We start from the raw sequence: 72,089 nt of genomic DNA, 5'->3' as shown, positions 1-72,089 counted from the left end.
ATCATATTCGACTGAACATCATTTGAACATCTAACAATTTTTTTATCTATTAAAAACTTAAAAGCATTAACAAATGCAGTCATACTAAAACCTACAGGAAATGTTTTTCCTTTAACTGATGAAGTTGTACACCAGAAATGTTGGTGTCTCGCAGTACTTTGTAGCAAACAGCTTTCCTTCTGGTGTTGGGTCAGAGAAGGCGATTTCCTCTTTGGTCAGGTGGCTTCCGTACATGAAAGTAGTCCTGAATCAGTAAGAAACAATAGTTTTACATACACAAACTAATTTATGCAAACTTTCACTATAATTTATTTTGTGTTAATAAATGAGTAGTTCACTTCGAATGAAAATTTCCTGATAATCTACTTACCCCGATGTGATCCAAGATGTTCCTATCTTTCTTCAGTCAAAAAAAAATTAAGGTTTTTGAGAAAAACATTCTCCATATAGTGGACTTCAATGGTGCTGCAAATTCAATGCAGCTTGAAAAAGGATCTTATTTAGCGAGACGATCGGTCATTTAAAAAAAAAAAAAAATTAACCACAAATGCTAGTCTTGCACGTGACTTCATGCATTATATAATCATGTTTGCAAAAAAGTCACACATGGTTAGTTTTTCGTCTATGCACTTAGGTTCTAAAAGGTAGGGTTCGGTGAAAAACTCATTTTCTTCTCAAACGTTTGCTTTGTAAACACTGGGTCGGTACTTCCACCCATGTCATACGTGAACTTACCAACATCATTAAAATGCGTGAGGTCAGGCTGGTGCAAGTTAAGCATTTGTGGTTAAAAAGTATATATATTTTTCTTTATTGTAGAAAATGACACTCATGTCACTAGATTATACACTTATTCCTTAGCTGGGATCGTGTAGAGCCCTTTGAAGTTGCACTGAAACTGCAATTTGGTTTTTCCACCCATTGAAGTCCACTATATGGAAAAAAATCCTGGAATGTTTTCCTCAAAAACCTTAATTTCTTTGTGACTGAAGACAAAGACATGAACATCTTGGATCACATTGGGGGGAGTAAATTGTCATGAGATTTTATTCTGGAAGTGAACTAATCCTTCAATGCAGTGAAAATGTTTGGTACCTGACAGTGTCGAGAAGGCGAGTGGCGATGCTCTTTCTTCTCATCAGACTGAAAACCCAGATTCGACTGACACCGCAGATGGCTTTTTCCGGCATGGTAGAGCAGCACCAGGCTCTGTGGTGCTCCATGAAATCCTCCTTGTTCATGTCTTTGGGTTTCTCTTGCTGCTCCAGCACCCGGAAAGCCTAGATGACATTGAGTATGATAACAGTTTTGCAAGATCAGTCTAGAGTTTCTGCAGGTTTTATGAAGGAAAATGTTAGATTTTTAAGGCCAAGTAAGGACAGCAAAAAAGTGATGTTCATTGATGTTCAAAGGATTTTGTCATTTTGTTTTCCAGTTTAAATTTTAAGTTTCTTAAGGTACATTTACAACTTAAAGACTGACACTGACATGGAAGAGAAGAAATTGGTGAATAAAAATTACACTTGAACCACTGATGTCACATAAACCATTTTAACCTTTCTGGGCCTTAAATGTAGTTGTGTTGCTGTCTATTCAGAGTCAGAAAGCTCTCAGATGTCACCAAAAATAAACCTAAATTTGTGTTCTGAAGATGAACAAATGTCTTATGGGTTTGTAATGACATGAGGTTGATTTTTAATTAATGACCATTTTTATTTTGGGGTGAACTATAACTTTAAGACAGCAGAAATCCTGTCAACTGTATTTTTTAGCTCAGAATGACAATGATATTCAATTGAAGTCAAATGTCAGATTTTGTTTTTTTGGTTAAACACTTACCTGTCTAATATTTTCAGCCACCAGACATCCCACCACCATCCTGTCGCTGTTAATAAACAGGTAGGTTTTTGCTGAGCTCGGACTGCTGAGGGTGATCTGCTGAAAGCCCAATTCACTGTCTGCGATTCGTCTCACGTCCTCTGCCTGAAACAAATCAGAGCAGGATGGAAAACACTGTTTTATTCTGGACAGTGTATATATTTAAACAACAATCAATCACTGGCAGCATACCTTTTTTGTAGCATACTTTGGATCATCAGGAAGAACAAGGATAATTTTTCCATCCCAGAACTCTGCCACAACTCTTTCTTTTTTCCAGCCCTAAAAACAAACAAATTTGTGAGAAATAGCAACTTTTTTAGCAGACCGGCACAGCTGCATTGAAAAAAAACTTCATGACAGCTCACCACAAACTTAATGGTGTCCAAGAAGCGTTGATGGAACTGCGTGTGCTGGAAGTTGTCCTCAGGACTATCTGTACTGTACAGCATCCCACAGGACCCGCATGTGGTGGCGCCAAACTGCTTCTGACCAGCATCCTAAATACCAGACACGTTAACAAGAGGTGTATTTATATATAAATTTAAAAAATAAAAATAAAAAAAAATAATAGGAACTACCATTTTATTTCTCTCCAACAGTTTGACTTTCTACTCACAATGATGAGCTGGTTATCTGTCTGCTTCTTCATCTCTCGTCTCAAGGCAGACCTCTCTTTGGCCTTAAGAGCAGGAGTACCATTCAACGCAGAAGGAGTGCTGGTGTTCAGCGGTGGTGACAAAACCCCTTTTTTCTGAGATCTAATACAAAGATGAGAACAACTGATGAAGATTAAACAAGACACATTCATTGAAGTTAACGTTGACTTTAACGTTGAAATACAGAATAACCTGGGTGGCACACACAGGGTTAAGTCACTCTAGCTTTATGCAGCTATGCTTTTGAAACTGTATTACTTGCTTTTACTGTAAACATGACTTTTTTCAGTATTGGATTGTCTTACCTCTTACTGCCAAAGATGGGATAGAGAGATGACTCTTCTGAAAAGAGAGCAATAAAAAAACATCTTTAAAAATAATACAATTGTTGCACTTTGGAATCAGTAAGATTATTGTTGTTGTTTAAAGAAGTTTATTATGTTCTTATGTTGATTAAAAAACACAGAACAATTTCATAAAATATTATTGCAATTTAAAAGAATTTTATTTTAATATATATCAAATATTTATTTTTGTGACGCAAAGCTGACTTTTCATTAGTTATTACTCCAGTCTTCAGTATCACACGATCCCTCAGAAATCATTCTAATTTGCTGATTTATTACTTTTATTGTGAATGTTGGAACCAGTTGTGCTGCTTATTTTTTTTTTTTTTGGAACCTGTGATACTTTCAGGATTCTTTTAAATTCTCTTAAGCATTTATTTAAAATAGAAATATTTTCTATCAATGCAAGTGATTACTATAACTTCATAAGTTTTAGCACATCCTTTACTGAATAAAAGTATTAATTTCTTTTTAAAAAAGAAAGAAAATTTACTGACCCTAAACTTTAAAAAGCAGTCAAGTCAAGTCAAGTCACCTTTATTTATATAGCGCTTTTAACAATACAGATTGTGTCAAAGCAACTGCACAGTATTTAAACAGAACAATAGTGTGTAAGTAACGCATTATTGTAGATAATCAATTTTCAGTTAAAGGCAGTTCATCAATGAATTCAGTGATATCATCGTGAGTTCAGTTCAAATAGTATACGATATCGCTGGAAAGTGTCCCCAACTATAGTAGTGTATATTGTTACAAAAGATGCATATTTTAAATAAACCCTGTTCTGTAAAAATGTGTTCATCAAAGAATCCTGAGAAAGTATCACAGGTTCCAAAAATATTAATCAGCACAACCATTTCCAGCATAAATCAGCATATTAAATTATTTCTGATGGATCATGTGACACTGAAGACTGGAGTAATGATGCTGAAAATTCAGCTTTGCATCACAGGAATAAATTCTATTTTAAAGTATATTAAAATAGAAAACCACTATTTTTGCAATTGTATTTCATTATATTGCAATACTATTGCACACAATATTTTTCTTATATTTTAAATCAGATAAAAGCAGCCTTGATGAGTGGAAAAGGCTTCTTAACAAAAAAAAAAAATAGAGGTCGACCGATATTGGTTTTTACCGATACCGATAGCTAGGTTGGACCACACTGGCCGATACCGATTAATTAACCGATAGTTTTTGAAAATGGATATTGAAGGGCAACTAAAATAGTGCTCTACGATTTAAAAAAATAAATACTAAACCATACTTTGTAAATGAATAAAAATATTAATATTAATTATAAATTGATCATTAAAGTTATTTCATAGTTCATTAATGTTAACAAAATGAACTTCGAAATTTAACAATATATCAGTAAATGTTGAAATTAACACTTCAACAAGGAACAACACTTCTATTCTACAGCTTTCATCAATCTTAGTTGATGTTACAAATGGGCTCATTGTAAAGGGGTGGGAATCTTTAAATTTTAACATTTTTTTATTATATAAGCAGGCTACTTTTTAAAACAATTACTTATTTAAAATTAGTGTTCTTTAAGTGTCGGCAAGTTTACAGAAATAGTTATTGTTTTTTTCTTTTTCGTTTGATTATTACTGATGAGATCAGACAGTGGCTGCTTTAACAGGCTGCATTCAAACGAATGCAGATCTATTTCGATGTATCAGATATTTTGTCCTGCTCTGAAAACATAACTGACTGTGTGTACATCAGTTTCGTATAAAAGTATTTGAAAATCCAAGTGCATTTAACCGCATCTGCAATCAAGCTTTTTAGGACGAACAAACACAAAGAGCAATTGAAAGTCTGTCAGTGCATCTACTGCATTACAAACGGCAGAAATGAAGGCACATGTAAAGTCAAAAACTGCGATTGATAGCTCACACGGTCAAACAATACACACTTATTAGCTCACTGTGGAAATTCTGTGCAATGAAGCCAGCCGCGTTTCTGGCGCGCACGCGTGCCATATGCGGGAAAAACACACGCTCATTGAAGAGAGGATTGAGGTGCGTCTGAGAATCTATTTTTCACCCACCCTTAATGAAACCGAACAAAAGTGCAGCGCTGTGTTGCGCGGACAACTTGCAGGTATCACACACACACAGGACGCGTTGTATAGTTCAAGCATAAATCTAAAACAGTTTATTTAATCACCAAACGGGCAAATGTTTACTTCAAGAATGATCAAAAAGCGGCAAAGGTTAGTTTAAACATGAAACGGAAAGAGAAAGTGCGATCTATATTGCAGCCATTTCAGAAACAATTTCTTTTCTGTTTTACATTTATGTTTAAATATGATTTGTTTTTGTTTTGTTTCAGTTTAATATGTTAATTACGAAAGAAGTTTGTGTAATTTGTAAATGTCATAAAGGACGTGGTATGAATTGGACGGCAATACGCCAAGAGAATTGGAGAGGGTCAGACACAATTTTTGACCACTTCGTACGTTTTTATTTGTGGAAAATCCCTTCTTTAACGAATTTCGTTTTGTATTATTTTTATCTTAATTTTTAATAGATATTTTTGTTGATCAGTTATTAAAATCAAATAGGAACAGGAAAATGGCATTGTGAAATAAAGTGCGTAACAAGATGCAAACTCACCATGCTTCAACGGCCTGAAGAAAAGGCTAAAACATAAATTATAGCTCTATATTAAGCATACAGACTTAATTAGAGCTACAGAAATACAAATAGTTTGCTTAAATGCACAATACTTAATTTTCCAGCCCAGGGTCAAGTCTTTATGAACGATGTAGGACAGATGTGTAATGTAAAACTAAGGCGCGCTGTGACTGATTTTGTCGGCTGAATGAACACAGTTTGCTTTCTCATGTCTTTAAATCTGCAACTTTGCTGGCTAAAAATATGAACAGCTGGATATAAATCAATACAAATATATGGTAACAATCCTGGCATTAAACATTGGTCTGGGGCTTAACCTCTCATACTCTATGACAGCAGAGCGTGAGCCGCTTCAGCAAAGAATGCAACCCGGAAAAACCATCGGCAAGGATTTTTGCCGATAACCGATAGTTCGGCCAATCAACTATCGGTGCCGATTAATCGGCAAAACCGATACATCGGTCGACCTCTAAAAAAAAACCTTAAAAATCTTACTGATCCCAAACTTTTAAACAGCAGTATATATGTTTGTGTGTTTGTGTATACATATGATTACAAAAATTTAACATATTACGACCCAAAACCATAATAATGCCACAATATCAAATAATTTCACGTCAAAGCTGAATTTATATAATCACATTTAATAACTGGTGAAATAAGAAAATTATTTTGATTCATAAAATAAACCTAATACATAAGATAATGATATATAACACATGATTATTTTTAAAATGTCAATTTTTTACATAGGGGATTTATAGGAAATTTGTGGATTTTATTTACCTTCATCAAGAGAGCTGTTGTGATCTGCTGGTGGTATGTCACTCACGTCAAACACTGAATCTGTTTTTGCGGGTGAGTCCTGGAAAGCATTTTCAGTTTGAGAAAGATTCTAAGAGAGCATTATATTTAAAGTAATTAACATATGACTCAAGAGGTCAATCTTACCTGGCTACCATCTTCGGTGGACCCGCTAGGACTAACAGATCTCCTCAAAACCACCTTTAACTCTTTGGTAATACCATGCAGATCTGCCAGGACATGAGGGGACATCTGTTTGGGGCTCAACATCACTTGCATTGACTCGCTGCTCTCACTAACATCATTGCTCACTTTAGTTGTGTTGTCTGCTTTCGGCTGTTTTTTTACGAAGATGGCACGGCGGACTGGGGAACGTTCTCCTGGCGCTGTCGGCACTTCCTTCTCCTTCACAGGTTTCTGAGAGTTGGGTTTCTCATAGGAAGAGGGCTGTTTAGGCTTTGTATTCTGTGCAGACTTTTTAAACATCGACGTTGGCTTTTTTCCAGTCCCGAAGAAAGCTGCTCCCACAACCAGCTTGGGTTTACTCTTGGATTTCATACTGCTAAATGAAATCAGGGGCGTTGTGGTTCTCAACGACTGATCTGTTTGTGTCTCAGAGGGATTTTTTTCTTTGGGCTTAGCAGTGAAGTAGCCTTTTAGGTTAGACTGTGGATTTGCAGCAGTGGTTTTCTTTTGAACCTTCCTCACTGGTTTCTTAACAGAATTCCCAGTAGTCAAAGGAAAACGTGATGGTTCTTCTCTGCTAGGGACTGATGGTGGTGACTTGGTTTCCTTTAGGAGCTTCCTTTCTAGAGGTGTGAGATAAAGAGGTTTCTGCTTGCTGTAGAAGGACCCCGCTCCCAATACGGGTTTGCGTGGCGAGATTCGCTTCGGAGGAGATTCTAGTGAAGATGTCCTCTGCATCTTCTTTGGTGTACTGAGAATCTTTTGAGGTGATGCTAGTGAGATGGGAATGTTCTCTTTTTGTCGAGTTGCCCTTCTTGGAGAGTTTCTCAGTCTTGTTATTTGTTTCTTAGATGGGTTACTGTGGCGGGTTCAAAAGAAACAAAGAAATGTTTCACAATCTGTGTCATAAGAGCAAAGTACACTACCTGTCAAAAGTTTTTGAACAGTAAGATTTTTAATGGTTTTTAAAGAAGTCTCTTCTGCTCATTAAGATTGCATTTATTTGATTCAAAGTACAGCAAAAACAGTAAAATTATGAAATATTTTTTACCACTTAAATGGACTGTTTTCTATTTGAATATAACTTAAAATGTAATTTATTCCTGATATTTCAAAGCTGAATTTTTTGCATCATTAATCCAATCACATGATCCCTCAGAAATCATTATAATACTCTGATTTGCTGTTAAAAAACATTTACTATTATTATTATGTTGAAAACAGCTGAGTAGATTTTTTTCAGGTTATTCTGATGAATAGAAAGTTCAAAAGAACAGCATTTATCTGACAGAGTAAAAAAATTATGACTCCAAGCTTTTAAATAGTATAATGTATAATCTTATAAAAGCTTTTGATTTCAGATAAACGCTGATCTTTAGAACTTTCTATTCATCAAAGTCTCCTGAAAAAAAAACCTACTTAACTATTTTAAATATTGATAGTATTAGATATTATATAATATGATTTCTGAAGGATCATGTAACACTGAACACTGTAGTAATGATGCTGAAAATTTAGCTTTGATCACTGAAATTACATTTTAAAATATATTAAAATAAAAAAGCAGTTATTTTAAATTGTAAAAATATTTCACAATATTGCTGCTTTTACTGTATTTTGGATCAAAAAATGCAAGCTTGGTGAGCAGAAGAGAACTCTTTAAAAACATTAAAAATCTTTTGACAGGTAGTGTTCAAGATCTAATATCTAACTAAATCACATCACATACCTTTCAGCATCAGGAGAGCCATGTTTTCTTTTTCGGGACAACATCTTCAAATCACCTGAAACGAAAAGACAGGAAATCAGATCAAGGCGTGAAATTTAACATTTTTATAGCAGGCCTCAGTTTGCATTTCTGAAACATCTGATATTTCTGTTATATACTTTTGCTTCTATTAATTAAATCATATTTAATAAACAACACTCTTCATTTAAGTCAGTGAGAATACGCTGACTTTAAACTGAGAGATTCAAAAGAATCAAACTGTGTGTTTTCGTCTCAGGTTTATTGCTATGATAACGGAAAGTTCTTAGTGTATTCTTAGTGTAAAGAATATAGTACATATATGTTAAGTACATTTCATTCGTTTTTACCTCAGCTGTTTTCTAGGCGCCAATTAGTTGACAACAAGTAACATCTCGTTAAAAAATACATTCAGGATGCCGCAGTTATCACAGCCATCGTTCAAATAGTGACACTGTAAATATACGTAGTAGTTCACTTACCAGGACAAATAAATCCGATTCTGTTTTAGACTTTGTGTGAAAACACCTCAGCAAAATAATCGCGGCAAATCTCTCCCCTTCACCCGCGGTCTGTTTTGAACAACGCGCCAAAGTCAATTGTGGCGCACACGGAAACGGAAACAGCGACTGTGTATGACAACGTCCGGTTGCGAATCATCTCTGCGAATCGGTTCCTATGAACCGCTTGTTTCAAAGAAACGGATCAAAACCTGAGTGCTGCAATTCGGATTGTCGCAGTCAAGTAAAAGTAATTTAGAATCTAAATAATTAATCATTAGCATATACTTAAAAAAGTATTTTTTTAAATGTATTTATTAAAATCAACGATCGTACACTAGCAGTAAAAAATTGAATAGTAAGATTTTTAATTTTTTTTAAAGAATTCTCTTCTGCTCACCAAGCATTTATTTGACCCAAAGTATTTTACTATTTAAAATAACTGCTTTCTATTTGAATATATTTTAAAATGTAATTTATTCCTGTGATCAAAGCTGAATTTTCAGCGTCATTACTCCAGTCTTCAGAAATCATTCCGTCAGAAATCATTCTATATGCTTGCTGTTCAAGAATTTTTTTTTTTATTATCAATATCTAAAACAGTAAAATGCTATTCAGGATTCTTTTATGAATAGAAAAAAATCAAAAGATCAGCATTTATCTGAAATAAAAAGCTTTTGTTACATTTGCTTGGAGCCAGTATATATTTTTAATAAATTAAATGAATAATTTTATTTAGCAAAAATGCTTTAAATTGATCAAAAGAGTGATGATAAAGACATTTATAATGTCACAAAGGATTTCTATTTCAGATAAATGCTGCTCTTCTTAACTTTCTATTCATCAAAGAACCTGAAAAAAATTCTACTAGCTGTTTTCAACATAACAATAATAATGTTTAAGTATCAAATCAGAATATTAGAATGATTTCTGAAGGATCACATGACTGGAGTAATCCTGTTAAAAATTCAGCTTTAAAACCACAGGAATAAATTACATTTTAAAATATATTCAAATCCGAATTGTTCAGTACTGTGAATGAATCGTTGACTCGTTCAACCGAGATCCGATTCAAATGAACGATTCATTCTCGAATCAGGAATCGCTTCATTGCAGCGCTGCGTGTTCCAGTTGTGGTCGGAATGGATTGTACACATGACATGTGTCTCTGATATAGATTATTTACCTCTGATGTGCTCGTTGTTTTGTTGAATACATATAGTGAGACCTTTCAAAGGTTGCGTCTTTACGTCAAAAGATGGTGTTTTACTTTACAAGCGCCGGTGAGTAGTGAATTGAGCGCTGTCTGTGCCCAGGCAAAACAGCGTGTTTGTTGTCAACATAGTTTAACTACGAAACCATTATAATGCTTATAAATATACAATATATAACAAAACGAAAGAGGCAAATACTGCAATATACGGTAACTTGATATTGGAAAATTATGTTGTTGAAGGTTCGGTGTGTCTTCACATATTAGCAAGTATAAAAAGAGTGAACAGTGCTTTTTAAAAGTTGCAATAACGTTACATCTTTCCTTTTACAGTTGTCACACCGCCTTACACCATCTACATGGGCAAAGATAAATATGAAAGTAAGTACTGATGAATTCTTTTTAAATAATATTTTTCAACACTCATCCTGTGCGTGTCATAGCATTAATAACTGTTTTTGTTTTTCAACAGATGAAGATCTTATAAAACATGGATGGCCTGAAGATGTTTGGTGAGAACAACCAGCACAAATGAATGACTATTTCCTAGTTTTGCTCAGAGGTGAACTAAATGTTTCTTGTGTTTTAGGTTCCATGTGGACAAGCTTTCATCTGCCCATGTATATCTAAGAATGCCAAAGGTATTTTGCTAATTGAATCATATTTGAACCTAGTTTTGTTTGTAATATTTATGATTTTTGTCATGTTCACTAATTGAAGGGTACAACAATAGAAGATATACCTAAGGAAGTCCTGGTTGACTGTGTCCAGCTGGTCAAAAACAACAGCATTCAAGGTACTATTTCTTTACGAGAAACATCAAAACTTGTCGTTAACAGTGCTATTTAAAGGAAACATTTACAGATAATGTACTGACCCTCTTGTCATCCAAGATGTTAATGTATTTCTTTCTTCAGTCGTAAGGAAATGATGTTTTTTGAGGAAAACATTTCAGGATTTCTCTCCATATAATGGACCTCTATGGTGCCCCCGAGTTTGAACTTCCAAAATGTAGGTTTAAAGGGCTCTAAACGATCACAGCCGAGGAATGAAGGGTCTTATCTAGCAAAACAATCTGTTATTTTCTGAAAAAAAATACAATTTATATACTTTTTAACCTCAAATGCTCGTCTTGTCTAGCTCTGTCTGTACTCTGTGTATTCTGGTTCATGACAGTTAGGGTATGTGGAAAAACTCCCATCTCATTTTCTCCTCCAAATTCAAAATCGCCCTACATCGCTGTTTGACCTTTTTTGTAAAGGTTGTTTGATCTTATTTGCATGTTCACTTTGTAAACACTGGGTCGTTACTTCTGCAGCGATGTAGGATGATCTTGAAGTTGAAGGAGAAAATGAGATGGGAGTTTTTCGACATACCCTTACTGTCTTGAACTGGAATACACAGAGTTCACGCAGAGCTTGGCGAGATGAGCGTTTGAGATTAAAAAGTATATAAGTTGTAAATGTTTTTAGACCATAACCGATCATTTCACTAGATAAGACCCTTCTTCCTCGGCTGGGATCATTTAGAGCCCTATGAAGCTGCATTTAAATTGCATTTTGGAAGTTCAAACTCGGGGGCACCATAGAAGTCCACTATATGGAGAGAATTCCTGAAATGTTTTCCTCAAAAAACATCATTTCTTTACGACTGAAGAAAGAAAGACATCTTGGATGACAAGGTGGTGAGTACATTATCTGTAGATTTTTGTTCTGAAAGTGAACTACTTCTTTAAGGGATTTTCTCAACCGTATTTTTATTTACAGGTTGCAAAATGAACAACATTAACGTTGTCTACACACCATGGGGCAATCTGAAAAAAACAGCAGACATGGATGTCGGCCAGATAGGCTTCCATCGGCAGAAGGAGGTATGAAGTGAGATACACAGCATCTAGTTTGTATTTATGCAATTGAAACTACAAAAGCAAACTAATCTGAGTCAAATATGACTATAAAAAATTCAGATTTTTTGTCTGTCTGAACAAAATCTGTATGATTCTACTGTGCTCAGGTATTATTATTGCATTTAAAATCTTCTAAATAACCACAAGTTCTGTATCTGTATTAATTTTCTATACATTGTCAACAGGTGAAAATTGTGGCAGTAGAAAAGAAAATCAATGAAATTGTCAACAGACTAGAGAAAACAAAAGAGGAGCGCTATCCTGATCTTGCCGCTGAGAAGGAGTCCCGGGACAGGGAGGAAAGAAACGAGAAGAAGGCTGAAATACAAGAGCAGAAGAAAAAGGAGAAGGACGAAATGAAGAAGAAAAAAGAGATGGAAGAATTAAGGTGCTATATTATGCATATTATAACATCAACACAAACAATTATATATAAATATAAATGGACCTAAATATAATTACACATTACCAGTCTAAAGATTTTAAATGTTTAAAAATTGTAAATATTTTTACTATTTAAAATACCTCATTTCTATTTGAATATATTGTAAAATGTAATTTATTCCTGTGATTTCAAAGCTGAATTTTTAGCAGCATTACTCCAGTCACATGATCTTTCAGAAATCATGCTAATATTCTGATTTGCTGCTCAAAAACATTTATTATTATTATTTTGTTGAAAAAAGGTTTCAGTTTGATGAATAGAAAGTTCAGAAGATCCGTATTTATCTGAAATAGAAATCTTTTTGTAATTAGAAATGTCTTATCACTTTTGATCAATTTAAAGAATCCTAGAAATTAAATAAACGTATTAATTTCTATAATTTCTTTCTCAAATTTTTTTTTTAAAACTTTTTATTTTAGATAAAAGCTGATCTTTGGATCTTTTAATTCACCAAAGAATCCTGAAAAAAAAGTACTCAACTGTTTTAAATATTGATGATAATAATAATAAATGTTTCTTGAACAGCAAATCAGCATATTAGAATGATCACAGTCTTGATCACAGAAATAAATTACATTTTAAAATATATTCAAATAGAAATCAGTTATTTTAAATAGTAAGAATATTTCACAATATTACTGCTTTTGCTGTTTAGATCAAATAAATGCAGGCTAAATGAGCAGAAAAGCATTAAAAGCAAAAAAAACATTAAATATCTTACTGTTCAAAAACTGTTGACTGGTAGTGTTAGTGTACATAAATGATCAATACAATAAAAATAACCTGTATCAGTCCTTGCGATGTATTATTTACAGGTAAAGACTAGAGGTCGACCGATGTATCGGTTTTGCCGATTAATCGGCACCGATAGTTGATTGGCCGAACTATCGGTTATCGGCAAAAATCCTTGCCGATGGTTTTTCCGGGTTGCATTCTTTGCTGAAGCGGCTCACGCTCTGCTGTCATAGAGTATGAGAGGTTAAGCCCCAGACCAATGTTTAATGCCAGGATTGTTACCATATATTTGTATTGATTTATATCCAGCTGTTCATATTTTTAGCCAGCAAAGTTGCAGATTTAAAGACATGAGAAAGCAAACTGTGTTCATTCAGCCGACAAAATCAGTCACAGCGCGCCTTAGTTTTACATTACACATCTGTCCTACATCGTTCATAAAGACTTGACCCTGGGCTGGAAAATTAAGTATTGTGCATTTAAGCAAACTATTTGTATTTCTGTAGCTCTAATTAAGTCTGTATGCTTAATATAGAGCTATAATTTATGTTTTAGCCTTTTCTTCAGGCCGTTGAAGCATGGTGAGTTTGCATCTTGTTACGCACTTTATTTCACAATGCCATTTTCCTGTTCCTATTTGATTTTAATAACTGATCAACAAAAATATCTATTAAAAATTAAGATAAAAATAATACAAAACGAAATTCGTTAAAGAAGGGATTTTCCACAAATAAAAACGTACGAAGTGGTCAAAAATTGTGTCTGACCCTCTCCAATTCTCTTGGCGTATTGCCGTCCAATTCATACCACGTCCTTTATGACATTTACAAATTACACAAACTTCTTTCGTAATTAACATATTAAACTGAAACAAAACAAAAACAAATCATATTTAAACATAAATGTAAAACAGAAAAGAAATTGTTTCTGAAATGGCTGCAATATAGATCGCACTTTCTCTTTCCGTTTCATGTTTAAACTAACCTTTGCCGCTTTTTGATCATTCTTGAAGTAAACATTTGCCCGTTTGGTGATTAAATAAACTGTTTTAGATTTATGCTTGAACTATACAACGCGTCCTGTGTGTGTGTGATACCTGCAAGTTGTCCGCGCAACACAGCGCTGCACTTTTGTTCGGTTTCATTAAGGGTGGGTGAAAAATAGATTCTCAGACGCACCTCAATCCTCTCTTCAATGAGCGTGTGTTTTTCCCGCATATGGCACGCGTGCGCGCCAGAAACGCGGCTGGCTTCATTGCACAGAATTTCCACAGTGAGCTAATAAGTGTGTATTGTTTGACCGTGTGAGCTATCAATCGCAGTTTTTGACTTTACATGTGCCTTCATTTCTGCCGTTTGTAATGCAGTAGATGCACTGACAGACTTTCAATTGCTCTTTGTGTTTGTTCGTCCTAAAAAGCTTGATTGCAGATGCGGTTAAATGCACTTGGATTTTCAAATACTTTTATACGAAACTGATGTACACACAGTCAGTTATGTTTTCAGAGCAGGACAAAATATCTGATACATCGAAATAGATCTGCATTCGTTTGAATGCAGCCTGTTAAAGCAGCCACTGTCTGATCTCATCAGTAATAATCAAACGAAAAAGAAAAAAACAATAACTATTTCTGTAAACTTGCCGACACTTAAAGAACACTAATTTTAAATAAGTAATTGTTTTAAAAAGTAGCCTGCTTATATAATAAAAAAATGTTAAAATTTAAAGATTCCCACCCCTTTACAATGAGCCCATTTGTAACATCAACTAAGATTGATGAAAGCTGTAGAATAGAAGTGTTGTTCCTTGTTGAAGTGTTAATTTCAACATTTACTGATATATTGTTAAATTTCGAAGTTCATTTTGTTAACATTAATGAACTATGAAATAACTTTAATGATCAATTTATAATTAATATTAATATTTTTATTCATTTACAAAGTATGGTTTAGTATTTATTTTTTTAAATCGTAGAGCACTATTTTAGTTGCCCTTCAATATCCATTTTCAAAAACTATCGGTTAATTAATCGGTATCGGCCAGTGTGGTCCAACCTAGCTATCGGTATCGGTAAAAACCAATATCGGTCGACCTCTAGTAAAGACATCCATTTTGTGTACTTACTTGTATCTACTTTACTGCAGGAATTATACATCACTCATGAAGAGTGACAACATGACCACAAATGAGGTAATACATCCTTAACTTAATATCCTGCTGAGCATTGACAAATTCTGTTATGACTTCATGTGATCATTTTCTTTGCAGGATGGCTATGATTCAGATGACTTCATGTAAAGTGCAGGACTGAACTTGCGATTTAGAAGAGCCAACATCTTACCCCACGATATCTTTGTCAAAGGAAAGGACTTCATACTGCACTAGACATCAGAAATGAGCCATCAGTAAGAAACAGTACATGTGCCGATAAAGCACAAGTTCTAGAGCAGTTGGCTTATTTCTTTGGAAATACAAATGCAATATGTAAAATATGTAAAAAAAATAAAATGACAAGATAGATTAGATTGCTCAATTAATCCAGAAGAATTTGATCTCTGCTGATTCTGTATTTTAAACAGTGATGTTTTTGGATGAATTACAGATGTGGAGATATGTTAATGGATGTGTACACTAAGACCGTCAGGGTATTTGTGCTTGTAAATGATATACCTTTTTGGAGTGATATACCATTGAATGACAAATGCCTATGCTTTTTTCCTTTTTTGTTGTCTTAAACAAAATAAATCTTTGATTTTCTCAGTTCACATCTGTTGTTATACATTTTTAAGCATATAATACTTTTCTCTGAGCAATATTTTCTCTAAAATTCTTTGCTCCATATGAAAACAATAGTGGCATCTGGATGGAGCTAGCATTACATTACTGAACATTATTGAACTACATAATATTGTGAATATTGATTTGTTTAAGCTATCAGTTGTAAAATATTGTTACTCAAAGTCAACTTGGCGATCTCTTCCATTCAATCTGAGGAGAAATACAGACGTGGCCAAAAGTTTTGAGAATTACATAAATATTGGAAATGGGAAAAGTTGCTGCTTAAGTTTTTATAATAGCAATTTGCATACACTCCAGAATGTTACGAAGAGTGATCAGATGAATTGCATAGTCCTTCTTTGCCATGAAAATTAACTTAATCCCGAAAAAAACTTTCCACTGCATTGTTAAGAAGGCTTCAGGGCATCCAAGAAAATCCAGCAAGCGCCAGGATCGTCTCCTAAAGAGGATTCAGTTGCGGGATCGGAGTGCCACCAGTGCAGAGCTTGCTCAGGAATGGCAGCAGGCAGGTGTGAGCGCATCTGCACGCACAGTGAGGCCAAGACTTTAGGAAGATGGCCAGGTGTCAAGAAGGGCAGCAAAGAAGCCACTTCTCTCCAAAAAAAAAATCAGGGACAGATTGATCTTCTGCAAAAAGTATGGTGAATGGACTGCTGAGGACTGGGGCAAAGTCATATTCTCCGATGAAGCCTCTTTCCGATTGTTTGGGGCATCTGGAAAAAGGCTTGTCCGGAGAAGAAAAGGTGAGCGCTACCATCCTGTTGGCATGAGTCCTGTGTCATGCCAACAGTAAAGCATCCTGAGACCATTCATGTGTGGGGTTGCTTCTCATCCAAGGGAGTGGGCTCACTCACAATTTTGCCCAAAAACACAGCCATGAATAAAGAATGGTACCAAAACACCCTCCAACAGCAACTTCTTCCAGCAATCCAACAACAGTTTGGTGAAGAACAATGCATTTTCCAGCACGATGGATAGATGCCATAAGGCAAAAGTGATAACTAAGTGGCTCGGGGACCAAAACGTTGAAATTTTGGGTCCATGGCCTGGAAACTCCCCAGATCTTAAAACTTGTGGTCAATCCTCAAGAGGCGGATGGACAAAAACCCACTAATTCTGACAAACTCCAAGAAGTGATTATGAAAGAATGGGTTGCTATCAGTCAGGATTTGGCCCAGAAGTTGATTGAGAGCATGCCCAGTCGAATTGCAGAGGTCCTGAAAAAGAAGGGCCAACACTGCAAATACTGACTCTTTGCATAAATGTCATGTAATTGTCGATAAAAGCCTTTGAAACGTATGAAGTGCTTGTAATTATATTTCAGTACATCACAGAAACAACTGAAACAAAGATCTAAAAGCAGTTTAGCAGCAAACTTTGTGAAAACTAATATTTGTGCCATTCTCAAAACTTTTGGCCACGACTGTACGTTGCTTTTGTTTACTTTAATGTCACTGGGTAATAGCCATTACATCCACTAGATGGCAGCATTTTCTAGCGCAATTATAATTTAACTGTGTCGTTTATATGGCTTTAGACACGATTCATTTCTGTATTTAAGCGCATTTAATATTAGGTGTGTCGGTTTAAGACATTTTCCACAGTAGGATACAAAACAGGCTTTGAAACTATTGAAAAAAAAGAAACTGATCATGATCCTCAAACTAAACGAAATGTTTTACTAAGAAACATTAAATTATTATTATTATGATTAAAACTGTTTATAAAATGTAAATACTATACTAGAATATTTTTAAAATTATTTTATTTAAAAAAAATATTTTAATTTCATTGTATTTTATTGTATTTTTACTATAATTATTTAATTTAATTTTAATTATATTTTATTTTTTTTGCCTTGTTTTACCAAGAAACACTAAATTACTATTATTAATTATATATTTTTTTTATTAAAACAGTTTATAAAATTAAAATACTATACCAGAATACTTTTTATTTCATTTTATTTTCCATTTCATTTCATTGTATTTTATTTCGGTAAAAAAATTGTAACAAAAACTAAATTAAATTGAGATAATAAAATAAAATGAAATAAGAAACATTAAATTATTATTATTAATCTTAATCATTTTTAAATTAAAAATTCATAAAATGTAAATACTATACTAGAATGTTTTTAATTTAATTTATTTTTTTAATTTAATTCATTTCATTAAATCTAACTGAAATTTTATTTCATTTTATTTTTTTTATTTTTTTATTTTCTTTAATTTTGTTTTGTTTTATTTATTTATTTGTTTTACTTTATTTTACTTTATTTTATTTATTTTATTTTTCATTTCATTTTATTTCATTTTAGACCCATCATATAAGATCCATCCAAATCAATTTAGTAGTGCAATAATAACATTGACATTTTGTTGTTGTAGCTGAGCGATGAATATTTTTTATTGAATTTAATTTTATTTTTAATTTAATTTAATTTTATTTAATTTAATTTTATTTTATTTTATTTTATTTTATTTTATTTTATTCCATTTTATTTTATTTTTCATTTAATTGACAGTGGTATGTTTTGGCTGAGCGATCAGAAATCGAGTATTTTAAGAGTCTGAAAGCAGCTGACAGACCACATCCTCCGAAAGAGCGAACACACTTGTTGCGGTACAGACAGACACAAAAGAAAAGTTATTCTGCAAAGGCGGCGTCTCCTGTCCAAGGCTGGACTGGAAAATATGACCTTGGACTGCCACCTCAGATGTCCTTCAGTGGCGGGATGTTTCTGGTTTGTTTATAGGAAAGATTCAGTCACATTCTTTATAACACAGGCCTTTCCAGGGACACATTTACAAAAGGGAGTCTTGTATTAAAGCAAATTGGATTTAAGCTTGGAGTTACATTGTCTGAAAGACTAAATCAGCCTGTCACGACAGTGGCAAATACACTTTCTGGGTAATTTTGTGTGGAGACAAGAAAATAAACTGCAAATTAATCAAACTGACAGATTAATTAAATAATGGTGCGTGATTCAAAGTTGTTTTAATGTCAAAGTTGTTTGAGTCTGGCTTGCATATCTCCTGATTCATATCCCTTTTGCCAGTGATTTCATTAAAAAGCAGGAAAAAAATAATTTTCCAGGAAACCTTTCAGAAGCAGCAAGGATCCGTGTTTTTACACCTTTAAAGTTTCTTTAGTTTTCTTTCATTTTTAGTTTGGTTTTACCTTTTTCAGTTTCTTTCCAATGTTTAATAATTTAATTTAACTTTTAAAAATTAAAAATTAATTAAAATAAATAAAAAATAAATAAATAAAATACAAAAATTAAAGTACCATTGTTAACTATTTAGTTGTACAATAATAACATTGACAATGGTACTTTTATTTTTTAATATTTATTTTTAATTTTTAAAAGTTTACAATTTTATTTTATTTTATTTTAAACCCGTCCAAATCAATTTAAGTCATACACCCCTAAAAATAAAGGCTATTTTATATAATGCTTACTAAAATTTCCTAATCTAAAGGTCTAAATATAGCTTGAATCCCTGATTTATATGATTTTGCAATGTTAAAATGTTATTTTTTAATTTGTTGTTATTTTTATTTCACTTTTATTTTTTATTTTTTTATTTTTTATTTTACACCAATCCAAATCAATTTAGTTGTACAATAATAACATTGATAATGGTATCCATGTCTCTACACAGATTTTTTTTATTTTTAATTATTAAAAGTTTAGAAAACATAAATCTTTATTTTATTTTATTTTATTTTTTGCAATTTTATTAAGACTTACTAAAATTTCATAATCTAAAGATCTAAATGCATCTTGAATCCCTGATTCATATGATTTTGCAGTATTAAAATGTTATTTTTAATTTTTAAAAGTTTAGAAAATTAAAATTACTTTTATTTTATTTTATTTTTTTATTTTAGACTCATCCAAATCTATTTAGTTGTACAATAATATTAATATTAATTTTTTTAATTTTATTTTTAATTTTTAAAAGTTTACATTTTTATTTTATTTTATTTTAGACCCGTCCAAACCAATTAAGTCATACATAAATGGTACTTGTGTCTCTACACCCGTAAAAATAAAGGCTTTTTAAATAACGCTTACTAAAATTTCATAATCTAAAGGTCTAAATACAGCTTGAATCCCTGATTTATATGATTTTGCAATGTTAAAATGTTATTTTTTAATTTGTATAAGTTTATAAAATTTAAACCACTATGCCATTTATTTTATTTTATTTTATTTTGACCCATCCAAATTAATTTAGTGCTACAATACTAACACTGACAATGGTATCTGTGTCTGTACACCCTTAAAAAATAAAAGGTTCTTTATTGGCATCTACGGTTCCATTAATAACTTTTAACATAGCTCTTTAGAGTGGATTATGGATTTTTTGTGGATAATGATAAAGAAAGAACGCTAAAAGGTTCTTTCAGTGAACCAATCAATTAATGGTTCTTCTATGGCACTGATGCGAAAACCTTCTTTTGGAGACTTTATTTTAAGAGTGTATGGAGGATTTCTTTTGGACTATCAGACCATGTATACCTGTCCAATGGCTAGTTAGCAACAACAAAGCAGAGAAAACCTCCTGAAACCTTAACAAACACTCAACTGGTCCAGCCGTCACAGTTAGCATAGACCTCCGCTGGGTAGCTGGGGCTCTGCCACACATAACCTGTCTGCTCCATTAACCTCATGTTTAGAACAAAAAGTCTCTCTAGATGTGACCATAGGGCATGAACCAGACCCTGTCAGCTATACTTCACATCTTCACTGGCCATTAGCACGCACTGCGGCCAAAACTGTTGGCAGGGACCACACACGCTCTCACACTGGGATAAAGAGGCAGAAAAGCAGTGAGAAGTGTGGACCGCCACACAAAATGAAAAGGGATGTGTCTCTGTGGTCTTCCGAACCCGTCAGGCCAGCTGGAGCCTTTAACAAAAGCAAACAAGGTCATAAAGTGGGTGCAGAGAAGAACAGGCCTGGAGCTAAGCCACAGTGATGTGAGGAAATATGGAGGACACATGGGGATGATTGAACAGTTCCTGCACAGTCGGGGAGTGAGAAGATCTCAAACAATGAGATAAAGTGCCGCTTTCTGAACCACAGGGAAAAACAACACAAACGGTCAAAGGGTCATGATTATGAAGCGTTAACTTCATTTGTAAAGTAAGTATAGACACCATTTCAGTACATTCAGGCCTTCTCAATATTGTGTTTTTTTTTTTACAGAAGTCTCTTCTGCTCACCAAAGAAAAAAACTTTTTGAAATATTTTTACTATTTAAAATAACTCTTTCCTATTTGAATATATTTTAAAATGTAATTTATTCCTGTGATTTCAAAGCTGAATTTTTTGCATTATTACTCCAGTCACATGATCCTTCAGAAATTATTGTAATATTCTCATTTGCTGCTCAAAAATCATTTACTATAATTATTATGTTGAAAACAGCTGAGTTCAATTTTTTTCAGGTTTCTTTGATACGTAGAAAGTTCAGAAGAACAGCATTTATCGGAAATAGAAATCTTTTGTAATATTTTAAATGTCTTTTCATCACTTTTTATCAATTTAGAGCATCCTTGCTTCATAAAACTATTCATTTCAATCATTTCTATCATAAAAAAATGTCTTTAAAAATCTTACTGTTCAAAAACTTTTGACTGGCAGTGTATTTCAGGATATATTAACGGTGCTTTTTACAGCATAGTGTCCCCGTCACTATACTGGGGCATTAGGACCCACATAGACCACAGGGTGAGCACCCCCTGCTGGCCTCACTAACACCTCTTCCAACAGCAACCTAGTTTTCCCAGGAGGTCTCCATTCAGGTACTGACCAGGCTCAGCCCTGCTTAGCTTCAGCGAGCAACCGGTCTTGGGCTGCAGGGTGATATGGCTGTGGCAATTGACCATGCAATCCATGCTGTTGTTTACATCTGAGTATCGCCAATATGGCCACACATCCAGGTAACTGACCAAACTGTGACGGATAAGTGCAAAGCCTCTATAATATTTTCTATGCGCTATCCCTAATTCGAACACTCACATAATCCATATTGGATTTCGACATTTTTATCACATAATTTAGCTATTATGAATTCTACTGTGGAAAAATGAAATATGCATTCTGCAGTTCAACAAAAACAAATCTGCTATTACCTTGTGAACAAGCCACATTTGTAATCCATAAACACATAGCTCTTATTTACAGTAATATGCATAATACCTACAACCATTTCCAACCACATAAGCTATGATAATTACTGACATTATGAACTTCAACCAGAGGAGATTTCTGTGCTTTTTGTGAGGTTACAGCCCAGTAGAGAGCAACTCTCCAGCTTCATTCTTCACAACACATGATCGCTTCCCATGGGTACAGTTAAAGGTTTATTTTGTGCTTGACTTATCGGCAGCATACTTCATGCTGCTGATTCACTCCAGAGGCCTCTGAAACAGTGATTGGACAAGATCAACAGAGACATGACCTACGGATCTGTTCAACCCGTCCAGCTGACAACACAAATTCCTCTGGCACACATACAAAGCTTACACCAGCAGCAGCAGATTTCCAGTTAAACTCTTATATCACCTTGCTGTTATTTTGAAAACACGGCTAGAAAATGCAGCTCAAATCAGCTTAAAGGGAAAGTTCACCTAAAAATGAAAATTCTGTCATTAATTACTCACCTTCTTGTCGTTGCAAACCTGTAAGACCATTGTTCCTCTTCGAAACACAAATAAAGATATTTTTGATTAATTTAAACAATGTTCTTACTACCTTTTGAACGTGTCAGTTGCGTTGCTGTCTATGCAGGGTCATAAAGCTAGATTTCATCAAAAATATCTTAATTTGCATTAAAAAGATAAACAAAAGTCATGCACCGTTGGGGCGAGATGAGTAATTAATGACAGAATTGTCTTTCTTTTTTTGGGTGCACTATCAAGGTGGAAGCTGTTTCAAAACTTGGTACCTGGTTTCTTATTAGCTGGTCAAAACTGGTTCATGTTCATGCTGGTTCATGTTGCTTATCTGGTGTGTGATCCTTCAGTGTACACAACCTGCTTGTTGTCATCTGAAGTCACCAAACATTAAGGGCTGGTTAGCATGGTTAGTAAGCCCCTGCTGGTAGATGATGGAACTACAGAATCTGATAGAAAAAAAAGCATCTTTCTCTCTTAAAGGAGAACTCCGGTGTGATTTTGACCTAAAGTGTATTGAATCATGATACCGAGTGTGAACGTACCTTGCATATCTCATCTCGGTTTGTGTCCTGCTGTCCGAAATCTGGGGTCAGTTAGCCGATGCTCACAACAGGTTGTCAATGAGAGTCCATAGGGCATCGAAGAAGCCATGTAAATAAATCACTGTTTTACGCCATTTACGAGGCACAAAGTAGCTCCACACTTCATTGGTAGACTTCCAAGGGCCCTGACATTTAAAACGAGACATTGAGAACTCAGAAAAAGCACCGGTAGTTTATTTACAAGTAGATTTATACAGACATTTTCCACCAGGAACAGACCGGTCGCCGCCATCTTAAATTTAGTCACGATAAGTCGAGTGTCGAGCACGAAGGAAACTACAACCTAATAAGTTGATAACCTGATAAGTTCCTTGGTGCTCGACACTCGACTTATCGTGACTAAGTTCAAGATGGCGGCGACCGGATTTTGTCTTGCAGGTACTGTCTGTATAAATCTTCTTGTAAATAAACTACCGGTGCTTTTTCTGAGTTCTCAATGTCTCGTTTTAAATGTCAGGGCCCTTGGAAGTCTACCAATGAAGTGTGGAGCTACTTTGTGCCTCGTAAATGGCGTAAAACAGTGATTTATTTACATGGCTTCTTCGATGCCCTATGGACTCTCATTGACAACCTGTTGTGAGCATCGGCTAACTGACCCCAGATTTCGGACAGCAGGACACAAACCGAGATGAGATATGCAAGGTACGTTCACACTCGGTATCATGATTCAATACACTTTAGGTCAAAATCACACCGGAGTTCTCCTTTAACGGACATTCCAATGTATAATGACAATAAAGTACAAACATTTCCTTATATTAATGAAATAATTTTGATGTACACTACCAGTCAAGATTTTTTTAAAGAAGTCTCTTCTGCTCACCAAATCTGCGTTTATTTGACCCAAAGTACAGCAAAGACAGTAAAATTGTTTTTAAAATAACTGCTTTCTATTTGAATATATTTTAAAATGTAATTTATTTCTGTGATTTCAAAACTGAATTTTTAGCATCTGTACTCCAGTCACATGATCCTTCAGAAATCATTCTAATATTCTGATTTGCTGGTCAAAAAACATTTATTGTTATCATGTTGAAAACAGCTGAGTAGAAATTTTCCAGGTTTCTTTAATGAATAGAAAGTTTAGAAAAGCTTTTTAACATCAAATCAGCATATTAGAAGGATTTCTGAATGATAATGTGACACTGAAAACTGAAGTAATGATGCTGAAAATTCTGCTTTGAAATCACAGGAATAAATTACATTTTTAAATATATTTAAATAAATCAGTTATTTTAAATAGTACATTTCACAATATAACTGCTTTTGCTGTATTTTCGATCAAATGAATGCAAGCTTGTGAGTAGAAGAGAATTCTTTAAAAAAACATTAAAAATCTTACTGTTCAAAAACCTTTGACTGGTAGTGCATATTGCTTGTAAAAAAAATTATTTCAGCATAATACAGTAGAATACATAACCTAAACTAGCTAGGATCAACTAGAAACTAGTGTTATTTTATTATTATTTATTGTATCTATGAATTGTTTGAATTCAATTTTATTTTTATACATTTAGTTTTTATTTTAGTTTAAGTTTTAGTAATATTGTCATGTGCTTCTGTCATTTTTTAAATATTTATGTTTTTTAAATACTTCAGTTATAGTTTTAGTAATTCAACTTAAACCTATTTATTTCAGTTAGTTGGCAAGAAAACATTTCTAATTTTCATTTAGATTTCAATTATTATTATTATTCCTTTTTTTCTATTAAGTTGTTTAGGTTTTCAAATTTTGCTTGTCAGTACATTCGGAAATACAATTTATACATATTTCAAAGACAACAGAGATATTTCTAAAATTGCATATGAAGTTGGTCATTCTCAATTTCAAAGTATAATTAAAATTCGAATACATTTTAATTTAATTACAAATAATATGCACTTACATTTCTGAAAAAAACATTACATTTTCACATTTGTTGTCTTTTATTGTACATTGAGTTTTTTTTTTTAAGTATGCTAAAGTGTTCTTCTTTTAATAAGGATAAGTATTTAAATTTTCAAATTTTTTGAAAGTTATACCTATAGGTATAAAAATTACAACAATTTTACAGCAGGGAATACAGGCGTAAGACTGACATAAAGTTACTTGCAATTCAAAGTTCATATCAGCACAAGCTTCAGAGTGTTGGAACAGCATTTCCACAGCAGAGTTCAACAATTCTAAGTAGGACAAAGCAAAAATTTCTTCTTCAGAGACATTTTTGTCAGGAATGCACACAGCAGGTCAGGCATGTGTGGAAAGCTGGAGAATATGTGTGGATTGCACCAGAGGGAGCCATTAAATCGAGGTCATGTGATGCTTACTATCAGTCCAAAAAACTCTTGGCACTGTCTGTCTCTGATATTCACTTGGGAGCTCGGCCATATGATTCTGGATCTTTGAATACAAGCCCATGTGGAACCATGGAGCACAACAGCAAAGGATATCAACAATGCATTCAAAATAAAACATCACTTACAAACAAGTCTCCTCTCTCAAGACTCATGAGTTCATGAGTTTAGATCTGCCTCCAGAGTCAGTGAAATCACTGGCAAATGCAAATCAACCACTTTATACATACAGTCCCCCAGCAAAACACTTTAAGGAGTCTGAAGGGGGGGGGGGGGGGCGCGGCGGTTTCTGTCAGAGAATGAGGCTGCGGTTGAGGGGCTGTCAGAGGGAGGCGTCAGTCCAATCTTTGTGGTCTGGAAGTCATTCTCTTTATGTCCAAATGAGCTTGTTTATTTTTATCTATTGTGAAATAAAGCTGCTTTATTGTGGCTCAGTAGAGTTGCCATTTCTACTCAGTAACTGGTTTAGCGTCTAACTGCATGAACCTTGTCAAAGAGCACAGGGAAAAAGGCTACAATGGCCTGTTTTGTTTTGTGTAATGACTCAATACAGTCTGTATTTTTTATTGTTTTGCCCATTTAACCACATTGCTTATAAAGCTTTCTTATTTCGTGGTGACCATAGAAAGCCTATTAAATCGTTCCTCGTAATTTTGGAAACAATAGTCAAACTGGATGTCTGATGTTTGGAATAAATGCATGCCTCAATGCATTTTACATTCTCTCTACAGAATGCTTTGGAAATACAGTCATGGTCATAACCTCATCATCTTTGCTTTTTGCAAAATGCTGAACAAATTAGATGACTAGATGACCAAAATGTGCAGTATACAATGTGCAGTGCTTAAATGCAAAGTAAGGTGTTTTGGATAAAAGAATCTGCCAAAATGCATATGTAAAAACATAAAATGCAGGGCATTATATTAGCTATAACTTCTTCCTCACTATTTAATTGCATAAAATGTTCCCACACAAAAATGAAAGGTCCTTACAGCCTACAACAGCAAAAGAACCAAAACACTGACCAAGCTAATACTGTATAGCCTTAAAGGGATAGTTCACCCAAAAATGAAAATTTGATGTTTATCTGCTTACCCCCATCACCCCACAATCTCTATGCACTGTGTAAACAATGAGTGTTGTATACATGCGACAGATCGCTTCCGGCATTTGCGTATACTACGCCAGAGCGCGTTCACATGTAACGAGCCAGATGCTAAACTCGTGCTCATGACAGATGGACGTGGCTGTGTATCAAAGGTAAAAAATGATATAAATACTGTTCAGTTTCTTGCAAAAAATGATCGTTTTGTGTCTTAGGACATCAATGTATCGTCACGAGCCGCAGGGTGTAATTTGGATTTGTTTGTGCGTGTTTTTGTTTACTTTTAAAGGTTTGGTGCCCATCCACTCACATTATTTGGCTGACAGACTGCACTGGTTTGAGTTAAAAATCTTCGTTTGTGTTCTGCTGAGGAAACAAAGTCACCTACATCTTGGATGCCCTGTGGGTAAGCAGATAAACATCACATTTTCATTTTTGGGTGAACTATCCCTTTAAAAGCTACATTACTTCCATGTACCCAGGGTGGTTACTAGGGTGTTGCTATGCAGTTGCTAGGGTACTCAGGGTGGTTGCTAAGGTATTGCTAACATGCTGTTATCATGATTAACAAGTTACTAGCATTTTGCTAACATGTTTATAGAATTTTTAGCATGTTCTTAGCATGATTAGCAAGTTACCACCATGTTGTTAACATGTTCCTAGCATTATAACCCCATTATTAGCATGTTTCTAGCATGATTAGCATGTAACTAGCATGTTTATAGCATGATTAGCATGTTACTAGCATTTTGTTAGCATGATTAACAAGTTATTAGCGTGTTGCTAACATGTTTATAGCATGATTAGTTTGTTGGTAGCATGATTAGCAAGTTATTAGCAGATTGCTAGCCTGTTTCTACCATGATTAACATGTTATTAGCGTGTTGCTAGCATGATTAACAAGTTTCTAGCATGTTATAATGATTAATAAGTTAATAGCATGTTGTTAGCATGTTTTAGTCATGATTAGCATGTTATTAGCATGCTGCTAGCATGTTTCTAGCATTATTAGCACGTTATTAGCCTTTTTCTAGAATGATTCCCATGTTAGCAAGTTGTGAGCATGATTAGCATGTTAATAACATGTAGCTATCATATTCGCCTGTTTCTAACCTGGTTAACATGTTGATATCATGATTAACATGTTGTTAGTATATTAGCATGTTACTAGCATGTTGTTAGCATGATTAGCTAGCCTGATTAGCACATTATTAGCCTGTTTTGAGCATTATTAACATGTTATTAGCATGTTTCTATTATAATCAGCATGTTACTAGCATGGTGCACATGATTAGCATATTGCTAACATTTTGATAGCATGTTTCGCATGATTAGCATGTTACTAGCATGTTTCTAGCATGATTAGCATGTTGTTACCATGATTAGCATGTTGATAATATATTAACATGTGGCTAACATGTAAACATAATTAGCAAATTACTAGCATGTTACTAGCATGTGGCTAACATGTTTCTAACATGATTAGTATGTTACTAACATGTTGTGAGCAAGATTAGCATGTTAGCATGATTACCATTTTACTAGCATATTTTCAGCATGATTAGCATGTTACTAGCATGTTGTTAGTATATTAGCATGTCACTAGCATGTTTCTAGCATGATTAGCATGTTGTTACCATGATTAGCATGTTGGAATATATTAGCATGTGGCTAGCATGTTAATATAAATAACAAGTTTCTAGCATGTTATTAGCATGTTGCTAGCATGTTTCTAACATGATTAGTATGTTACTAACATGATGTGAGCATGATTAGCATGTTGTTAGCATGATTACCATGTTACTAGCATGTTGTGAGCATGTTTCTAACATGATTAGTATGTTACTAACATGTTGTGAGCATGATTAGCATGTTGGTAATATATTAGCATATGGTTAACAAGTTAACATAATTAACAAGTTACTAACATGTTATTAGCATGTTGCTAGCATGTTTCTAGCATGTTCCTAACATGATTACCATGTTACTAGCATGTTGTGAGCATGATTAGCATGTTACTAGCATGTTGTTAGAATATTAGCATGGTACTAGCATGTTAGCATGATTAGCAAGTTACTAGCACGTTGCTAGTACGATTAGCATGTTTAAACCAGCTAAAACCAGTTGATTCAGTAAAAAACAGCTTAAAAAAAAGCTTAGGCTAGTTGTCTAGTAATCTTAGCTGGTTTAGGCTTGGTTGGTCTTTTAGCAGGTCTCCCACCCTGACCAGCTAGGATTAGCCTGACCAGCTAACACATGGCTAAAACCACTTTAAAACTGAATGCCTTTAAATACAACCTCTGAACAATATTTGAGGTGTGGTAACCGTAGTAAAAGTGGAATAATTGACTCTGGTAGAAAATTAGGGGTGGGGGGAGGGGGGGGGCATTTATTTACTTATTTACTTGATTAAAAACATACAAACCAGATAAATAATAATTGACATCATAGCTATTATCCTAAACCTCATTCCAGACCAACCTAGAGGTGAGCAATACACAGACAAACAAACCAACATGTGACGTAACAAACATGCATCATAAAAAGAGCCCTGCATCACACTTGGCATGCCCAGAGTTGTCATTCCATCTAATTACCATAAATGCAAACAATGCCGCACAAGAGACTGCATGGAGACAGCAGAGGCGTTTATATAAATGAGCATATAAGCAGTCGCAGCCTCCTCGAGACGTCCTCCAAGCACAATTAGAGAAAAATGGCACCGTGGCGTGGGACGAAGAGGAGGGTCTTGGCTTTAATGCTGAGTTGTTCATCTGTGGTTGCCTATGAGGAGCCCTCTGGGAGGAACAGGTCTTGACTGGCAAGTAAAGCTAACAGGGTCCAGATGGCGACCCCGCGCTTGGGAAGGAGGTCAAGGGCTGTTACTACAGCTGCGGGTTCTTCTGCACCAGGGCGGGGCGCTGGAAAATAATATTACAATCATTGTATGAGGTGAACATTTTGGACGCACCCAAAATCTTTCCAAAACCACATGGAGAGGTAAAGGAGGGACAGGAAAAGTGTTTAAACACATGCAAGGTGCCACAGCCAAAGGAAGGCAGAGCTGACGTTAATTTAGTTTTATGTTCGACACTCATATGGCATGTTAACGAAGCATGTAAAAGGGAAACAGCTGGGGTATATTGCCCTACAGAGGATGTTATGCGTTGCCATTTCAGAGAAATATCTGATTTGCAGAAGAACAGTACTTAAGATCAGTAAGATTGCTGCGAAACCAAACAGCAGAACAAAATAGTCAAAAACTGCTTATAAATCTATAGCAGAAAGCCTAAAAGTTCTATGTCAGATCAAACATGCGTCGTGGAACTCTTGTGAATGTGCATGACTGAAACGAAAAAGAAGAAATCATTATTTTTGTTTCTTTGTGCACAAAAAGTATTCTCATAGCTTCATAATATTACGTTTGAGGCACTGATGTCACATGGACTATTTTAACAATGTACTTACTAGCTTTCTGGGCCTTATGTCAGTTGCTGTCTATGCAGGGTCAGAAAGCTCTCGGATTTCATTAAAAATATCTTAATATCATTTGAGGATGATTGAAGGTTTTATGAGTTTGGAACGACATGAGGATGAGTAATTAATGACAACATTTTCATTTGTGGGTGAATGCTGCACCAATGCACCAATGCTGCATGCATGCATGCTGTTGTTAAAGCATAAGGAGGACAAACTAAATATGAACACATTTATGTGCATTTTTAAAAAACAAATTATGCAGTTTTATATAATCTGCAATAATTACACTGGAAAATACTCTCTTGCTTTTAGAAAAAGTAGTCTTTTGGACTGGACGACTGGAAAGATGAACATCTCCTGGCTTTCATCATGCATGCACTTGACAAATTATTTCAAATGAAACAACTCTGACTTTCCAAGGCCGCTGATTGACGAAAACAACACATGGATAAGTGTAAACTGTCTTAGCAGAGACAGTGAGCTCGCAGGGACTTTATTCAAAAATGTTAAATATTCTGCCTCTGTCTTGATCCAATAAATCAGCGATTTCTTTGGACGGCTTTTCATCTAAAAAGAATGAAACTCTTCCCAATGTCCTAATCAAATGTACCCTTTGACTTGTATTGGTATTCACAGTTTAATTTCGTGCGTAGCTGCTTACAGACTTCAAAGGCACTTCCCAGATTGTAAAACAGAGCAGCATGTGACCCCAAACCAGGTCAGAAAATTACAGACCCTTTATGACCACCTGTAAGGAGCAAAACATTACACAGCAAAGCTGAAATTAAGCTGTAGCCATATATAGATGCATATGTTTTAGAATTAAATCTAAATACTGGAATAACTGCATATTATTAGATTTTCGACTGCCTTTTCCAGATAACTTTTTATGTTTGGTATAAAACCCAACCCACCCTTGTTTACTGTTACTGACATACCAAAGTAGTTTCTTTTTTTTTATATACAGAGCATCACATCGTTCCCTCTGCCAAAAGCTCCAAACTGATGCCGTTTGTTTGGAGAGAAGTATTTCCTCCTCCATATGGTTTTAATAAGGAGCCTCTAAGTGTGTCTGTGTAATGAAATCCAAATAATGTTCATGTTTTATTTGGTTTGATTTCAGACAATTTCTGCAGCAATTTCGACTCAATTATTTGGGTCATTTAATTTAGGAGAAACAAACAAGCAAAGAAACCCTATCTAATGTATCAAGCTAATCAGTGGCGTGTGGTGGACTTCAGAAATGAGATGACAATTTTATTTGTTGTTTGTTTGGTTAAATTTTATGCATCTTTGTCTCTCTGTTTTTGCCTTCGGTCTACACTGAGGACTAAAGGTCTAAACCATGGAAAAAAATGTGTGGAAGCTCCTAAATCATATAGAGAAGACTTAGTAAGCAGAAAAGGGCACAATATTTTGACAAACTCAAGTTAATACACAGTAAAGATACTTACAAGCAGTATTTTAGATATTAGTCTAATATTTCACCTACGTGACTGGAAATTATAACAAACACGAATGTTGGCAAGATTGCCCTGGAATTCCTGGTTCAGTTTGGCCAACCACAAACGCCATTTGTTTAAAGTGCCCATGAAATCAAAATTGATGTGTTTTGGCTTTTAGTACAAATATGTTACCCTTAAAGTCATCTATAAGCTAGTGTACTCCAAAACAATGACAAAATGTGCATTTAGAAGATATAAGCATTTAAAACATACAGTCTCCAACTTCTGCCAACAGTTTTGATGACACTATCCTGCACTTTATCTTCTCAATAAACTTTTTGTCCAATCAAATGCTCTCTAGAATCCAAAGTGTCCCGCCCCCTACACTATAAATACTCTAAAGCTGCGGCTTAAATCTGTCACTTCTAATCGCAGAGTTTGTATTTCAAATAGTATATTTATATTTTCAAGTAGTGCACTATATAGGGGACAGGGAACGATTCAGATGGTGTAAACATGCTTTCCATTTGGCCGAAAGAAGTCTGCTTTCGTGCTGTGTCACGTGAACCGCCGCAGCACACAGAGACATGATGGAGTGATGGAGTGGACCCATTTGGATTCTACACCGAATGGTATATTTTATAGCGATATGGATAAGATTGTGGCTGTCATACGTTGTTAAATACAGAGCTCAACGGCTCTGGCCGAAGCTGTGATATAAATGAAACGCTGAATCAAAAGGGGGAGGGACTGCTTGATAAGTCCTGTCTTGTCTACCTGTTTTAGTTGAAATTGTCAACACATCAAATAACGTTGCGTGTTTCAACGCATTTCAGTGGACCTTTAATGTTTCAGTGTGGATGAGAAACTTTCCACCCTCGCAAATTTTATCCGCCATGAATTAGAGTGTTTTCACAATGCGGCATCAATCAGCCATATTGGTGGCACGGAACGTAAACAATTCCATTAAATAGAACAAAACTTGCATATTTTGCTGATTATTGCTGTGGAAAATGGTCAGTTATTGTCATGTTTTGGGCTGTACTCATCGGTAGGACCGGGAAAAACATTTGGACTACTATAGACTGCCAAACGTTACAACAAATCAGGGAGAAGACTGCAAAAAACTGTCTGAGGAACAAAAGGCTTTTGTTGTGGGCCAAACTGAACCAGGATTTCCAGGGCAAGAAGCTTGACGACATTCGTGTTTGTTCTTATCATTTCTGGTCAGGTAGGTGAAATATCAGGATAATATCTTAAGTAATACTGCTTGTACATATCTTTACCACGTATTAATTTTAGTTTGACAAAATATTGCGCCCTTTCCTGCTTACTAAGTCCATCTCTATATGATTTAGCAACTTCCTCACATTTTTTCCATTGTTTAGACAGCATAAATTAGCAGAACAGTGTATTCATGAGTACATTTACCGTGGAATCAATGCTGTAGTTTACATCCGAGTATTTCCAATATGGCTGTGCATCCAGGTAACTGACCAAACTGTGATGTAAGGGCAAACCCTCTATTTTGCTGTGATGTCTGAGTGAGCAAGTTGTTTACTGTCTAATTACAGAGGCTGAAGCCAATTTGTGGACTCTCTGACAAGATAATATGCAAAGTAACTCTTCACCTGTATTTTGTTATTTTCTCCCTTACATTCATTTCATGCTTTTTGGACCTTTATGAGAATGCAATGAAAAACTCCCTCCCTCTCAAATTTTAAGACCAAGATTTTCACCCACCATGTAGACGGCTGAACAGCTCTGTCCAGAGGTTCTGGTTTGGTTCAGGTTGTCACTTTTCCAAAAGGACCTTTCACTGAGACTATTAACTGTTAGCTTGCTGTCTGGGTATACAGTCTGTTAAGGTTTATGTGTAATTTACAGTTCCCCGAGCACTCACTAAAAACTAAAGTTATGCTGTACAGGGTGTCTACAATGTCTGGCCATGTTGTCAGAACATATTTTCTTGACCTTACAGGTGGCTTTGTGAGGTGTACTGTGTGTCCCTTTCGACGCAATTAAAGACTGTTTGCGAAGTCAAAATAAAACAATAATAATGTAGTACATTAAGAATGTTTCCTGGAACATTGGCTTTAAAAAGCTGTGCAAGAATAAAGTTCACAATGTCCTCCATCACAAAATAACCCTGGAAAAAAACAGCACCCAGTTAAGAATCATGTCAAACAGGCCACAACGTATAACTTTGCAGCTCATTTTCAGCTTTCTAACTCAACTCGTGGTTTTATGCATGCCGTCACGTTCCTAAAAGAGCAATGTCATGCTGTCTTTAGCTGAGGAAATCTTTGGAAGGATCACAAACCACGAACTCGCAGAGTGAAAATGTCAAGCAAAAACGTCCATCATTTCCAAAGACACATATCTGACAAAATATCTGCAGATCTGTGCTGATGTCAAGTCAGAGCTCTGCTGTTTTTGATGAAAACCAGTCAAATGTGTGTCTAAGTTTGGCATAAAAAGGAGAAAATTGAGATTTTGGATGACATTTTGATCTTTTTTCTAGACAGTGACTCAAAAAATACCAGTATCCCCAGTGTTAATTTTGACAGCAAATTCTGATTTAGTCTTAGTCTTTGGAATAATACACCATTTAGTTTTAGTCCTATTTTAGTCATGTGAAATCTTTTAGTCTTAGTCTAGTTTAGTTGACTAAATATCATAAGAGTTTTAGTCTTAGTTTAGTCTTTTAGTCTTAGTCTAGTTTTAATAGACTAAATATTAGCAGATTTTTCTTCATAATTCACGTAATTGTAAGTACATTACAATATATGGAAGCATATAGAGAATACAGGCACATATCTAATTGTTGTAATAAAAAAAACATTTATTTTATTAAATGTCAAAAACATGAGTTTTTTTTTTCACAAAAAAATAACCATAAGACCTGCTCTCCCTAAACAATAGGCCTATACATGCTTCCTGAAAAAGATATGCATGGTCCCTGAATTATGTTCAAATTGGTGGTGTTTTTCCCAGCGATTTTTACTCCACATGGTTTAAAGACTCTCTTGTTGTCATATGTGAAGTTTGACCAGATGTCAATTCTTCGTTTTCGTCCTAGACCAAGCTCTGACACTTCTGTCTGTCTGTCTGTTCATGAGACATACCGCTGCCCTCGGACTGCGTGCACAAAACGTTAGCGTGTTGCTAACGAGAAAAGTCAACTTAAATTAACCAAAGCTTTGTAACCAAGTCTGTGTAACCAAGTATAAAGTATAACTAATATAATGTATAACAAACGTCCTCATAACTTGAAAACCGCTGCTTTTGAAAATGGCTTTGCCAACTTAGATCAACCTGCCCTCAAAAGATTCGCTCTGATTGGATTTCCCCACAAAACAAAAGGGTAGTTCTTATTGGATCTCTTCTCCATTCGTCCCGCCCCAACATTTTCCTCTCGTTTTTATTCGTTGACTAAAGTGTCAGTTAAATTTCGTCATCGTCTTCGTCATCATATCTGACTTTTTATTTAGTTTTTATTTAGTTTTCGTCTGTAAAAAATGTTCGTTGACGAATATTTTTCGTCATAGTCTTCGTCAACGAAATTAACACTGTATCCCATGCAAAGTATGTTTATTGCAAAACACATACTTTGCCTCACTGGTACAATACAGTAAATTTTATAAATGTTTTTTTTTTTTTTTTTTTTTTAAAGAAGTTTCTTCTGCTTACCAAGCATGCATTTATTTGACAGTAAAATTGTGAAATATTTTTACTATTTGAAATAATTGGTTTCTATTTGAATATATTTTAAAATGTAATTTATTCCTGTGACGGCAAAGCTGAATTTTCAGTACCCATTATTTAAGTCTTCAGTGTCACATGATCCTTCAGAAATCATTCTAACATGCTGATTTGTTGTTTTTTAAAACATTACCAGTGTTAAAAACAGTTGTTCTGCTTGATACTTTTGTAAAACACAGATTCAGGATTCTTTGATTAACAGAACATTAAAAAATTTGGTAACACTTTATTTTACGGTCTCTTAACTAGTTGTTTATTAGCATGCATATTACAACAATATTAGCCATTAGTTAGTACTAATTAAGCAAATATTAATGCCTTATTCTACATGACCATATTCTACATCCCCAATCCAATACCTAAACTTAACAACTACCTCACAAACTATTAATAAGCAGCAAATTAGAAATGTACTGAGGGAAAGTCGTAGTTAATAATATTATCTATTCTAAAGTGTTACCAAAATTGTTTTTAAACAGAAACCTCTTGTAACATTATGAATGCCTTTACTGACACTGTCGATCAATTTAATGCATCCTTGCTGAATAAAAGCATTCATTTCTTTACTTTAAACTTTTATGCAGTAGATTAAAAGATTGTACATTTTAAAGCAAACATTCAGAAGCTGGCTTATTTTATTTTATTTTTTACATTTACTCCATATGAACTTTTCAGATTTGTCATCACAATAACAGTGTTCAAATTGCACCCTGAAGTAATGGTTTAAAATTAGCTCTGACTTCAACACACTCCCATACCCGTCTAGACTTTTTTGACAATCTGTTTGTAGAGCCTTTAGAATTTTGTGTTTCATAATGCATTTGCTTATTTAAATCACAACCTAACCTAATTGCATACCATGAGGGACATCAAAGACAAATTCAGTCTCCAAATCAAATTCCATGCAATAATGTTGTTGCAAGTCATAACATTCAGGGGGGGGGGGTTTCATAGGGTCAGTTATTCAACCCCACAAACATGTGTTTTATAGCTTTTAGCACAAAATCGTTACTAGTCTAGTGTACCTTTGCTGTGGCAGACATTTTATTAAAATATCTAAGTGAGAAAACGCTTGTGTGAAATGAATTCCGCATGGAAGAAAAAGAAATTGGCCTCAGCCCGTGGCTTAACATCTGGCGCAGTTTACTCTGGCAAGTCATATGTTATTCAGGAGAGGGAAAACATGACACCCTCTAGCTTTTCATATTTTAAAACTCCAAACTTAAAGCATAAGAAATAAGTATCTACTGTACATTGTTTTCATACATCGCAGGAGAGCAAGGCTCTTTTGGAAGAGGTGAGCGACAGATTTTTCTCACGGCCTGTGACGTCCCGAGTGAATTCTGTCATTGTGTCGATCCGGTTTTCTTTCCTGTAGACCAGCCCTCACACAGGGAGGTCAGGGTTTGACACCAGAACATCTGCAAACACATTAATGTGAGTTATTAATAATACATTAGGGTAGAATTCATTTGGCTTACTCTGGTTCTGACAACAGAGAAGTGTCAAATAGCACTTTGATGATTAAGATCAACTTTGAACATTATTACTTCGTGAGGCTTATTACATTTGGCAGCTTTGATGGATGGTGTAAGTACACGTCTTTGGAAAGTTAGCATATTGAGCCGTTAGCCACTGAAGAATTACGTAACGCTTTGGTTTAATGAGAATCTCTGACCTGTTTTTGAGGTCATTATGTTTTCCTTGGCATCAGGAAGCTTCCTTAAAGTGTCCTGCACCATTATAGAGGCTGGGGCCTAAACTTTCAGACCAGCTGTAGACACTCTAGACCTAAGGACATGAGAGAACAACCAGGTCTAAGTGCTCATGAATGGACAACACAATCTGCATGCTATTTCCTATTGTAGTGGGTGGTCATACTACATTTGGTGTTTCATTAACATCTATTCTTAGACATGCAAATAAGTGTGAATGCAAGCATGTTATTCTGCACTGCATACACTGCAAGTTCAAACCAGGTGAATTTGGCTTTGAGAATTTAAAGATGACGTATCATTAAAATCTGACTTTTTCTGTGTTTAGATGCTATAAACGGTCCCTGAGGGAGTACCAACCCAGAAAACGCAGTACATTTTTTGGTAAGCCTTTCTCTGCAAACTTGTGAAAAACGAGCTGCTAAGATTTCGCTCCCCTTAGTGACATAGAAAGGGGATCTTATTATAATATTACCGCCCCTTAAAGGAGAAGATCATCTCCAGAACAAAAATTGACAAATAATTTACTTAGCCCCTTGTCATCCAAAATGTTCTTGTCTTTCTTTCTTCAGTCGTAAAGAAATTATGTTTTTTAAGGAAAACATTTCAGGATTTTTCTCTGTATAGTGGACTTCTATGGTGCCCCGTATTTGAACTTCCAAAACACAGTTTAAATGCGGCTTCAAACAATCCCAAATTTGGTTGTAAACGATCCCAGCCGAGGAGGAAGGGTCTTATCTAGTGAAATGATTGGTTATTTTTTTTAAATGTTTACAATTTATATACTTTTTAGAAGTTGACATACCCTAACTGCCTTGAACCAGAAAAAAAAAACAGTTCAGGTAGAGCAAGACAGGACGAAAAAGGTAAAAAGTATATAAATTGTAATTAAAAATAACCAATCATTTCGCTAAATAAGATACTTCTTCCTCGGCTGGGATCGTTTACAACCACATTTGGGATCATTTGAAGCCACATTTAAACTGCATTTTGAATGTTCAAACTCTGGGAACCATAGAAGTCCACTATATGGAGAAAAATCCTAAAATGTTTTCCTCAGAAAACTATTTCTTTACAACTGTTTTTGTAACTTGTGTGTGTATTTGACAGTTTAAGCGCAATAAGACATGAAAGAGAACTCAGTTTAGCACTCACATGCCATATGACAGCTGTTTTCTGTGCATGTGATTCGGATGTGTGCCCTCATAAAACCCTATATCAGAAGTCCTATTCTGGAAAAGGAGGCGGGAGCAGCACCTCATTTGCATTTAAAGAGGCATGCACGTAAACAGTGTGTTTCTACTTCCACTCAAAATGGGCATTTTCAAAATCATATAATAAATGATCTGTGGGGTATTTTGAGCTAAAACTTCACAGACACATTCTGGGGATACCAGACATATATCTTGTAAAAAGGGGTATAATAGCTCTACATTAAATGTCAAAATGTTGCTATATACAAACTGCATCAGAAGACCTTTGCAACTTAGCGAGTTCTTCAATTAATCAATCAAACAATCAACAGTCTATTTATTTCATTATTATTGCGTGTTATTCATAATTCATATTGAATTGTTCAAATTCATAGCAGGGTTCTAGTGTTGTGGGTAGACACCTTGTTAGAATATTTGTTTCGCCTAGGCTTTCTCTCCTTTACACTTGCCAAAGCTAGCCACATAACAACACACAGGCAACTGAAATCCAGTTCCACTGGAACTCATTAGAATGCTAGACATGCATTCTCAAGCTTGGCTATCGATTCAGATGGTTCCCACACAGTAACTATTAAGCTGTCATTCCCACAAGGAATCAATTTCCTTTGATAAAACTGTTTGGTGCCCACATTTTCTAGATGTGGATTATATAATAAACTGCAAGCTGGAGATGAAAGGTGAATATCAATTTGCACAATAACGAATTTGAGAAAGAATGAGATTGAAGAATGAACAGATTTCTTAAAGAAACAAAAGGGATTGAGGAAATGCATCACAGGAATTTCACAGCACATTCAAATGTCAATCATTTATTGCTAATGGTTTGTTTCCTGATGGGAACTTACAGCCATGATACTCCATGTACTGTATGTCGAGGGATGAAACATGCTGTAAAGGTTGTGCTAATGTGACATGTGGCATGCTAGTCAAGACACTAATGCTAATCAGACTAGGTTTGCTAGAATTAGTTATGTCACTAAATTGACTCTTGATCATGTTGATCTTATTTCAGCTCTGCACTTGATTTTGATTGTGTTCTCTTCAGTGAAATGAGCCATATAATGATCCATTCATTAGAGTTGACCTTTTCACTGTAGCCATAATGATGATTTATTGTCACATGTGGAAATTGTTTATGCTTGCTAGTAGTCAGATATCACAGAGGATTTTTACTATCCAATATTATACTTTGATGAAAAAAGTTTCCTTACCCAGCCAACAAGATGCTTTAATAATGATGCCATTCGGAATGATATTTATTTCCATAATAAAAACATATTATATTGGCATATTGCATTTACTTGAATAGAAACCTACCAGTTAGTTATTCTATGTTTCCAAATTGATTTATTTTGGTTGAATAAAACAACATTGCAGTTTGGCATGCTTGCTGGGTAGATAGCTGGAGTAATATATTTTTTATTTGTTTCATGATTTAACTATAAAATGATAATTGTAAATACTGTACTTGTTTAGTGAACTTGAAAATGCTAAACAAAAATGTCCCTTTTTTACATTCATATAACCCTTTATTGTTGTGCAAAGAGAATAACTGTATATTAAAACATCACGAAGTCCTCCTCAAAAACACATTAACCACACTTAAAATTACACCTGTAAAATTCTATATTTACAAATTGGGAAATCACACCAATATGAACATTAAAACTTAATGTTGCACATTGCCAATCATTGAATAAATTTGTCTGTACAGCTGACACTGATCATTGCCTTGGTTTTGCAGTTTCATGCAATGCCAGCAACTCGAAAATGTGTTAATTTGAACCTTTCACACAGTGTTTCATAAAGTCGTACTTATGGTACCCTTGACAAATGGAAATATTTGATTTACTTGAACTGATAATAAAAATCATGTTTCAGAGTACCTGCTCTGAATGTTTTGATTATGATGCAAACGCAGCACTACTAAATACACTTAAAAAAAAGCAATGAAGCACAGTCTTCTTTGTCCTATGCTTATCTGTGTTCATTTGCTAATGCTGAGTAATGATTGAGTCTAAAGACCAAAGTATACTTAGGTTTTTACACGTACTTGAAGGTCTGCATACAGTGCATGTGTAGCAAATTTGTGCACCAATCCGATTTTCGAACAGATAGAACATGCAAATTGACTTGGTTTTGCACTGATCAGTTGTTCCACAAGGTGGCAACACTGGCACGGGCCGTTGTTTCACAGTAGAAAACAAAGCTTAAGAGATGGAACAGCAACAACAGATGGCCGCATTGACAAGCTCTTGTGTTAGTGTAATAGGAACCTCAGCTATTAAAACTGGTACAGCTTAATATAACTTAAATTGTGTCTCTTACTGAAATATGTAGTAGAAAACCCATGAAAGATTTAAGTTATTAAAAAAATATACATCGTTTAATACATATTTTGGACTATGGGGGCGCCATTGTTTTGATGATGTAAAATGGTTGTACTCAGTGAGCCACTGGTGCTACTTCTTGCTATTTTTACTGCAGCAACTCAAAAAAAAAAATACTGATACAATGCCACATTGTGCTTTTGGTTGTAATTTTTAGTCGAAGGGCAACAACAGAAGCGATGTAAGTCTTCACTGCTTTCCTAGCAATAAGAAGAGGAGAAAAGAATGAGAAGATGCCTGTGGATGAACAAAACTTCCTCAAAACCTGCGTCATTGTTCTCTCGACTTTAGCCCTGATTCCTTTGAGGCTTTTAGTAGACTACAGCTACTGAAGCTTACAAATGGCAGAGACAAGAAACACTAGATGCCATCCTGCCAGGATGTAAACATGGCAATGCTTGTCATGACGCCGCAGCCACTGAAGGAGTCTCTCAGCACGGATTTCAAAAAATCGATGGTATGGTATTTGGCTTAAGCCTACGCTTATATTCATAGCCACCTATAAGTTTTTTCAGTAGCTGTGGTCATCGTATCAGTATTTTATTTTCCGAGTTGTGTTGCGGTAAAAATAGGAACAGGTAGCGTCAGTAGCAACCAGTGCAACCATTTTACATCATTGAAATAATGGTGTCCCTCATAGTCCAAAATATGTATAAAACAATGTGGATTTTTAAAATAAGGTAAATCTTTCATGGGTTTTCTACTACATATTTCAGTAAGAGACATAATTTATGCTATATTTAGCCATATAAGTCTTAATACCCTTTAAAAGAGTACAAAGACATTTTTATCGGTCATAACATGCACAAAAATACAGCAGATGCTGGACAAAGGTGAAGCTGGGCTTAATATACTTTGGGCTTAATAGTTGGTACCTAGTACAATTAATGGTTGCATAGCAGCCTGGCTCTGTAACCATTATTAAAACAAGAACCTTTGTGAAGTGTCTTAATATACTGCATAGAATTGTGCTTGAGGTCTACCCAACGAGTGTTGAAAGCTTATACAAAGTGTATTGTTGTTGCAAGCTCCATGTTTGGGGAATGTACATGTGGGCCTCTAAGATACTAAAGAGTCCCCACAGTCGTCATGTTTAGAGAGAAATCTCCAAGTCGACGTTTACCACCACCACCATCATAATCATCGTTCTGTCCAAAAAGGTAGTCAGTGTATCACCATTTGGGGAATTAAGTTTTTATGTCGATCTACTCATGAACTCTGAGCAGGCTCCCCTGGTGGTCCAGGTATTCCACGTGGCCCTGATGGTCCCACAGGGCCTTGCACTCCTACTGGTCCAGGAGGTCCGTGTACCCCTGGAAGTCCAGCTTGGCCTCGGATACCTGCCGGTCCTTTGGGGCCAGTAATTCCATCCTTCCCAGGAGCCCCCATGTCACCCTTTTGTCCCTGTTCACCACGAGGCCCTGGAGGCCCTAAAGACCCTTTTTCTCCTTTAAGTCCTGGCCCACCTTTCATCCCAGAAGGTCCTTGTACACCTTGATCACCCTTAATTCCTATAGCACCCTTAAGTCCTTGAGGTCCACGATTCCCTGCAAGTCCCCTGTCTCCTTTCGGTCCCGTTACACCTACAGATCCTTTGGTTCCTGTTTCTCCCCTGTTTCCCTTTGGACCTGGTGGACCAGGCACACCTATAAAGAAACCAGAATAAAGACATGAGACACTTCAAGAACATACAAGTGAATCTATTTTTATAGACACTACAAGAGAACTCTTCAAATCCGGCACTGGAGGACCACTGTTCAGAAGAGTTTAGCCCCCAACTCTGTTCAAACGAGAAGTTAATCAAGGTCTTCAGAATTTGATCAGGGTTGGAGTAATACTTTGCATTACAGTGACCCTACAGGGCCGAATTTGACAAACTCTTCCCTTCAGATAGACAACAACCTTTGAGAATAGTGAAGTTCTGGATCTGCTTTGCATGACTGGTGTCTACCAGCTTCATCTCCTCAATCACCATTGATAGGTTCCTCACATCAGCATCAAGACGTACATTCAGCATCATGTACTGCATTCTCAGAGTGTCAGCTAGGTGAAGAAGAAGCAAGACTGTGTTGTTAAGGTTCTGCAAATCTTCCGTGTGACTGTTCAGCCTGGATTGGCAAGAGGAACTCTCTTGGTTGATGTATTGGTACATGCTCCGAACATGGCTGACGGTTGCTTTGAAGCTGGAAGAGAGTGTGTCGATCTCCATTTCAATGGACTTCATTCGTGCATCCAATGTCACAAATCGTTCCCCAGTCCGGTTCTCGTAGTACTTGGCATGGTACTGGTGGTCATGCATGTTCTCCTCGTGTTCATCAATGTAAGACGAGACATTGTCCAGTTGCATCTGAAGGTTCATGACTTGCAGAGTAAGGTCATGCACCATCTCTGAACTCATGCTGATACGCTGGTGAGTAACAGAGACACCGTTTTGAATTGCCCTTACAGTCTGCGCGGTAATGCTGGCATTGGACTTCAGAGTGCTTAAAACTCTGCTGTAGTTCTGCCAGTCTGCTGTTATTTTTTGAAGCACCAAGGTCTCCTCTTCTGCCTTTCTCTGAAGAGCACCTATCCACAATGCACTGAGGGCAACAGTAGTGTTGACTTGTTGCATTGTGGCCTTCAAATCATACTGATCCTCAGCAAGTGTTTTCATCCCTTGATCCGTTTCATTGATGACAACCTGCCAGCCATTTACCTGATCCAGGTACAGGCCCAAAGACTGATTTATACGCTTAATGATAATTCCAAAGGACTGGAGGTCTCTAGTCATTCTGTTGCTGGTTTGTGTAAGACTTTGCTGGGACTGAGTCGCCTGGTCCAACTTCTGCTCTTGACTGAGTACCATATTCTGGATCTCCTCATACTCTTTCTTTAGTCTGGCAATCTCCTCTTTGTATTGTGCAACATCTAAGCAGTTGGAATAGTTGTTTACAGTCCTGATATCTGCAATACAACCACCAAACAGTGAATCACTTGTACCACTGACACAAAATACACTGTAAATTGCATGAAAATGCAGTTTTGTTTTAACAGACTGAGCACTCTGTGTGTGTACACAGCTGTTTTGTAGGCCGTTATTTCGGTAATAAATGATTCCTCGTGAGGTTTTACTCTCTGAGGGGTTTACTGACCACAGCACAGGAAGTGAACCGAGAGATTAGACAAACAAATTAGATAAATATAGCAGAAGCAACTGTGTAAGAACAAGTTTTTCTTTTTGCATTTTCAATTTCTTGTTGAAGAACAGTGTTTTAGTTGTTAAAAAATAACTTTATTCAACAATTTCTTGTCTTCTCTGTCAGTCTTCAAGGCATGTTCATAGCTTCATAAAATGAAGGTTGAACCACTGATGTCACATGGACTATTTTATCAATGTCCTTTCTACCCCTCTGGTCTTTGAACGTTGTAGCTGCGTTGCTGTCAGAAAGCTCTCGGATGTCATCAAAAATATCTTAATTTGCTTTCTGAAAATCTTATGGGTTTGGAACGACAACTAGGGTGCGTAATCAATGACAGATTTTTTTATTTTTGGGTGAACTATCCCTAAAATTGTTGCTTTGTCAACTAACTAAGATAAGTTTACATTCTAAAATTAACTGAAATAAAATTACAATAGCACATAAGAAAATTACAACAGTTAAAATGACTGAAAATAAAAAAATAATAGTCAGTTCAAAATATTAATAACTACAATTGTATATAAATAATATTAAAAATAACACAGAAGTAGATTTGATGATACAGCTGAAGTCAAAAGTTTACATTCACCTTTCAGGAACTGCAAAATGTTAATTATTTAACCAAAATAAGAGAGATCATACAAAATGCATATTGTTTTTTATTTAGTTTTGACCTAAATATATATATATATATTTTTTTTTTACATAAAAGACATTTACATATAGTCCACAAGAGAAAATAATAGTTGAATTTATAAAAATGACCGTTCAAAAGTTTACATTCACTTTTACAAACACTAGATTTGTAATACTGCATTGTTACCTAAATGATCCACAGAATGATTACAGAAGGTTCAAACATTCACTGGAAAAACAATGCATTAAGAACCAGGGGTGTAAACTTTTGAACAGAATGAAGATGTGTACATTTTTCTTATTTTGCCTAAATATCTTTTTTTTTTTTCATTTAGTACTGCCCTTTAGACAAAATAAGTTAAATTTACCCTGATCTTCAAACTCAAAAAGTTTTCACCCCCAGCTCTTAATGCATTGTTTCCTTCTGAAGCATCAGTGAGCATTTGAACCTTCTGTAATAGTTGCATATGAGTCCCTCAGTTGTCCTCAGTGTGAAAAGATTGATCTCAAAATCATACAGTCATTGTTGGAAAGGGTTCAAATAGACAAAAATGCTGAAAAACCAAAGAATTTGTGGGACCTGAAAAATTGTTCTGAAGAAGAGCAGAAAAAACACACAGCTGTGGATCATTCCGGTAACAACACAATACCAAGAATCAAGTGTATGTAAACTTTTGAACAAGGTCATTTTTATAAATGCATTTGTATGAGTCCTCTTATTTGGTAAGATAATTAACATTTTGTAAACTACCTACCAGTTCCCAAAATGCATGTATCATAAAATAAGAATTCTTACCTTTTATGCTCTCCTGGACCTTGGAAATCTGTTTGTGGTATAATGTTTCTTCTTCAGATAAGTTGTCAACTCTCCTAAAAACTGACATGACAAATTTGCTGATATTAAAACCATCATTTTAGAAACATAGGTGATGTAAAACAAACAAAATAAGTAAGTACGTACATTAATAAATAAAATGAAACTAATTTCTAAGCAAAAATGTGGAATTGCATAATACTGTTATGGAACAGTATACCCGGCTTAAGCGATCTCTGTTTCCTCAGAGAATAAATGTGTTCGGAATTCTTTTCAGACACTGAGACTTAATGTTGGACTACAGGGGCTGGTAAAGTGTAATGGAACCTCAATTGCGGTTGTAATTTGTATCCCGGCTGTATGAACGCATGTCACCTGCTCTATTTTAAAAAGCTGCTAAAAGGAAATTGTTTATTTTTTGTCACTAAACAGGACACTTGTGTTACTTGATCGACTTGCCTTGTGCAAACTTCAGATTACTTGCTACATCAAATTCCTTAGCATAATAGTATGCATATTACACACATAACAGCTTGTTATACAACAGCATTTTTGAGGAGTTACAGCAATATGAAACAGATGTGTATGTGGCATCATTCAGAAAATTCTAGTAGTTAGGTCTGTTTTGTAGTTAAATGAAACCATCATCTTGTCATCATATATTTTTCGTCAAACCAAACAACATTCTTCTTGATTTGTTTTGCCACAGTTTAGCCATGTTGTGGGCTGACATGGTAGCATTACATCCTGCCAGTGCAACAACGCTCATCAAGTTTTTGTTGAAGCCCCATTGCATTTGAAACTTGGCTTTATTGTTGTGGTGAAATACATTGTAGGTATGATTCAGACTTTTGTTGTGCTTTCATGCTTGTAAATGAGGCAAAGGAATCAGATTTGGCATCTAACATCACACATTATGTGAGATTTATTGTGTGGGCAAGGTTTTGGCTTACTTCTAACTATTAAATCTGGAAATTGTTGACTGTGAGCATTATGCTGAAACAAAACCCACACTGCATGTTGTAACCATGTGTTTGAAGGATGAAAATTGGGGTGTCCTACATTCCTTTCTCTGGCCCGTATCTGACTCCCCCCAGCAGTGTGATTACTGATTCAAGAACAAGCATTTATATCTACCTACCTTTTAAGTTTGTTCACTTTGGTGTCACTTTAAAGGGGACATGCCATGAAAATCTGACTTTTTCCATGTTTAAGTGCTACAATCGGGTCCCTGGTGCATCTAACAACCCGGAAAATGTGGAAAAGGACAACCCAATAAGCCTTTCTCTGCAAGCATGTGAAAAAATGATCTGCTCAGATTTGGCTCCCCTAGTGATGTAGAAAGGGGATCTTATTATAATATTACCGCCCCTTCATCTACACGTTTCCACCTACGGTGCCACCATTTTGTCTTTGCAATTGCTTTCCCAGCTGTTTACCTTCGCAAATGTATCTAACTGTTTTATGTGTGTGTTTTCAACATAAACTTGTGTGGATTTGACAGTTTAAGCGCAATAAGACATGAAAGAGTTTAGTGCTCACATGCCATGTGACAGTCACTTTTTGTGTGCATGCCCCGGATGTGTGTGCTAAAAAAACCTGTATAGCATAAGTTTAAACTTATATGGCTTTAAAATGCAAGATTTCATCGCAATAGACATGATAATTTAAACCAAACAGATTTTTGGGCAGAGCATCTGAGGTACAAGCTGTAAAGGCTCAGGCTTTTTTTATTCTGGAAAAGGGGGCGGGGAGCAGCAGCTCATTTGCATTTAAAGAGCCATGTACAAAAAAAAAAAAAAAATGTTTTCAAATTAGGCATTTTCAAAATTTTATATAATAAATTATCTGTGAGGTATTTTGAGCTGACTTGTCACACACTTGTAAAACAGGGCATAATAAGTGCCCTTTAAAGAAGGTAAAATTTTGATGTAAAAAAACTGTTGCAAACATGGATGTTGTAATGCAATAAAAAAACTTACCAAGGGATGCCAAGACAGCCACTGCAACGATGAGCAAAGCTAAAAAGCCATAGAGCATTTTGACAGCTAGCTGAAGAGAATGTGTCTGCTGACATTTCATACATCCTCCTCTTGCTCTTCCTGTAGAGACACACACAAAACACACTCAGTTCTCATAAACAAACTTTGTATTCCCTCAAGAAATGAACTTTATCATTGTATTCTAACGCTTATGTAAAAAATTAAAACCTGATCCCAAAATCAACATTAAAAAAACTATTAACATTTGAATATACAACTGTGTCTGGAAAACAGAGACTCTATTCAAATTGGATGTGAATAATAATTCAGCTAAACTCGCAAATTCTGTAAATAAAGATTTTCTAAACACTGAACATTTGTCAAGAACTGAACATTCAAAACAGATGTACAATAACCACTCACAAAACAGTGGATAAATGTTAACTCATGTACATAAAAAAACTAACAAACAGTCAGTCCATTAACAACATTTTTCAGGCAGTTTTCGAAATTTAAGCAGATATTTATCAAGACAGTTGGCTTACTGTCTAACTCTTTTACGAACTCCAATCTTTTGTACTCTGTGACGCCTCATTAATAAGCAGAGCAATAATCTTTAAGAAAGATGAATTTTTCTAACCTCTCAAGGGAGGAATTTCCTCTTCTTCTCCATTTAAGTCCTCCTCTACAAAGAGAGATTGCACAAAACAAGAATAAGTCACGACTTTACGATTTATAACATCATACTTGAAAGTAATCATAATTCTATTAAATCATCGTTCATCGTATTGGCTAATCAAACACAGTTCCCCTTGAGACTCATCATCTACCTCCTGCACAGAACAAAAACATTGTACCATCATATTTTTAATATGTCAGGACTTTCATTTCAGGAGGACAACAAGATCCACTGCAAGGATTAAACACATATTTGGTCTATATCAAGAGGGCTCAACAAAGAAAAAGACTCCACATACCATTGAAAAGCTGGTTCTCGTAGCCACTATAGCTATCTGCAAAAGAGGAAAAAAACAGTTGACATATGTGTTCGCAAATTAAGGTCAACAGATTGAAACATAAACTTATTCTGTTGAATGACACACACACACACACACACACACACACACACACACACACACACACACACACACACATACTCACTTTATCACCAGAAACATAAATCATAAGAGAGCTGAAATACTATAAGGCCTGCTTGCTAGCACTTAACCTTAAGACAAAAAACAGTCGACTTGGACCGATTTGCACTAGATGAGGTCACTGCATGCTGGAAAGAACCTTATATTAGCACAATTACACAAAATTGGTGAGGGAAGTGTTTTTACTAAATTTGATTGGATCTTTTGGAGGATTTATTCCGCCCGGGAGGAATAAAATTGCCTGGGAATATTTTTTATGTCAGAGAAGCTCTTAAAATATGCCAGAAAGGATCTTTATTATGGCCCTTTATTATGTTTTTAATGGCATACTAAATTTTCTTTATTTCTTTAAATATATTGTGTTTTAGATATTTTTGTTTTATTTTAGTCATATTATTTTTGTTTTATTTCAATGCATACATATTTACAAATTACACATTTAAAAGTTTTTGTAACTATCTGTTGGCTCCAACACCAAGAGAGGATTTGGCCAGGTAACACAACATTCTTCGGGTGGGAAAAACCACAGCTGTTCTGGCTAACTGCCAAAATAAAAAAGGGTGTGCGGTGCAGGACATAGCTATAAATAGAAGAGAGAATGACTGTTATAACATCTGGAAAAGCATTGTCAGCAGAGGGTTAGCTGGGATAAGCTTTTTTCCCTTATTGCAGCCACCCATGACAGTCAGCAATCTAAACAGCTGATTACTACCTGCTGAAGTACAACTAAATATAGTATGAAGTGCTTTAAATCAGGAAAAATGTGACTATATACACTACCAGTTTTTGAACAGTGAGATTTTTAATGTTTTAAAGACGTCTCTTTTTGCATTTATTTGATCCAAAGCACAGTAAAAATAGTACAATTTTGAAATATGTTTACTATTTACTGTAAAGTAACTGTTTTCTATTTAAATATTTTTTAGTAAATTATAGAAATTAATACTTTTATTTATCAAGAATGTTTTAAATTGATCAAAAGTGATGATAAAAACATTTATAAATGTTACAAAAGATAAATGCTGTTGTTCTGAACAATCTATTTATTTATTTTTTGAGCAGCAAATCAGAATATTAGAATGATTTCTGAAGGATCATGTGACTGGAGTAATGATGCTGAAAATTCAGCTTTGATCACAGGAAAAATGTAATTTTTTTTAATATATCCAAATATACAGTAGTCAACATTTGAAGTGGATCAAAAAAAGTTTATCGAAGTTGTTCTAAGACAAGAACAGATATTGTTTTGGTTTTAGGACAACTTCGATCAAAGGTTTTGATCCACTTCAAATGTTGACTACTCTCTCTCTCTATATATATATATACAGGCTTGGTGAGCAGAAGAGACTTATTGTAAAAAAACATTAAAACTTGTACTGTTCAAAAACTTTTGACTGGTAGTGCACACCATCATAACATCTAAGAAGCTTTATCAACAAGGAACGAGGGTAGAAAAAAGAAAAGTATCATGAGGAATGATCTTATTTGTGATTTTTTATAAGTACCAATTTCATTTTATGTGGTCTCTAAGACCATCCATATTCCACAGAGCTTGCTATTCCATGGAAAAAACGACTACAAAACAAAAAGTATCAAGTGATGAGGGCATCTTAATGGAAGCCTGCAATGTAAAATGTTCCGGAAAGTCATGGTTTCACTGGAGACAAGTCAGTGTCTGCTTTGAAACTTGGGCATAAACTGGGCAGAAAGGAAAAGGGGCACTTCATTTCTTGACTATTAAAAAAACACAAGTTAAAGGGATAGTTCACCCAAAAATGTAAAAATCTGTCATTATTTTCTCACCCTCATGTCCAAATCCTTAAAACCTTCGTTCATCTTCAGAACAAAGTAAAATATTTTTGAGCTTTCTGACCCTCGTTCAAGGCCCAGACAGGTAGTAAGGACACTGTTAAAATAATCCATGTGGCATCCGTGGCTCAGTCGTAATTTAATGAAGCTTTGAGAATGCTTTTTGTGTGCAAAGCTCTCAGATTTCATAAAAAATATCTTAATTTGTGTTCTGAAGATAAACAAAGGTCTTATGGGTTTGGAACGTAATGAGAGTGAGTAATTAATGACAGAATTTTCATTCCTGGGTGAACTATCCCTTTAAGGAGCAAACTACAACAAGGAATGGTGACTCAACATCTCAACACCCTGCAGCTGCAAGGCAATGGGTTGGTACTAAAGGTAAAGAGTTGATACTGGAGATATGCCAGTTATCACTGCCAATACTGTTAAACATGAACCTGCTTTCTCTTTATCGGACACTACTGTTCAGCAAGCACTTTTACAATAACATCCCTCAACACCACAGTCTCATGGAGTTTGCACCTGCTTCATTTTCTGTTTGTTTTAAATCTTGGGTTTGCATTTTTCAAACCCTGGGCACGTCTTGCTTTGCCAGACCTGCTAAGCTCATGTTCTGAGGTGAAATTGTTTATACCTACAACTCGAGCCGCTGAGGTCAGGTCTAACAGAGCCAGAGAGTGCTAGAAGGGGTAAAAGCTTGATGAGGGAAAAAATGGAGAGACTTATATTTCCCCACCAGGCCTTTCTACACAGGTGGCTCGGAGCAGGCACAACCTTGGGTCTTGTGGTAGTGTGAGTGTTGCCAACAGTACAGAGGAAAAGGAGGGGACCTTTCAGTCTGGTCTGGATGTCTGCGTTCCCTTTGAAAACATCGCTTACGAGGAAGCCAAGAACCTTCAAAAAGCTCTACGGCTGGGTCAACAGACGTGAACTTTAAAAGTATGATAGTTAATGAAAGAGGCAGGATGTTTAATTAGCTTGCTGGGTCGTTCAAGGATCGGGAGGAAATGGAAAGCTTCTAGAAGTTTAAGAGCATAAGATAAATATGCCAGTGTTTATGAAGGGTGGACATTCACAATCTGTGTTTTTAAAGTTGCATGATGTAAGGTTTAAACAAGCAGGCAGGATTAAGTTTACATGTTATGCAACAATGTAATTAAGTGAATGGTACTTAAAGAGATAGCTCACCCAAAAATGAAAATTAGCCCATGATTTACTCACTCTCACAGTATCCTAGGTATAGAGGACTTTCTTCTCTCAGACAAACCTAATCTGAGTTATATTAAAAAATGTCCTGGCTCATCTAAGCTTTATAATGGCAGTGGGCGGGTGTTTCTGTTCAATAGTCCAAAAGAAGTTCAATAAAATGCATCCATCCATAATAAAAAGTGCCTCACATGGCTCCGGGGGGTGAATAAAGTTCTACTGTATCGAATTGATCCATTTTTTTAACTTCTAACTTCCGCTAATTGGTGTGTGCGCAGACCGTTCCAATAGGACGTATGCGTAGCGCATGCACCGGTGAGAATATGCTAGTCTTGTGAGAACCAAGGTTTGTTTACAAGAGCAAAGGAAGCAAAGTTTTCTTACTTTCCTTACTTGGCTTATATCAAAATCCGCGGGAAAAAGGCGCACACTGTATAAAAGCTATTGAAGTCTATTGATCTGGGTCAGCTGCGCCACATGCATGGCGCCCATAAGTGACGCAGTAGAGAAGGAAATGTGGAATAAAGTTGTTCTTTTCTTTTCCTTGTGCAAAAAAGTATTCTCGTAGCTTTATAAAATTACAGCTGAATCACTGATGTCGCATGTAATTCTAGGTCAATCATTTTGGTACTTTTCTGGGCCTTGAACGTGGTAGTACCCTTGCTGTTTATGGGAGGGTCAGAAAGCTTGTGGATTTCATCAAAAATATCTTAAATTGTGTTCCAAGGATCAACTAAGGTCTTACAGGTTTGAAACCACATGAGGGTGAGTAATTAATGACAGAATCAGATTCTTGATCATGGGCAAAATTTAGGCAGCATTAGAAGAATATCATCAGTTATCGGTTATTTCAGGTGTACATACACAAGTAAATCAGTCCACTTAGGCAGATGTTGTACAGTATGTTAGCAACCAGCTATGAAAACAACATCTGTGCCCTGCCCAGGCATTAAAGGCTAAAATTTCATTCTGAGACTTTGAAACACTGTGAGAATAAATAAAACCATATGACTCACAATGGTGACATGTAAATACCAATCGGAGACAATGATATATTGCCAGTGGCCAGTACAAAGACTTGGTCACCAAGCTCTACCAAGATGACTGACACGGAATGGAAGAAATTGTTGAATACAATTGTTATTTTTGTTTTCTTTGCACACAAAAAGTATTCTCGTAGCCTCATAATAATATGGTTCAATCACATGGACTATTTTAACAATGTTCTTACTACCTTTCTGGGCCTTGAATGTGTCAGTTGCGTTGCCGGCCATGCAGAGTCAGAATATCTTGCAGATTTGGAACGATTCGAGGGTGAGTAATTAATGACAGAATATTCATTTTTGGGTGAACTATCCCTTTAATTTTTTAGTTGAGAGCTGAGAACTCTTGGGATAACAAGGTTTAAGATAATATCTTCTTTCAGAACTTCACAATGTTGATCGTTTGTTGTTGATCTCTTCAGCACCTTCTACACTGGCCAAAGATTTCTGAGGATTCTCATAATCCTTTAGATCTTGCAGCGAGTAAGGTTCTCAGGGGTAACTTCTGAGGCTTTGATGTCCCAAAGAACGAAGTTTGCACGATCTCTAAACTGTGGGTTCAGGAGGTTGCCCAGTGCCTTTAAATGGATACACTTTGCTGAAAAGCACCAAAACAGGAAACATCCAGTAATACTGGTATTATGTGACCAGATGAATGCAGTGGGTATAAAACATCAGACAGAAACGCCTGAAACTAGAGATGGGGAGTAGAGGCAGAGGGCAGGGTCTTTCCAAACCGCAGAAACCCAACCACAACTAATAAAGACAAGTGTCTCTACAGTTCTGGTTGATGTACAACCGCTTTACACGCATTTTACAAAATATGTGCAGTTCAACCCTAGAGTTCAATAAAGAGTAATTGAAAACATTCATACTCTATATTATAGTTTATTAAATAAAACAGTTGAAAACAAGATGTGAAACTCAGGAGGTAACTCCCATCTTTAGATATCGACATGTTTACTGTCACACATGGGTTGTCTTAATTACATGAAAGTACACGTTTTTGGAAGCTTTACAGCCTGTTTTCCGAAGCCAAACATTTTTTAAACAACCCCATTAGACTGTAACAAAACACAATTTTGTCTTTAAGCATTAAACAGGCCGTCTGTCTTGAATTATAAACAAAGAGCAAGTGTGTTTCATTATATCTGATACACTTCAATTAGATGTAATCAAGATTAAGAAGAGCCTATCTGCCCATTACAAATAGATGCATTGGTCAGATCCTGGGAAAACAGCTGAAGGAAACGTATGCGTGTGTGTGGTTAGCACTGGCTCCACACCTGCTTCCCACATCAAGACAAAAAACTTCCCGCACATCTCTCACCGCATGAGGAATGCATTAGGACCCAAGCTCTTTCATGAGTTTCTGGATTATGCATTAAAAAAGTGCTAAATTGACCTTCATCTTGGATATGTTTTCTATAAATTAATCATCCCACCAAAGGATGCACTTGGCTTTCGAAAATAAAATAGTTTTAGAAACAGCATCTAAAGTGCTGCCCCATCAGTGTGGGTTCTCTAAGAGTTTAACTAAATTCAACATCAAATGGTGTCAAGCTGAGAGTGATGAAGGCTTGATGTATTCAGCTTTCAAGGTAACAGAACAACAAGCTTGCATCCAACATCAACAGGTCCATGCTTTCTTTAGACCTTCAGAGTTGAGTCTCACATGTGTGCTGTCAGCACGCTCCTGTTCACAAGGATTTACAAGTGCTTCTCACATGAATTAAAAAAAAAACATAACACATTAGTCAAAGTAGGAATCAATGAAAAGAAACAGTGCTTACCTTTCATGTTGATTCTGTAAAGTCACAAGTCACTCCAGGTCAGTTTGGTAAAGATGATTGTGGAGACTTGAGGCTGAATATATTTCACCTGTTTGGGATGTATTTCAATGACTCATCAGAATCCAGTGGTTTGTTTAAACAAAATAAATCATCAAATCTGCAGACTAATCCACTGTTGAGGAGCCACAGCTGGTGTGTGAGGAAGACCCCTTTATAACATGCTGCTTCACTGCTATAGAACCAGAGGAAAGTAATACCTTGGACAGTAACCATGTGCAGCTTTGGGAAACATGCTGGAGAGAGGGAGAGCTTGTTTCTGTGTGGGAAAGGGAGGGAATGGATGAAGGGAGAAGGAGGAGAGAAGGAGGAGGTGGGACACGTGCGTGTGCTTCAGTGAGTCAGTCTTGAGCACCGGCCTAATTGTTAACAAATGTCTGGTATTGGAGCAACAGGCACCTTTATCTTCTGTAGCCTCTGTTGTTGGAGATTTACACATTATGTTTGCCATATGGAACAGAAAGGGACATGCTGTTCCCCAACAGTCAGCCTGTTGTTGAGAGAAGAGGTAAATATTATTGTGGTAAATGCAAGTGCAGCTTCATACTTTCTCAATTAAAGTCAGAGCATTTTTCTAAAAACACAATGCACATAGTTAATTTATTTAATATATCATGTGAACATAACATTGTTATAAATGTGACTATACTACCAGTCAAAACTTTTTGAACAGTGAGATTTTGAATGTTTTTTAAAGAAGTCTTTTCTGCTCAGGAAGCCTGCATTTATTTGATCTAAAGTACAGCAAAAACAGTACAATTTTCAAATATTTTTACTATTTAAAATAACTGCTTTGTATTTGAATATATTTTACAATGTAATTTATTTCTGTGATCAAAGCTAAATTTTCAGCATCATTACTCCAGTCTTCAGTCTCACATGATCCTTCAGAAATCATTCTAATATGCTGATTTGCTGTTCAATAAACAATTTTTATTATTACCATCAATATTTACAAAAGTTATATTTATTCAGAATTCTTTGAAGAAAAGAAAGATCCAAAGATCAGAGGATTGATGATGAAAATTTTATAATGTTGTTACAAAAGATTTCTGTTTTAGATAAATGCTGTTTTTCTGAACTTTCTATTCATCAAAGACACTTGAAAAAATTCTACTCAGCTGCTCTCAACATAACAATAATAAATGTTTTTGAGCAGCAAATCAGAAAATTAGATGATTTCTGAAGGATCATGTGACTGCAGTAATGATGCTAAAAATTCAGCTTTGAAATTACAGGAATAAATTATATTTTAAAATATATTCAAATAGAAAGCCATTATTTTAAATAGTACAAATATCTCTAAATTTTACTGTTGTACTTTAAAACAAATAAATGCAGGCTTGGTACTGTTAAAAACAAACAAACAAACAAAAAATCTGTTCAAAAAACTGTTCAAAAACTTTTGACTGGTAGTGCATGTGAAGTTGCAAGAACTGCATGTTCTTCAATACAAACAACAGTTATTTTTTAGGTCACATCTTTACTTTATGTTTTTTAACATTAGTCAATCATAATTTATTAATTGAAATCTTTAAAGTCATTTTGTGGCCCTTTGTGAGTTTGCTAAGGCCCCTGTCTAACAACCACTGTGTTAAACTAATAATTGTCATCATTTATTTACCATGTTATCTCAAATTTGTGACTTTCATTCTTCCACATAACATCAAAGATGATGTTTTCCCATATAAGTCATCTAAATGCCAAATTTGGTGCATCTATGATGCGAAACCCCATTGATTTTCATGCATTTTATAATCGATGACAAAATGCCAGGTTTGAATATGAAGCATGAATAAGATTTGAGGGACTTTTAGTAATAATACCTTAAATCTCAGTCTGTTTCTTAACACATAAATCATATTTTATTGTATATATCACTTTTATTGTGCTTTATTGGATATTGACAGTTGTGATCACCATATGCTTTATTTTTTTATATATAAACGAAACCCAATAAACATTCTTCAAAACATTTTTTATGCTCCACAAAAGAAAAAACATCATATAACAAAGTAAGGTGAGTAAATGATGACAGAATTATGTTTGGGGTGAACTAGTGCTTTAAGACCATATTTTTGTTAATTTTTTGTATAATCTGCAATAACTTATTTGAAAAACAACAACAATGTGACTCTCTCTGGCCTGTGCCTTTAAAGCCACATGACTTTTATCTCTTTATCTACTCACCATGTTGGCTCAAATTTGTGACTTTCATTCTTTCACATAACACCAAAGAAGATTTTTTACGATAAAATATAATATAGTTCTATAAAAGTACCATATAAGTCATCTAAATGCCAAATTTGGTGCATCTATGATGCTAAACCCCATTGATGTTCATGTGTTTTATAATCGATGACAAAATGCCATGTTTGAATATGAAGCATGAATATGATTTGAGGGACTTTTAGTAATTAATACCTTAAATTTCAGTCTGTTTCTTAACACACAAATCATATGGGCCACTTTTATTGTGCTTAATTGGGTATTGACAGTTGTGGTCACTATATGCTTTATTTTTATACATAAATGAGAATCATAAACATTCTTCAAAACATCTTTTCTGTTCCACAAAAGAAAAAATGTCATACAACAAATGAGGGTGAGTACATGATGAAAGAATATGTTTTATTTTTAGGGTGAACTAGTGCTTTAAGACTATTTTTGTTGTTTATAATCTGCAATAACACTTAAAAACAATAACAATGTGATTCTCTCTCGGTATTAATGGCCTGTGCCTTTAAAGTCACATGACTTTTACCTCTTTTCATGCACTGTCATTTTCCTCACACACACACACACACACACACACACACACACACACACACACACACACACACACACACACACATATCTTTAAAGTCGTCTGTTTCTCATTAAGCATGCAGGATTCGTGGATAATTGATTAATTAAAACCATCTAAAACTATTAATCATGTACTAGTCTAGGGTCAATGAATGTCAATCATGGCCTCAAATTCAATGACATCATAGAATTACACAGTTATCATGTTATCAAATAAAAAAAAAGTCAATTTAGGACAAGAAATTCTGGGAATTCTGTGTCCCATGTGGACATTTTGCAACCAGTCATAGAACTGGGCTTTGGAAAAAAGAAGATGTTCATAACAAAACCAAGCTTACTTCTGCTCCACCTTAAGACCAGTTCTCCCATATGTCTGTTATTGTTCTTTCTTGATCACCTAAGAGAACAAAACAAGTCGATGAAGTGAAACATGAGACACAAAGAAAATAAATGAGCACCAAACTGATTACAAACATATTCAAATACCATGGTATTCAAAGTAGACCAATGTAATACCATAGGACATTTCCGAAAAATCATGGTAATACCATGGCACTGTGACAGAAAAATAATTACAATACCGTAGTCTTGTTTGATAGTGTTCCTTTTGGCTATTACATTCACTTTTTGGCCTTGCAGTCGGTTAAACACTTCCTAATCCACTGGTCTCACAAAAGCAGCTCTATAAATAAAGTAAGAACTGAACGGAATTGAATTAATATAAAGGTTATACTGTTTCTCATCTGACTTGGCTGGTGTTCATAGCTCACTATTTTAGCTTCATTGTTAATAGGCCCTATGTGTGCAGATGTGGAAGCAAATGTGCTTCTAATAAATAAACAGACTGAGATTGATTATGTGTTTACTGAGCAAAGAGAGATGTGCTGACAGCTAGTATGAAATTGTATTTTATTGGTTGCGATTTATCAGATAGTATAAAATAATATTTTCGCAACTGTTGAAATAAACCCCAAAGGTCTCTGAATCGTTGTTGCATTAAAAAAGCATCTTTAGGTGAATGAGAGGTTTAGCAGATGATCTGTTGTTAATTGCACCAGCGTACCTCCATATGCGGTGTTAGCATGCATCAAATTACTCCAAAACCACTAACTTTCATCTGCTTGGCAAAACAGTAAATAATGCCAGCAAATAGAGTAGTGTTTAATAGACTAGCACGAAAACCATCTGGCACTTAATATGCTTTCAAACTGATTCAGATGTCTAAATAGGTTACAGAACCTGCACTTGCAGTGTTTTGTAGCACACTATGATGCATGTTAGAATGAAAGAGTTTCATGGTGACATTTCAGAATATGCTAACAAAATTTTGCACATCTGCGCTGGAAGAAAATACTAAATATAGAATGTTTTTTTCGTAAACGTCTATTCAACAGGCTGTTATGCATATTTATGAAGACGCTGTTATAATTCATTTGATAGGAGAGCAGGCTTTCTCCTTTCATAGGAGTTACTGCCACCCAGAGGACAAAACTGAAGTTACTTAGAGAAAGTTTTCATCCGAAAATCTAAATTCTGTCGTTAATTAAATTCTTAATAAACTTTACAATAAAAAAAAAAAGAAGGAAAAGGAGAACTGGAGATTCCTTGAAAGAAAGGCAGGAGAACAAAATGTTCTGGCAAAGATAATGCGCCTGTAAATGTTAAACCCCTGCGATCGCATTTAAAACGCCAAGAAATAGGGTGGAGCATTTTATATTTTACAGCACGCTGCGAATGATATTGACAGAGGAGGACCACTTACCGACACGGTTTTATGAGGTGAGAACCATAGACTGAGAACTCTATTTGAGAAGACGAGAGAGGCAATCAGGTCATATCTGCTGGATGTAAACGAAATATACCTGTTTTGTTGCCAGGAAGAAAATGGAGTCACATAATTAAAGCAACAAGATATTTAAGATTAACTCGACATTCAAAAGTCTTGACCTTAACATTTTTTACATATTCTGAAGAATATGTGAGTATAAAAAGTCAACGCAGTACCATGTAGTTATTGTCCCAAGTCAAAACCAACCACAAGGAAGACCCCGTTTTACATCATTCACATTGGCGGCACTGAATGTAAACAATGCCACAGAACCAAATGAAACTGGCATACTTTGCTGATTATTGCTGCTGTAAATGGTCAATTATTGTCATGTTTTTGGCTGTACTAATCGGTCAGACCAGGAAAAACATTTGGAGTACTATAGACTGCCAAAGGTTATATCAAATCGAGGAGAAGAATGCAAAAAACTGTCTGAGGAAATGGTGTTTGTGGTTGGCCAAACTGAACCAGGATTTCCAGGGCAAGAATCTTGATAACATTCATGTTTGTTCTTATCACTTCCAGTCATGTAGGTGAAATATTATGCTAGTATCTACTGCTCGTACATATGTTTACCAACTATTAACTTTTGTTTGTCAAAATATTGTGCCTTTTCCTGCTTACTAAATCCTTCTCTATATGATTTACCAGCTTCCACATGTTTTTTCCATAGTTTAGACAGCATAAATTAACAGAACAACATATAATAACACTTTGTGGTAAAAACAGGCCTAAAATCCAAAATAATATGCAAAAGCATAAACATAAAATAACATTTTAATAGTTGTAATTACTGCATACTCACAGTTTGTGAAAAAGAAAATGTTTAATACAGTTAAATACAGAAAATGTTACAAATATTTGTAAAATACAGTTTTATTTATAAATAAAGGAGTAGTTCACTTTCAGAACAAAAATGTACAGATAATGTACTCACCCCCTTGTCATCCAAGATGTTCATGTCTTTATTTCCTCAGTCGTAAAGAAATGATATTTTTTGAGGAAAACATTTCAGGATTTGTCTCCATATAATGGACTTCTATGGTGCCCCCGAGTTTGAACTTCCAAAATGCAGCTTCAAATGGCTCTAAAGATCGCAGCCAAGGAAAGGAGGGTCTTATCTAGCAAACAATCAGTTATTTTCTAAAAAAAAAAAAAAATACAATTTATATACTTTTTAACCTCAAATGCTAGTCTTGTCTAGCTCTGTGTGTACTCTGTGTATTCCAGTTCATGACATTTAGGGAATATCGAAAAACTCCCATCTCATTTTCTCCTCCAACTTTAAAATTGTCCTACATCGCTGTTTTACCTTTTTTTTGTAAAGGGTGTTTGATCTTCTTTGCACGTTCACTTTGTAAACACTGGGTCGGGACTTCTGCTGCGAAGTAAGACAATTTTGAAGTTGGAGGAAAAAATGAAATGGAGGTTTTTCGACATACCCTAACTGTCATGAACTGGAATACACAGACCGTTTGAGGTTAAAAAGTATATAAATTGTAAATGTTTTTAGAAAATAACCAATCTTTTCACTAGATAAGACCCTTCTTCCTCGGCTGGGATCATTTAGAGCCCTATGAAGCTGCATTTAAACTGCATTTTGGAAGTTCAAACTCAGGGCACCATAGAAGTCCATTATATGAAGAGAAATCCTGAAATGTTTTCAAAAAACAATTTCTTTACGAGTGAAGAAAAAAACATGAACATCTTGGATGACAAGGGGGTGAGTACATTATGTAAATTTTTGTTCTGAAAGTGAACTACTCCTTTAAGTCATAATTTTGTTATAATACTGTTTTGGCAATAGTTACTATTTAGTATTTTTCATAGTGTGATTTTTGGTCAACTGTATTAAACTAGAGTCAGTTTGATCCTCAAACATAATTATAACTATTCATTATAATATTATAGAACCTACAAAAATTAAAAAACAAAAACATGTGACCCTGGAGCACAAAACTAGTCTTAAGTAGCACGGGTATATTCGTAGCAATAGCCAAAAACACATTGTATGAGTCAAAATGATCGATTTTTCTTTTAAGCCAAAAATCATTAGGATATTAAGTAAAGATCATGTTCCATGAAGATATATTGTAAATTTCTTACCATAAATATATCAAAACTTCAAATATATATAAAAAAAATGCATTGCTAAGAACTTCATTTGGACAAGGCCGTTTTCTCAGTATTGAGATTTTTTAGCACCCTCAGACTCCAGATTTTCAAATAGTGGTGTCTCGGCCAAATATTGTCCTATCCTAACAAACCCTTGTGGTCCAGGGTCACATATTAAAAAGAAACATATTTGTAGATAAGCACAAGTGAGATTTCAATAATATTTTGACTACTGATCAAGGACATGTCCCAAGTGTTCATTTCAGAAATCTGGTCACCTTTACTAATAAAAAGTTTAACTTAAGTTTAAGTTAAAATTGTAAGTTAAATCAACTAAAACATACAAGTCATTAAAACTCATAAGTTAAATCAACTTAAAAGTACAAGTCATTTTAACTCACTTTATTGTTGTGAGTTGAAATGACTTGTGGTATTAAGTTGATTTAACTTAAACTTTTAAGGCAACTGCTGAACTTAAGTTTTTAAGTTGAAACTGGTGAAATTTTTTTACAGTGAACTCCTGTGTTATTGTTGGCTGTGTGAAAATCCTAAATTTGATTGTTTAGAAAAGTTATAACACACTGTTTTTTTGATTTGTGCAAGATGAGTTGCTGCTGAAGATTCATCCTTACTGTATGGTTACAGATGTGTTCAAATCATAAGCATAAGCAATAATAATAGTGATGCTTGCTTTAGCAAACACCATTAATGAACTTTTAAAAAGAAAGCCTAAGAGTAAAACAGTTTGTACTGTTTTATATTTAATAAGAAGGATGACTTAACAACTTTTCACAGATGCATGACATCAGAAAGAGGGTGTTGCCCCACAGTGCAGCTGTTTGTCTGGACATGTTATTTGTTTGCCCACATGTCCCGTGGGGGAAAATATTGGTTTAGACATGCTTCTACATCGTGCAATAGCCCACACATCTAATAAACATGCTTTGAATCACATTTGCTTAAATATCAGAATATTATGAGCTGTGCTTTCCTGACATTTAAGTTCCTGCAGTCTAGGGGACGAAAGCTACCCGACAAGCTATGACGTGATTAAAAAGTTTCCATCCACTACAGGAGTAATTTACTGTCTTAATATGTAATATGCTAAATTTAATGACGTGTTTTGGTCAAAGCATACATAATAACCCCCCACAAAATAACATGTTTACGTCTGTTGTGACTGTGGGCATTAGACATCTCAGTGTAAGTCTTTCCTAAAGGTCTAGCACTTTTCACTACGAGTCATGTTACATAACAAGCTAAATAAATGACACATACAGTCAAACCAAAAATTATTCAGACATCAGATATAATTTTTGATATTTTTGTACTAGTGAGTGCAGGACACTATAGTTTATTTATGTTTATTTAAGTGAGGACAGCAAAATAAAGTAAACCAGTAAATTTGGGACTAAAATTTGATTTGACACTTTGACCTGACCATGTTTTGTTAGATACCTTTCTATCAAAGTTATCTGACATTATCAAGAAGAATTTGCACACTATATCTGAAACTTTCATATGCATTTTTCAGTTTTTTCCGCCATCCTTTCCTATCAAAATGTTTGCTATGGATGCGAAAACGCAGAAAATCCAACGTGATCTGAATTTTTACGAGGGACGAAAGTTTTGAAGGCAGTGTGTATTTTTTAATTTTTTAACATGCAGTAATTTCAGACAAACATTCAGGACTCAGTGTGCAATGACCTTTACTCTTGAGTTCTTGTCATATTTTATTACCATTTTCTAAACTTTAGCAAATAAACTGATAATGTGAGAAATTTTAAAGGTGTCGAAATACATTTTGATTTAACTGTAACTGTATGGAGGACGAGAAATGACTTAAGCATAAATAAATAAATGAATGAATAAATGTAGAAATACATAAATAAATAAATGAATAAATATATAAATTAAGGAATAAATAAATAAATGTAGAAATACGTTAATTAATTAATTAATCAACAAATAAATGAAGAAAACATAATGCTGAAATAAATAAACGTAGAAATGCATAAATAAATAAATGAATAAAAAATAAATAAATATATGCGTAAATAAATAAATGCAGATATGCATCAATAAATAAATTTGTCAAAAATGTCTTAATTGTGCTTTTGTGTTATACTACATTTGTTTCTACATGTAGAAATACATAAATGTTACATTTAAATAAAATGTATTTATGCATATCTGCATGTATTTATTTCTGCATTTACTTATTTTTTTTTATACATTTCTAAATTTATTTATTTATTTCAGCATTTATTTATTAATTGATTAATTAATTAATTTATGTATTTCTACCTTTTATTTATTTATTTATTTATGTATTTCTACATTTATTCATTTATTTATACCTAAATTATTTCTCGTCCTCCATAGAAATGAAGCAACCTGGGCGACTATATGGGATTAAGTGGGTGATAAAACTAGTCTAGACAAAGAAACTTATAGTGTTCCCAAGTCAAAAATCCGTTTTCACTTGTTTTCTTTCAATTAGCACAGTTATTGTAATTTAATGTCTTTTTAAACATTATTTGTCATAGAACTTATGCACCTCTGTGTTTGAGTGAACACTGCCAAAATTATCCACAAATATTGCTTGCTTCATTCCAAAACTGAAGTTCAGATCAGAGGCCTATGACAGATCAGTTCCAAAATGAAATAAAAAAAACACTCTTAAATAAAAGAATCCAAGATTTGGTGATAATATGTGACCCTGGACCACAAAACCAGTCTTAAGTCGCTGGGGTATATTTGTAGCAATAGCCAAAAATACATTGCATGGGTCAAAATTTTTGATTTTTCTTTTATGCCAAAAATCATTAAGAAATTAAGTAAAGTTCATGTTCCATGAAGATTTTTTTGTAAAATTCCTACTGTAAACATATCAAAATGTAATTTTTGATTTGTAATATGCATTGTTAAGAACCTAATTTGGACAACTTTAAAGGTGATTTGCTCAGTCTTTTTGATTTTTTTGCATCCTCAGATTTCTGATTTCAAATAGATGTATCTCAGCCAAATATTGTCCTATCCTAACAAACCATACATCAATAGAAAGCTTATTTATTGAGCTTTCATATGATGTATAAATCTCAGTTTTGTCAAATTTAACCTTATGACTGGTTTTGTGGTCCAGGGTCACATATAAGCAAAAAGTGTTTAAAAGTCCAGTCATTTTTGACTGGGAACACCAAATTAGGTTAAAGATTTTCAGCGCAGCCTAAGGGTTAAATTTAGGCTTGTATACTTCTGAATGATTCACCCATTATTCTCTGCACAACTAAAGCAGATGTTATGCAGGTCACAATAAGGTGATTCACCACAGTTGGAACTCTCCAACAGTAATGAATTATCCACATACTGTCTTTGCCGGTAAATTCTAGACAGCATATTTTCCCGTAAACCCCATGATCAGGCTGTGCCAGCACAATGAGATGTGTGAGACGGTGCAATATTGCCCACTTCTGGTCAGACGGAGCCTCTGCCGTTGAGAATAACAGTTTCTGGAAAAGTCCAAAGCCACAGCCATTCTCATCCAGTGAATCACGTCGTCAACATCACCCAGCCTCCCAGTATAAAAACAAATCGGAGGAGGCACAGTCCATCTGCAAGAAGAAGAATCATCCAAGCAGGGTGAGTACAGAAAGCATATTAATATAAGTATAGTTGTATAGTAATTATATAATATTGTGCATATTATATACATGTATGTAAGATGTTATTTATATTCTGATTACAATGATGTAATGCCAATTTGCTGCTTGACGTACTATAAAATTGCATTGATGCTTTATTTATGCCAAAATATGAAGCAATATCCCCCTACTGCATAAATTTTGTTTGCACTTGGCATGAAATACAACAACATATTATTTATGCAGTTTTTGAATTGCAATCCACCCTCATGTGGGTAATGTCATCCAAAAAGTCTAACTGGGCTGTTTGTTGAGTCGAGTTTTTTTGTGCCTTCCCCAGGCGAATTTGTATTGATTTTTTCATTGCAGAGAGGAATTTGTCTCGCAGCCCCAAGCCGATGAGGGGAACTAAGCCAGGTCAACTGCATTCAGGATGCATGCTGTGCCCTAGCAAGATATCATTAAACAAAGCAAATCCCTTCACTCAGAGCAAGCCATCTGTGTGATACACTTGGTTTCTTATAAACATCACATGCCAGAGATGTATAACCTCATTCCAAAACAAATATCACAAGATTAGGCACAAGGACAAGATTAATTTAAACAAAAGCAAGCTTGGGGCAAACAACATTTTTGAGGAACTTCAAGGCTATTTTACATCATACTTTCCATCTGTCCGTTCTTCCTGTTTCCATTTGTGCATGTTTCTTATGTAACTAGGCTCCTGGCTTTAATTCCTGGCCAAGAGTTGGGGTTTCTATGTACACATATCCAGGCTAAAAAGAGCAAACTTGTCCCCACGACTGAGTCAACGCTTTTATGATGTTTACTCAGACTCTGGTGTGAATTATTACTTCAAAAACAGCTGTTGAGGACCAAGGGTTTGTCTTTAGAAATATCAGACATGATTAAAAGCGCAGCGTTATTAAAAAGGGTAATCTCACAGGCATTTCTGCAAACTCACAAAACTGGGATTACATTTGGTCAAAGCAAGCTTTAGTGAAAGGGATTTGCTTTCAAATCCATGTAATCAGTGAAGGGAACATTTGCAAGTTTGCACTTCAGGGATTTGTTTTTAAAATCCTTTTGGTTTGATAATGGTTAAAGAGAGTTGACTCAAAAGGGAGTCATCCTACTCATCCTCATGCTGGTCCAAACCTGCACTCTTACAAATAAAGGTGCTTCACGATGCCATAGAAAAACCTCTTTTGTTTAAATGGTTCCATAAAGAACCTTTAACACCTGAAGAACCTTTCTGTTTCACAAACGGTTCTTTGTGGCGAAAGAAGATTCTTCAGATTATAAAAAGGTAAGAAAGGGATGTTTTTTAAGAAGCTTTGACTGAATGGTCCTCTATGGCATCATTTTTAAAACACCTTTATTTTTAAGAGTGTGTATCACAAAAGAAGATATTTTGTGCCCATTGGACCCCACTGAGTTTCATGTATGGAGGAAAAAACAAACCAAAACCAATTTAAAAAAAATATATCTTCTTTTGTGTTCCACAAATATTTGAAATGAAATGAGGCTGTGTAAATAATGACATTATTTGTGAACTTTGAACACTACCAGCCAAGATTTTTAAGGTTTTTAAAGAAGTATCTTGTGTTCACCAAACCTGCATTTATTTGATCCAAAGTAGCAAAATTCCTTTTACTATTTAAAATAACTGTTTTCTATTTGAATATATTTTAAAATGTAATTTATTCCTGTGATTTCAAAGCTGAATGTTTAGCATGCAGTCACATGATCCTTCAGAAATCATTTTAATATTCTGATTTGCTGCTCAAAAAACAGTTATTATTATTATGTTGAAAACAGCTGAGTAGATTTTCAGGTTTCTTCTTTGTTCAGAAGAAGAGCATTTACCTGAAATAGAAATCTTTTGTAACATTATACATGTGTTTATCATCACTTTTGATCAATTCGAAGCATACTTGCTAAATAAAAGTATTAATTACTGTCATTTCTTTGCACATCTCCAAGCTTTTGAATGGTACAGTGTATAATGTTATAAGAGATATTCATTTCAGATAAATGCTGATCTTTGTACTCAGCAGTTTTAAATATTTATAATAATAATAACAGCAAGTCAGCATATTAGGGTGATTTCTGAAGGATGAAGACTGGAATAATGATGCTGTAAATTCAGCTTTGATCACAGGAATAAATTACATTTTAAAATATATTCAAATAGAAAGCAGTTATTTTAAATATTAAAAATATTACAAAACATTACTGCATTTACTGTATTTTGGATCAAATAAATGCAGGCTTGGTAAGCAGAAGAGACTTCTTTAAAAAACATTAACAATCTTCCTGTTCAAAAACTTTTGACTGGTAATGTAGCAACATTTTTGATGTTATATAGCCGATGCAGAATGTAAAATGGTTTCAGCATGGTACTAAATGGCACTATAAATCTGTTCAGAAACATCAAGGTCATAGAAAGACAAATGCCACTATTTATATCAGACCTGCTACAGAAATAGACATGCTGATACAATGGATTCATTGCCCACACAGTCTGTCAGACAGCATCTCAGACAAACCGCATTATTCAAACGGGTTTTGCAATTGTTCATGTTCATAAACTTGCTGAGTCACTTTCACCACAGCATAATTAAAAAAGCTTGATTAAAAAATTGGCTGACCCTGTATTTCCTAACTTATGTTTATAGAGTTAAACCACTTTTGAAAGCAGGACACTAGCAGCCACCAAAGATGAAGGTCTCATGGTCTCTGTTGGGACTTTCTCTTCTCTACCTCTCTGTGGAGTGTCTGCTGCCCCCATCTAAAGAGGAGCTCAATCGTAAGTGCATTTTTTTTTCTGTGCAGACATGTGCTCAGTTAAGGACAGTGATTACAGTTGTTGTTTTTGGCAGAGATCTCAACGCTTGGTGAAAAATACCTGGATAAACAGATTGAAAATGCCATCACTGGGGTGAAGGAGATGAAGACTGTGATGGAGCGAACAGAAGAGGATCACAAGAGGCTCCAGTCCGAACTAGAGAAAACAAAGCAACAGAAAGAGGTGAGACAGGAAGTGGACGAATAGATAACATAACAGATTACATAACATTTCAGTATTTTACATAGCATTGTACATAGTTTATAGTAGCTAACCTGAAATAAAAATGATCATTAACTATAGCATTTATTAATCTTGGTTTAATATTTTAATATTTAACCAAGATTAATAAATGCTATGTAGTTATTATTATGTTTATTTAATGTTCTACAAATATGTGATCAACAAATAATAATGTTTTCAACATGAACATTTCAGATTTCATAAATTAACTACCAATTATGAATTAACTATTAATTATTAATGAGAATAATTATATATGTAGATCAAATGCATATTTTGCATATATTAATACATTTTCTACATTTCAAGTTGTATAAAATAACTTTAAATAATTTATTATGAATTAACAATGAACGGTATATTTCTAAATTATTATTAACCTTGATCAGTAAAAATTAAGATTAATTATGTAGATCAATTACATAATCAACATATTTTAATACAGTTAATTAACATATCAAGTTGTATGAATAACATTAAGTAATTTATTATGAATTAACAATGAACAGTAGTATATTTATAAATGATTTTTAACCTAGATCAGTAAAAACTGAAAATAATTATGTAGATTAATTGCATAATCTACATATATTATTGCATTTTTAACATTTTAAGTTGTATAAATTAACATCAAGTAATTTTATTATGAATTAACAAAGAACAGTAGTATATTTCTAAATAATTAATATTAACCTAGATCAATAAAAACAGAATAATTCTGTAGACTAATTACATAATTTAATTTATTTAATTAACATTTCAAGTTGTATGAATTAACTTTATGTAATTTCATATGAATTAACAGTAATATAGAATATATAGTAATATATGTATAAATGAACATTTACCTAGATCAGTAAAAACTGATATTAATATTAATGTAGATCAATTAAATAATCTACATATTTTAATACAATTAACATATCAAGTTGTTTAAATTAACCTTAGGTAATTGAAACAATTTAAACTATTTAACATTTTAAGTTGTATAAATTAACATCAAATAATTTATTATGAATTAACAATGAACATTAGTATATTTGGAAATTATTATTAACGTAGATCAGTAAAACTGATTAATTATGTAGATCAATTACATAATCTACATATTTTAATACAATTAATTAACTAACATAATACATTGTATGAATTAACATCAAGTAATTTATTATGAATTAACAATGAACAGTAGTATATTTATAAAATATTATTAACCTAGATCAATTTAAAATGAGAATAATTATGTAAATCAATTACATAATCTACATATTTAAATTTAATTAATTAACATATCAAATTCTATAAATTAACATTAGGTAATTTCTTATGAATTAACAGTAATATCTTTATAAATTAACATTAACCTAGATCAGAAAAAAATGATATTATTAATGTACATCAATTAAATAATCTACATATTTTAATACAATTACCATATCAAGTTATTTAAATTAACATTAAGTAATTTAAACAATTTAACATTTTAAGTTGTACAAATAACATCAAGTAATTTATTATGAATTAACAATAAACATTAGTATATTTCGAAATTATTATTAACGTAGATCAATAGAAAAGAGCATAATTATGAATCAATTACATAATCTGTATTTTAATACATTTTAAATATTTTAAATTGTATAAATTAACATCAAGTAATTTATTATGTAATAACAATGAACAGTAATATATTTCTAAATTATTAGAACTAGATCAGTAAAACTGATTAATTATGTAGATTAGTTACATAATCTACATATTTTAATACAATTAACACTGAACATTATTTTTAAATTGATATTAAAGTAGATCAGTTTAAAATGAGAATAATTATGTAGATCAATTACATAATCTACATATTTTAATTTAATTAATTAACATATCATGTTCCATAAATTAACATTAGGTAATTTCGTATGAATTAACAGTAATATATTTATAAATTAACATTAACCTAGATCAGTTAAAACTGAGATTATTTATGTAGATCAGTTTCATAATCTACATATTTTAATACAATTAACATATCAAGTTGTTTAAATTAGCATTAGGTAATTTTTTATGAATTAACAGTGTTATATTTATGAATTAACATTAACCTAGATAAATAAAAACAAAATAATTATATAGATTAATTACATAATCTACATATATTAATACATTTTTAGCATTTCAAGTTACTGGACCATATATATACACATAGATAGTAGATCAATTGCATAATCCACATTTATTAATACATTTTTAACCATTCATGTTGATTAAATTAACATTAAGTAATTCATTATGAATTGCTAAAGAAAATTTATGTACATTTAGAAATTATATTTTATAAATTATAAATTACATAACCTATACATATTTTTTATGTAATTTATTATACATTTACAGTAACATATTTAAACATTTTAACATTAACCTAGATCAATAAATGCTGAGAAGAACCTTATTGTAAAGTTTACCTGTGATCTAAAATAATTACAATCATACATTTTTGAAAGTCAAAGTTTTTGAACAGTAAGAATTATAATGCATTTTTTTAAAAGTCCCTTCTGCTCACTAAGCCTGCATTTATTTGATCCAAAGTACAGCAAAAACAGTACAATTTTTAAATATTTTTCTTGAACAGCAAATCAGCATATTAGAATAATTTCTGAAGGATCATGTGACACTCAAGACTAGAGTAATGATGCTTGAAGTTCACAAGAATAAATTACATTTTTAAATATATTCAAATAGAAAACAGTTATTTTAAACAATAAAAATCGTTTGACTGGTAGTGTAAGTGTCTAAAATATAATTTCTGGGGCCCCTGCAGTTAATTGCTATTGTTGTGCTATTCCATCAATTAGAATGCTCTGAAGGAGGCTCAGGAGATGGAGGAGAAGCTCAGCGAGCAACAGAGCGTGTGTAATGAAACCGTGCAGGCTCTGTGGGAGGAGTGCAAGCCCTGCTTGAGGAAGACTTGTGTTAAGTATTACTCACGCACCTGCAGCAGTGGAGCCGGCCTGGTGGGACGACAGGTGATACGTCTGCACAAACATCCCTGCAATTATCCTGACTTCATTCTGGTGTTTACAACCATCCCTCTTATTGTCTGTTTTCAGCTGGAGGAGGTTTTGAACAGGACCTCTCCCATGTCCATTTGGATAAATGGGCAGAACATGGAAACCTTGATGGATGAGGACCAGCAGCAGACCAGACGCTACCAGGACCTGGAGGAGCGATATACAGACGTTGCAGATGGAGTGGACAACATCTTCAAGGACAGCATGAAGGTGTTTGACCACATGCTTTCCTTCAACCAGCCCAGCTTCTTCCCTAGTCCTTTCCGTATGCCCAGCATGTTCGGTGGTCAGTCCAACCGGGCCGCTCGTGTCTACAGGTCCCCTTTGCACAACCAAGAGCTCCACGGCTTCCACAACTTCCACAGCATGTTCCGCCCCATGATGGACATGGCAAGAAACATGTTCGACCACTTCGGGCCCTACATGGGAAGTGATATGGATTTCAATTCGGAAGGTAAATTTCAGGGTCTACAAGACTGGATGCAATTACATGTACAAGTGTTGTAAGCAATATTCATCACACATAAAGGGACAGTCCACCAAAAAATGTCATCATTTACTTAATCTAATCGCTCCAAATCTGTACAAATTTTAAAACTGTTTAGGTTCCCATTGACTTCCATTGTTTTTTGTTGTTGTTTTTTGTTTTAAATAGAAGTCAATGGGAAACTCATTGGTTTAGTTAACAACATTCCTCAAAATATAGTGTATATATATATATATATATATATATATATATATATATATATTCATAAAAAAAAACATGTAAAAATTAAAAATACAATTAAAAAATTTAAATATTTTTTTCCACATCATATTTTTCATAAATTTCACAATTATGTATACTTTTTTTCTTTACTATGGCAATATGACAAAGCAAACAAGAAACCAATGCAAAAAAAGAAAATTGTCATCATTCACTTACCCTTATGCTGTTTCAAAATATATATAATTAAAAAAATATTTAGGTATTTTTCCCACATTCATTACAAAACATGTAAAAAAATTTTTTAAAGTAATATAAATTATATATTAATAGAAATGTATGTATAAAATACAAATATAACAAAATATTTTTCCCACAACATAATTCATAAAAAACATGTAATAATTTAATATATAATTAAAAAAATTATATTTTTAATAAAAATATATTTATAAAATAAAAATAATTTAAATATATATTTTCCTCCAGAACATAATTCATTAAAAACATGTAAAAAATAAAATAAAA

At 34.4% G+C, this 72,089-nt stretch overlaps 4 protein-coding genes across 5 annotated transcripts in view; 2 read left to right on the top strand and 2 right to left on the bottom strand.

The window, feature by feature from the left end:
* esco2 (establishment of sister chromatid cohesion N-acetyltransferase 2) overlaps positions 1-8,867 on the bottom strand; it is a 9,166-nt gene extending 299 nt beyond the window's left edge. Inside the window, exons 1-11 of the mRNA XM_073816867.1 lie at positions 8,755-8,867; positions 8,255-8,309; positions 6,487-7,384; positions 6,322-6,400; positions 2,843-2,879; positions 2,498-2,639; positions 2,247-2,378; positions 2,071-2,160; positions 1,840-1,983; positions 1,096-1,280; positions 1-244 (exon numbers count right to left, since the gene is read on the bottom strand). The exon at positions 1-244 is cut by the window's left edge and continues 299 nt beyond it. Of these exons, the coding sequence (XP_073672968.1) occupies positions 112-244; positions 1,096-1,280; positions 1,840-1,983; positions 2,071-2,160; positions 2,247-2,378; positions 2,498-2,639; positions 2,843-2,879; positions 6,322-6,400; positions 6,487-7,384; positions 8,255-8,298 (1,884 nt within the window). The 5' untranslated portion in view covers positions 8,299-8,309; positions 8,755-8,867 and the 3' untranslated portion in view covers positions 1-111. The remainder of the gene's footprint in view (positions 245-1,095; positions 1,281-1,839; positions 1,984-2,070; positions 2,161-2,246; positions 2,379-2,497; positions 2,640-2,842; positions 2,880-6,321; positions 6,401-6,486; positions 7,385-8,254; positions 8,310-8,754) is intronic.
* Positions 8,868-9,890: 1,023 nt separating this feature from the next.
* On the top strand, positions 9,891-15,836 carry ccdc25 (coiled-coil domain containing 25). Its single transcript, XM_073816860.1, has 9 exons — positions 9,891-10,055; positions 10,319-10,366; positions 10,458-10,497; positions 10,575-10,626; positions 10,706-10,781; positions 11,752-11,855; positions 12,077-12,279; positions 15,216-15,261; positions 15,340-15,836. The coding sequence occupies exons 1-9, from the start codon at positions 10,031-10,033 to the stop codon at positions 15,367-15,369; spliced, it is 624 nt and encodes a 207-aa protein (XP_073672961.1). The 5' UTR covers positions 9,891-10,030; the 3' UTR covers positions 15,370-15,836.
* A 23,186-nt stretch (positions 15,837-39,022) lies between these two features.
* Positions 39,023-54,545, bottom strand: scara3 (scavenger receptor class A, member 3). Its single transcript, XM_073853217.1, has 7 exons — positions 54,242-54,545; positions 48,208-48,243; positions 47,871-47,915; positions 47,231-47,350; positions 45,231-45,311; positions 42,519-43,562; positions 39,023-42,262 (listed from the first exon to the last, which is right to left on the bottom strand). Exons 1-7 carry the CDS (start codon positions 54,246-54,248, stop codon positions 41,826-41,828), a joined length of 1,770 nt encoding a protein of 589 aa, XP_073709318.1. The 5' UTR covers positions 54,249-54,545; the 3' UTR covers positions 39,023-41,825.
* A 9,994-nt stretch (positions 54,546-64,539) lies between these two features.
* The window catches only part of clu (clusterin), a 9,441-nt gene continuing 1,891 nt past the window's right edge, over positions 64,540-72,089 (top strand). Inside the window, exons 1-6 of one of the 2 annotated variants that reach the window (XM_073853245.1) lie at positions 64,628-64,691; positions 65,063-65,110; positions 67,375-67,505; positions 67,579-67,727; positions 70,640-70,810; positions 70,895-71,309. In XM_073853245.1, the coding sequence (XP_073709346.1) occupies positions 67,418-67,505; positions 67,579-67,727; positions 70,640-70,810; positions 70,895-71,309 (823 nt within the window). In that variant the 5' untranslated portion in view covers positions 64,628-64,691; positions 65,063-65,110; positions 67,375-67,417. Of the gene's footprint in view, positions 64,692-65,062; positions 65,111-67,374; positions 67,506-67,578; positions 67,728-70,639; positions 70,811-70,894; positions 71,310-72,089 lie in introns of both variants that reach the window. The other variant, XM_073853244.1, reaches the window with a different exon arrangement.

This window comes from Garra rufa, chromosome 13, assembly GCF_049309525.1.
Source record: "Garra rufa chromosome 13, GarRuf1.0, whole genome shotgun sequence".
Taxonomy (NCBI): Eukaryota; Metazoa; Chordata; class Actinopteri; order Cypriniformes; family Cyprinidae; genus Garra; species Garra rufa.
Note: the sequence above shows the minus strand (reverse complement) of the source record. Positions and strands in the feature narration are given on the sequence as shown.

Excerpts from the sequence above, each read along its gene's own strand:
- ccdc25 (XM_073816860.1), top strand. The coding sequence starts at position 10,031 with ATGGTGTTTTACTTTACAAGCGCCG. Across the intron at positions 10,782-11,751 it reads CAAAAACAACAGCATTCAAG|GTTGCAAAATGAACAACATT; the intron begins GTACTATTTCTT and ends TTTTATTTACAG. Across the intron at positions 15,262-15,339 it reads ACAACATGACCACAAATGAG|GATGGCTATGATTCAGATGA; the intron begins GTAATACATCCT and ends TTTTCTTTGCAG.
- scara3 (XM_073853217.1), bottom strand. Across the intron at positions 47,351-47,870 it reads GGAAATTCCTCCCTTGAGAG|GAAGAGCAAGAGGAGGATGT; the intron begins GTTAGAAAAATT and ends GTGTCTCTACAG. Across the intron at positions 43,563-45,230 it reads GGTCCAGGAGAGCATAAAAG|ATATCAGGACTGTAAACAAC; the intron begins GTAAGAATTCTT and ends GTTGTATTGCAG.